Raw genomic sequence first — 72,089 nt, 5'->3', positions numbered from 1 at the left:
GGTGCAATTGCAGTGATATATCTTAAGAGTGATTTTTGAATCTCTGGTTCAAATCAACATTGAGGTTTTTTGTTCTTCAAGCGCAATCTTATCATTCTTAGTTGTTCCCCAGTGACTAAATTTGTGCTGAGTCCTGGAAGTTCAGTAACATCTTTAGACATCAGTGAGCTCATAATTTTTTTTAAAGATTTTATTTTTATTTGACAGAGCACAAGCAGAGGGAGTAGGAGAGGGAGAAGCAGGCTAGCCACTGAGCAGGGAGCCCAATGTAGGGCTCCATACCAGGACCCTGGAATCATGCCCTGAGCCAGAGGCAGCTGCTTAACCAACTGAGCCACCCTGGTGTCCTGAGTTACTAGCTTTAAATGTGAGACTCCACCTGCCAATTTCAGAAAGTGCTTTTACCACCTTTTCATGAACATTGGGCGATGATCAGATCTTTGGGGAAAAGGATTGCTGTACTGTACAGGGTTCTACCATATTTGTGGTTTCCTATAATTGACCTCATTTCTCTGCTCACTTTCCAGCCTAAAGCAGGAGTTTTCATCCTTTCATGCCCCACTTTCTGGAACTTCCCAGTAGGACAGCACGCTTGGAGGGGCAAATTGCCTCCAAAGATTCTTTTTCACTAGATCTGTTTTACCACCTTGTATTTCTTTGAATTGAGCCACTTTCTTACCTTAACAGGCTCACTATAGGCACATGGTTCCCAATCCTGAAATATTTTAACTAAAAAGTATATACTGCTTTGGTGCAAAGTATTAAACTATAGCTCTTACTTCATTTTGGCGGAAAAAAAAAAAAAGTATCACAAAACCGTTAAAATCAGGGGGCACCTGAGTGGCTCAGTAGGTTAAAGCCTCTGCCCTAGGCTCAGGTCATGATCCCAGTGTTCTGGGATCTAGCCCTGCATCGGGCTCTCTCCTCAGTGGGGAGCCTGTTTTCTGCTCTCTCTGCCTGCCTCTCTGCCTATTTGTGATCTCTGTCTGTCAAAGAAACAAATAAAATCGTAAAAAATAATAATAATAAACTGTTAAACTCAGTGCCCAAGAGGTCGAAACATTAACTCTAATACTGATAATACTGCACACTGATAAAATGTGCCAGCCTGTTCTGAAAGGATCTAACAGCAACCGAACAATGCTTTTTACTTTTGATTTTATAATGTGAGATTATTTTATAATATGAGATATTATATATTTTATATATATATATATTTATATATATATATTTTATATTATTTTATAATATGAGATTATTTTAGAAAAATGCACATTTGGCATACAAACAGATTTTTAATAGGGTCTTAGGGAGTTTGTGGACATTTTGGGTTGAATTCCATCCATGAACCACAGATTAACAAACTATAGCCTAATTTCTCACAAAAATCTCTGAAAATATCATTGTCACATAAGCAAAACCAGCCATAATAATTCTGGGTTATGGTGTGATTTTTTTTTTAAGTAAACAGTTCAAGATCATTTTATCTGTGAGTTATCTATTCTATCCTTAAAAATAGAATTCCCTCATTGAATACAGAATTGTACTAAAATATACAAAAAGATTACAAGAAGTTAAAAGATTATACCATGTTTATAGTTAGGAAAGGTCACTATAAGAAAGATGTCAATTCTTCCCAAATTACTCAGTACATGCATAATTAAAATAAAAATGCTGACAAACTTTTTCATGAAAAGCTGATTCCAAAATTCAGAAAGAATTAAAACACAGAGTAGTTAAGCTAATGTTTTCAAAGGAAAAACAAAGAAAATAGATATACCTTCCAGATTTGAAGTACATTATCAAGCTATGGCAATTAAAACATTGTATGTAGGGGTGCTTGGGTGGCTCAGTAAGTTGAGTGTCCAACTCTTGATTATGGCTCATGTCATGCTCTCAGGGTGCTGAGATCAAGCCCTGTCTTTGGCTTCACATTCAAAGAGTCTGACATTCTCTCTCCCTCTCCCTTTACCCCTCTTGCTCTTGCTCTTCTCTCTCTCTCTAAAAATAAATAAATATCAGAAACAAAGTTGTATGTAAAGACATTGCTGGGTTGAAATATAGTCAATAATTAACACATATATATGGGAATTTATTTCATATTTAAGTTGAAAATTTTATATTGAGATGAACTCTACATAATTCAAATTGATGTGAATTTTAGTAGGTGATGTTAAGAATTTGAATCTCTATCTGAATATAATATACCTCACAAGGCACAAAACATTATAATCCAGATGGGTGAAAGATACAAATGTATGGAACAAAAGTATAAAAAGATCTGAGAAATAATTATAATAGGTTTCTATTTTTTTTTTTTAATTTTTTATTTTTTATAAACATATATTTTTTATATACATATATTTTTATCCCCAGGTCTGTGAATCACCAGGTTTACACACTTCACAGCACTCACCAAATCACATACCCTCCCCAATGTCCATTTTATGTAAGAATATTTTCAAAACAAACAGAAAAGGGAAATTCAAAAAATATCTAAAATCTCTTTTTAAACCTTCTATATGACACAACTTCATATACAACAAACATTTTTAAAAGTGGCAAATGAGAGTCAATATTTATAAATCTTTTAAAATCAATCATGGAAGACAGATAGCTCAATTGTCTAAAAAGACCAAGTATTTGACAAGGCAATACACACAAAAGAAATCAGAACTGTCCAAAAGCATATATAAAACTATTCAACCTCATTATAATCATTGAAATGCAGATTCACAAGAATGAGATAGTATAGTCCCACTCAGCAACTTCATAAAAATAAAATATAAAAGGCTGTCCATTGGGAACCTGGGTGTCTCAATCAGTTAAGTGTCTGCCTTCAGATCAGGTCATGATCCCCGGGTCCTGGGATTGAGCCCACGTCTAGCTCCCTGCTAAGTGGGCAGTCTGTTTCTCCCTCTGCCTCTCTCCCTGGCTTCTGCTCGCTCTCTCTCACTTGCTCACCCTCTCTCTCTCAAATATATAAATAAACAAAAAATAAACAAAAAATAAAAATAAATTTAAAAAGGTACTCCCTTAAAATTTTCATGAGCGACACAGCAAAACTACCCCAGAAAGCATACAAAAAGATATTCTTCACAGACTCTTTCAAATTTGGAAAAGAGAAGTTGATCTAAAACCTGAGCATAGAATGGAAATAAGGGATGGTATGTTCTCTTTACTGAAAACTAGACAAATTTAATGTTTGAGGCTTATGAAACATTTACCATGATAGAAAACACTAAGACAAACTTCAGTGTGGAAAATATAATAAAATACAAAAAAATAATCACAGTATGATAACGTGCACATTAAAAAAATATATCACAGCCACAGAATATCACATAGTTTCTATGAGAACCTCTATTTTTATAAATTAATAGAAAAACGTGTGGAAGAAAAGATTTACTTCTCAGATATAGAGGAGGTGATAGCCAAAGTAGATTTTTGGGTTATTCAATGTTTTAATCTCTTTGTTAAAGGGATTATATTTCATTATTTTGTAATTAAAGTTAATTTTAAAACATCATTTTATAGTACATTTTAAGAGGAACACAACACATGAAACAAATAAAAGGAAGCACAATAAAAAGAGAACCTTTATTGGAAGACAGTAATCTTAAAGAACTTTTTTAAATCTCTATATTGTTTCTTCAATGACTTTAGCAAGTTTAGACATAGATGCTCTTGCTCAAGCATCATATGTCATCAATTGTCATAAAAATGTAACTATAACTATACAGGTACATAAACCTAACTCCCACACACCTTCACAAGGACATATTTGATGTAAGGAAACACACACACACACACACATATATATATATATATCTTTTAAACCTGTCTGGATTTGGTCTTTATTTCAGCACTAGCTATAATTTTTTTTTATTTTTAAAAGATTTTATTTATTTATTTGACAGACAGAGATCACAACGAGGCAGAGAGGCAGGCAGAGAGACAGGAGGAAGCAGGCTCCCCACGGAGCAGAGAGCCAGATGCAGGGATTGATCCCAGGACCCCAGGATCATGACAGGAGTAGAAGGCAGAGGCTTAACCCATTGAGCCACCCAGGGACCCCTAACTACACTTTTATAATCCTGATAGAATTTAAAGAAATTTCAAGGTGATTTGTAAAATCTATAGCTGTTATTACTTAGGACTCAAGTTCATAATTTGCTCGTTTCATGGTTCCTTATTTTGCTGAACCAACTCTAGCCCTTATTTTTGTTTTAACAGAAGGAAACAACAAAACTGCAACACAGATTGCTGAATACCAGGATATGTTATGCAAAAGGTTAACAACCTCCGGTATGTATGGAATGAGTAGAAATGCTGCCATTTGCAAACTTTTGCTTACCTGCAATCTTCCTCTCTGCTGCAACAGGTTCATTAAGGAAATCTACACCAGGCAGCATTTTCAAAGGAGCAGGACACTGGTTTTCACTCTCCCTCACCACAACTTCCAAAAAGGCATTAAAAGGGAGGAAAACAAATAACCCCTGATTTTCAGGATCATGTTGGTGTCCTTAGTCTCATAGAAGATATTTCTTAGGACACAACACTGACTAGCTCATCTTCAATTCCTAAAGTCAAATTTCAACGTATTTGCAAGAGACAGGTTATCATGGTGGGAGAGAGTGCTTGAATTTGGCTGAATGCATTCCAATATATGATCCACTAAACCTGAATAATCTTAGGCAAGTTATAAACCTTCTGAGTCTTGTTTTATTCATCTGTAAAACAATGATAATAGTACTTATCACATAGGAATCTTGTGGGGGATCAAATTAAAATATTCATATAAAACAGTGAGCTACAGATATGTGCATCATAAGAATAACTATGAACTCTTATTAATTTAAAAATGCCTAATATTCTATAAGTGCTTCACAGCTCATAGGACAAAGGGAGCTCTGGGAACACATTTTCTTCAATAGTTTGACATGCCACTGAACATAGATTTCTATAGAAGTTATACAAGTATTTTGACAAGTAACCACTACTGAAAATCCCAAACCAATGACCAAGACTTGTGATAGGACACAGGATTACCCATTTCATAGATCAAAGAACTGAAATCAAAGTAAAAATTTACTCATGAAGACCTTCAACACCCTACGAAAGATTATTTCTTTCTTATTTAGAATGAATGAAACCAACACTTCAAGAAAATATTTTATCCCTCTATTTTACTTAGTTCATTTTCTCATTTTCTGCAGGTTTTTAAACATTTTTAATATATATATCAGATCTATCTTTGTTAGAAAAATAGTCATCAATTATATAATTTGAACTCTCTACCTGTGGTCCCTGAAATGTTCTTCCATATAATCCCTATTCATTCAAATATCAGGAATTCTTGCTCAATATTACATACCTGTGGCTCAGTGAGGAAATAAATGGAGGTTCTTGTCCTGATCTGCCAGTCCCTGATTATGGGATTTAGGAAGAAGTTCTGCATATCTGCTTGGTATCTATTTCCTCTTAAGAAAATAAGGAATTGGGGACCTGGGTGGCTCAGTGGGTTAAAGCCTCTGCCTTTGTCTCAGGTAATGATTCCAGGGTCCTGGGATCAAGCCCTGCATCAGGCTCTCTGCTCAGCATGGAGCTTGCTTCCCCATCCCCTCACCTGCCTTTCTGCCTACCTGTGATCTGTCAAATAAACAAATTTTTTTTAAAAAGAAAAACAAATAAAGTAAGGGATTGTAGTTTTCATGGATCCTTCCACCTGCAAAGAACTGAATTTTTTAATCAAGTTATTTTCTGACCTATTTACCAATTTATCAAAATTATCAATTCACTTTTCCATCATCTTCCTACTCTTTATTATTTTTATTTTATTGTTTATATTATTCTCTTTATGTTCTTCTTATATTATTTTTTCCAGACTTTTATTATTTTTTTTCATTGCTTTTCTGTCCAAAGAAGAGTACACAACGTTCCACAATTTCTCCTAGCTCCCTGATGTGGCAGTTAAAGAGGCCCATATTTGAAACCAGGATTTCAAAATAGCATTCTCATTTTTCCATTTTTTTTATTACAACAGACCTTTTAAAGATTTTTTGTAAACTATTAAAATGTCAAATTGTTACATGAATTACAAGCCTAAAATTTATAAAAGAAGCCATTACCAAGAAGATATATTTCTAGAATATTATTCATGCAAAACAAGCAAACAATTACCTTAGAAAACAAGTGAAAAAGGATGGATGATTCTGTAATTGCTCAAAGAGATGACTTAGGCCCAGGTATTCAAAAATATAAAAGGTAAGAATAAACAGAAGATGGAAAAGGAAAAAAAAAAATAACTCACATTTCTAAGATCAGCCAATTTCAATTAATAGTGAAAGGGATATCCTTGTCTTGAACTCATGACGACAACAACAACAACAAAAAATCTCCAAAATCAAAAGATAAATTGATCTCTTAGAACAATACAACAAAAAAAGTAATGAAGTCTAATACTTTGTAGATAGTTTTCAAATTATATTTAAAATGTAATGAATCACTGAATTCTACTCCTGAAATTAATATTACACTATATGTGAAGTAGCTAGAATATAAATAAAAACTTGAAACTACAAAAAGTAAAAAAAAAGAAAATAAATATGTTTTAAATATTAACTATGAATACTCATCTAAGAATGAGAAGTATATCATAAAACTGGAAGGAAAATCTCAACTGTATCTGGCCCTTTCTGCCATGCCTATTTTTCCCCTTTGATGCAATAATGAGCTTCAAGGTCTACTTCCCTAAATGTACAGGGTTGAGGACTCTTGGAGAAGATGCAGGGTAATAGTCAGTAAGAATATTTAAAGGCACTGGATGCTTGTGAGAACTGGACCTGTCAATGGCAATGCCTATGGGAATGGAATTCTTGGACAAGTCTGGTAAAAATAAACTCTCGTGATTTTAATTTGCTTTTGCTTTTCCAATGTGATTTGAATATTTTTTTAAAGACTGTTTCAAATATCAAATATATGATGTTAAACATTGAATACAGTTTCCATGGTCAGTGGTAAAATTTTTATTTTTTTTAAGATTTTTTTTTGTTGTTGTTGTTTATTTATTTGACAGACAGAGATCACAAGTAGGCAGAGAGGCAGACAGAGAGAGAGAGGAGGAAGCAAGCTCCCTGCTGAGCAGAGAGCCAGATATGGGGCTTGATCTCAAGACCCTGGGATCATGACCTGAGCCAAAGGCAGAGGCTTACCCCACTGAGCCAACCAGGTGCCCCAGTGATAAAAATTTTAAAGTGACCTCATTCTTTTCTACACAAGGAATAAACCCTTATGCATCCATTATATTTATTATAGGTCTTCCACTGTTTTTTTTTTTTTTTTAAGATTTTATTTATTTATTTGACAGAAAGAGATCACAAACAGGCAGAGAGGCAGGCAGAGAGAGAGGAGGAAGCCGGCTCCCCGCTGAACAGTCAGCCCGATGTGGGGCTCGATCCCAGGACCGAGATCATGACCTGAGACGAAGTCAGTGGCTTAACCCACTGAGCCACCCAGGCGCCCCCAGACTAGTTATCTTTTAATATTAAAGGTGTTCAGCTTTTTCTTAAAATAATTAAGGTCAAACTTAAGTGTCCCCATTCCCACAAAACTTAGTCACATTATACCCCTTTCTGAAAACTAATCCCATGCCCCAAGTTATCCCATTATACTCACAATACCTAATTTTACCAGATCATTTGAGTCTCCTTTCATAGATAGTCTGAAGGTTTTTTTGTTTGTTTTGTTTTGGGGGGTTTTGTGTGTCTTCTTTAAATATTGGTGTTCTCTCACTTTCTCAATAAAATATTAACTCAATGAAATAGGCTCTATTGGTTCTCAGACTGTATTTAATAATTTAAATTTAGATCATGGCAAGAGCAATAGCAGTATTGAAAAGTCATTACAATGCACTAGTAATTGTGCTAAGGATGTTAAAGCGATTTTTAAAATGTAATGCATGTAATAATCCAATGAGGTGATATTTTTAATATTTCCCAGAGACACAAAGAGATAATTGATAAGACTAGGCAGCTAGTAACTAGTATAGTAGAATTTGACCTTGCTAAGATGCTTTACTGACCCTACTGTGACCAGTACTTCTATACTTTATACAGAGTAGTCTTAATAAGTATATGATTTTTTATTAAAATAATAAAATAATGTACTGAATAGTTCAAAATCACAACTAAATTTTGAATTGCAGTACTTAGGATATGTACTTTTATTTTCCAACTTATACAGTGCACTCATAGTAGAACCTCAATTGCACCAACAAAATAAATTTCTAATTTCTATAGTATTGATGATTTTAGGATAGCAAAGTAACATAAAATTTAAAGGATTTTTTTTTCATTTTTTTTCCTGTTTTACTGTTTTTTAAATTTTTTTTTATTTTTTATAATCATATATTTTTATCCCCAGGGGTACAGGTCTGTGAATCGCCAGGTTTACACACTTTACAGCACTCACCAAAGCACATACCCTCCCCAATGTCCATAACCCCACCCCCCTTCTCCCAACCCCCCTCCCCCCAGCAACCCTCAGTTTGTTTTGTGAGATTAAGAGTCACTTATGGTTTGTCTTGGCATTAGGGAAATACAAATTAAAACCACAATGAGATATCACCTCACACCAGTCAGAATGGCTAAAATTAACAAGTCAGGAAATGACAGATGCTGGTGAGGATGTGGAGAAAGGGGAACCCTCCTACACTGTTGGTGGGAATGCAAGCTTGTGCAACCACTCTGGAAAACAGCAAGGATGTTCCTCAAAATGTTGAAAATAGAACTACCCTATGACCCAGAAATTGCACTACTGGGTATTTACCCTAAAGATACAAACATAGTGATCCAAAGGGGCACGTGCCCCTTTGGATCATGTGTACCCACATGTTTATTGCAGCAATGTCCACAATAGCCAAACTATGGAAAGAACCTAGATGTCCATCAACAGATGAATGGATAAAGAAGAGGTGGTATATATACACAATGGAATACTATGCAACCATCAAAATAAAGGAGGACTGATTTTTTTAAAAAATATTTTATTTATTTATTTGACAGACAGAGATCACAAGTAGGCAGAGAGGCAGGTAGAGAGAGAGGAGGAAGCAGGATCCCTGCTGAGCAGAGAGCTGGTGCTGGGCTTGATCCCAGGACCCTGAGATCATGAATCATGACCCCAGCCAAAGGCAAAGGCTTTAACCCACTGAACCACCCAGGTGCCCCAGGACTGATTATTTTTTTGTGTGTACAATGCATACATGCATGTGAATGGACACAGGAAGATGGCTGAAGGATACACCAGAGTAACAGTGTCAAAATCTAATTAGATATGCAGCTTAAGCATTTGGTAGAAGAGGCAGTTTTATGTGAGATGCATTTACCAGATGTCCAGGATGATTCATGTTATCACCTCAGATGCTAAAGACAGAGAGTCTGAGTTTAAATCCCATGTATACCTTTCACAGGCAATGTGGCTTCAGGTAAGGCACTTATCTCACTGGAATTTAGATTTATAATAACTATAATTATTTTATTATACTTCAGTAATACATATTCAGTATTATTATTATTAGTAGTAGTAGTATTGCTATGATTTAACTATTATTATTAGAAATTTTTTGACACAATTTATAAAGAAACTTGGAAATATTTCCAGGACAAAGCATTCCAGTCACAACTTTTAGACTGAAGTCACTGATACGCAAGGATAAAATAAGACAACAGCTCACTGCACGTAATTCTGTGATACTGAAATATAAATTCCACACTCCAAGGCCTCATCCATGACACTGACATGTTCTTGCATGCAGACAACTTGTGATAGCTGAAGTGATTGTGTAAGCTACTTGATGAAGATCATACATTTAGTTGGATTCAAGGATTAAGTTAATATATAATGTTACTTATATTTCCTCCAAGACTGATTCCGACCTAAGGGATTATCATATTTTCCACATAGATAACATTTGGAAGAGGATGCAAAAGTGGCAAATTTCATAGGGATAGAACAATCCTCATTTTATAAATATTGACTTATTCATTCTTCAGTCCTTGGGTTAAAGCTATGATTTTTAAAACTCCTTTTACACTGTGGTGGAAATAATTCCAAAATATCTCTCAGGATTTCCTGCCCTAGCCCCAGGGACTAGAAATATGATAAATTAGCACATATTAATGTAGAATTACTTGTCTAAGAGATTTCAACAATGTGATTAAAGTTACTGGCATGTTGACTTTGAGTTATATGTTTCAATCCTATCTAATCCCACAAGCTCTTTAAAAGTAGAGAATTTTTATTCTTCTCCTAAAAATAAAAATTCTCTACTTTTTGAATAAATGAAACAAGATGGGATTGGGAGGGAAACAAACCATAAGTGACTCTTAATCTCACAAAACAAACTGAGGGTTGCTGTGGGGAGGGGGTTTGGGAGAAGGGGGTGGGATTATGGACATTGGGGAGGGTATGAGCTTTGGTGAGTGCTGTGAAGTGTTTAAACCTGGTGATTCACAGACCTGTACCCCTGGGGATAAAAATAGATGTTTATAAAAAATATAAAATTAAAAAAAAAAAAAAAGTAGAGAATTTTTCCTGACCAGCAACAGAAAAGTAAGTAGGATAGATTCAAAGTACAGTTAGACTAAAATGCACCACTCCTGGCTTCGAAGATGAAAGACCACATCCAAAGCCCTCTGGGAGCTGAGAGCCGACATTCCCCCCCTTCCCCCTAATTGTCAGCTAGGAAGTTTCTAAAGACAGGAGACCCCATCTTGAAGCTTCATTTTCCTTTCTAAAGGATAAACTCTTGAACTGGGCCAGAATGCTAATTTTTTCTATAAGCAATTCCTCAAAAAATCCAAAAGAACAACTATCATAAGGACCATAAAACTTTTAAACTTTATGAAGATATAAAAGTTAACTAGTCCATACCAGGAATACATTTGTGTGACAGCATCAATAGAATAATTAATTAGATGGTAATTAAAACAAACTGAGGGTTGCCGGGGGGAGGGGGTTTGGGAGAAGGGGTTGGGATTATGGACATTGGGGAGGGCATGTGATTTGGTGAGTGCTGTGAAGTGTGTAAACCTGGTGATTCACAGACCTGTACCCCTGGGGATAAAAATATATGTTTATAAAAAATAAAAAAATTATAAAAAAAAAAAAACAAAAAAACAGGGTGCAGCAATGGCCATGGTAGCCAAACTGTGGAAAGAACCAAGATGCCCTTCAATGGACAAATGGATAAGGAAGATGTGATCCATATACCCTATGGAGTATTATGCCTCCATCAGAAAGGATGAATACCCAACTTTTGTAGCAACATGGACGGGACTGGAAGAGATTATGCTTAATGAAATAAGTCAAGCAGAGAGAGTCAAATATCATATGGTTTCACTTATCTGTAGAACATAACAAATAATATAGAGAACATAGAGAGATGAAGAGGAGAAGGGAGTTGAGGGAAATTGGAAGGGGAGGTGAACCATGAGAGACAATGGACTCTGAAAAACAATATGAGGGTGTTGAAGGTGCAGGGGGTGGGAGGTTGGGGGACCCAGGTGGTGGGTATTGCAGAGGGCATATATTGAATAGGCCACTGGGTGTGCTGCATAAACAATGAATTCTTTTACATTGAAAAGAAATTAATTAAAAAACAAAACAAAACAAAACAAACAAAACAAAACAAAACAGGGTGCCTGGGTAGCTCAGTGGGTAAGACCTCAGACTCTTGATTCACCTCAGGTCATGATCTCAGGGTTGTGAGATCCAGCCTGTGTTGAGTGTGGAGCCCACATGGGATGTTCTCCCTCCCTCTTTCTCTGACCATCCCCACCTCCCTGCACTCTCTCTTTTAAAAAATAAAATTAATTAATTAATTAAGTAATTAAAACAAAAAAAAAAAGGAAAACAATGAAGGAGTTAATAGTTAGTAATTGAAAGCAGTTTCATCTATCAGTACCAAGTGAAGTTTGTTTTTTGATTTATTTTTCTCTTTCCTCTTCTTTGTCTAAATCATCTGATAACTCCTTTCTCCTCTCTCTTAAAAAAACCCTTTGCTTTCCCCACATAAGCAGGACACTTTTCCTGCTACACCAAATCCATGCTCCCCAAATTGCAATTCTGAGACCCCAAATAGTGATCTGTGGTCTTTTTCAGTTTCTCCTCCTTTTCTCACTTGAATCTATGAGGGGGCACTGAAAAAACAAACAAACAAACAAACAAACAAAAACAAGGTTTATTACTCCCAAGTCACAGAGGGTACATTACAGGCCTAGGGCCGCACAGTTTGATCACAGGTACACAGAGACAGGGAGAGAAAGAAAAAGCTTGCCTATCGGATATTCTGTCTTTACAGGGAAAAAGAGCAGGGTACCCAGTATTTGTGGGTTAACTACTGGTGAATTTAAAATATAAAGTCCAGGAAGAAAAACACAGGGTCACACAAATGATCAGTTAGAGGTCACCCAGGGCTTTCCAAAAGAGGGACTTCGGGGACTTCACTGGTAGGGCAGCCTGACTCCTCACCTAATTATGTCCCTGGCATTGTGTTCATTGCAGATGAGAGGTCTTTGAAATGGATGCTCCAGCCATCAAAGCTTAATGTTAGAACTTTAAATTATTAAAAAACAAACAAACAAACAAACAAACAGGATTCCTGGGTGGCTCAGTCAGTTAAGTGTCTGCCTTAGGTCATGATCCAGGGTCCTGGAATCCAGCCCCCTCATCAGGGTCCATGCTCAAGGGAAGTCTGCTTCTCCCTCTGCCCACAGCTCCTCTACTTGTGCTCTCTCTCTCTCTCACTTTCTCTCTCCCTCATAAAAAAATTAAAAAAAAAAAAAAAACTGTCAGGCACATACACTATTCCTAATAGGGTCACATTGTGAAGATTAAGACTCCAAAATAATCTTTCCTTAGGGGACACAATCAACTCCTAACATCAACTTTCAAGTCCTAAGTAAGTTTTCCATCTCAAAAGATTCTATGTTCAGACATATGCATTTTTTAACCATAAATGTTTTTTTTTTTCAATTATTACATGTAGCAGTAGACAAAATTATTTAAAGTCAGTACATTTTTACATAAGGAATCTCACATAATTTATTTTCATGGCCCACCAAGGTCGCCTTAGTTCCTCCAATCTTTGAATCAAAATTTACCTTCATGATAGCCTTTTTAAAAAGAATATCTGCTTTTTTAAAAAGTGAAATAGCTTGTGTAAATTTATGGTGTACAACATGTTGATCTGATACATTATAATATTGTAGTATGGTTGCCATTAAAAATAAAAATTTGCAAGCTGTGTTGAGAACAGTATAGTATCAGTAAATAGAAGTTATACCATTCTGCAATGCATATGAGGAAGTGTTGAAGAGCACTTGTAATAAAGATGTTTCTAATAATGCCAAGATGCATAAAAATAAATATAATACATATATATGTGTGTGTGTGTGTGTGTGTGTGTGTGTATCCCCCATGCCCAATCCTCAGTTGTCATGTCATTTCAATTCTTTCAGTTGAGCTTATTTTCTCTGAATATTTTATGTGAATATGGACACAATGATGACTTTATGATGGGATACTTTTCTGCCTAGAAACTTTGGGATCTAATTATTTCAAGCAATTTACACTAGGGCCCTTTGAATAAGAATTGAGTTTAAATCATATTCACTCCTAAACTAGCAAACCCAAGAATAATACAGAGTTTGACGATATGCCAATACATAAGATTAAAAAAAAAAAAAAAAAAAAAAAGGACCATCATGTCTTTCATACTTTTGGCAGCTCTTTCTTATAGTTCCTTCCAAAGACCTAAAAAATAGGTCTGTGAGTAAAGCAAAGAACATAATTATTCTATGAGGCAACTCCAATGATGTGGGTCTGCAGAAGGTTGATCAGGATAGACCTCTACTCCAAAATTCTATCTTTCCACGCTGTGAAAACACCCCTATCATTAAGTGCTCCACGAGGTCACACTTGTACATAGTGGCCATTGAGTCCTACAGTTCTCTCATGTATGATGTGTACTCATAGAGCACGATTGGACATTCCTGCTTGGCCTTCCTTGTGACATGCATCTAGTTAGATGTTTGGATGCAAAGAAGCATGTGGGAGAAACTCAGGAAGAAACCAAATATCATTGTCTGACAACTTTTTTAAATGAGATAATCACAATGTGTCTAGGCAAGGGAAGACTGCTGTTGCCCTCTTTAAAGGGACAGGGAGCTGCTTGTGACAACTAAGAGAATGCATGATCATTTCTGAGTTCATAATTCTCCTCTTACATATACAAAGGTATCTACTTTAGAAGTCAGACTCTTTCCTATCAAAACACTGACATAAGGGGAAAAAAAAAAAAAAAAAAGACCTGGTGAGGCTCCACATTCCATCACCTTAGCAGTTCCACTCTCATTATCACAAAATTCTAAACCAGAATTAGATCATTATCTCTGTTGGCAAGAGACATGAAAACAGCAGTCATGGGAGCTCCATATCAGAAGCATATCAGAATATATTTTGAATAGAATGTCTCTGGGGAGGTACCTAAATGAAACCCAACATATTCCCCTTTTTATATATGTCTTATCTTTAAATAGAAGAGGACTTCAACTAAAACTCTACCAACTAGGATCTACAAAATGTGACCCTTGCAAGAAGAAAACAAACAACTATGATCAATGATAAACTACTTGAGATGGATAAATTCTGAATCTGAAAAAAAATTGATGTATGTATGTCACAAGTATTCATTGTGGAATTCATGACATCCCATTCCAACACAGAGAAATAGATGACCATTTTTTTTTCCCCAAGCTAAGTTCTTTTTTTTTTTTTTTTTTTAATCTTTATTTTAAGTAGGCTCTACACCCAACACTGGGCTTAAATTCACAAACCTAAAATCAAAAGTCATATGCACTACTCACTGAGCCAGCCTGGTGCCCCTGAAACTAAGAAGTTCTAATATTCCTGGCATAATAAAGTTAATACAAACTTAGCAATTTTGATATAATTTAGTAATTTATAAATAAAAATATATGTTCCAAATAAACAAAAATTCTCATATTAAATTTTATGTACAGCTAATAGACAAATGAAAAAATGTTCATCATTAGCCATCAGGGAAATTCAAATCAAAACCACATTGAGATATCACCTTAAACCAGTTACAATGGCCAAAATCAACAAGACAGTAAACAACAAGTGTTGGAGAGGATGTGGAGAAAGGGGAACACTCTTACACTGTTGGTGAGAATGCAAGCTGGTGAAGCCACTTTGGAGAACAATGTGGAGATTCCTTAAGAAATAATATATGGTAGGATCTCTACATAACTGACACTATTCATCAACTCGGGATCAGAACAAGTGCACTGTGATGGAAAGAAAGTATACAAACAATTTTTATTCTATAAAAAAATAGGTTATCTCTACCCCAATGTTTATAGCAGCAATGGCCACAATTGCCAAACTGTGGAAAGAGCCAAGTTTCCCTTCAATAGACAAATGGATAAAATATATACATATATATGGTTCATATATAAAATAAAATATTATGCCTCCATCAAAAAGAATGAATACCCAACTTTTGTATCAACATGGACAGGACTGGAGGAGATTATGCTAAGTAAAATAAGTCAAGCATAGAGAGTCATTGATCATATGGTTTCACTTACTTGGGGAGCATAAGAAATAACATGGAGGACATTAGGAGCAGGAAAGGAAAAGTGAATTGGGGGAAATCAGAGGGAGAGATGAAGCATGAAAGACTGTGGACTCTGAGAAACAAACTAAGGGTTTTGGAGGGGAGGGTGAAGGGGGATTATGTGAGCCAGTAGTGGGTATTAAGGAGGGCACGTATTACATGGAGCACTGTGTGTGGTGCATAAATAATGAATCTTGGAAGACTGAAAAAAAAATAAAATTAAATTTAAAAAAATAAACAAAAAATAGAGCTACCCTATGACCCTGCAATTGCACCATTGGGTATTTACCCTAAAGATACAGATATAGTGAAAAGAAGGACCATCCATACCCCAATGTTCATAGTAGTAATGGCCACACTTGCCAAACTATGGAAAGAACCAAGATACCCTTCAACAAATGAATGGATAAAGAAGATATGGTCCATATATACAACAAAGTATTATGCCTCCATCAGAAAGGATGAATATGCAACTTTTGTATCATCATGGATGGGACTGGAAGAGATTATGCTGAGCCAAATAAGTCAAGCAGAGAAAGTAAATTATCATATGGTTTCACTTACTTGTGGAGTATAAAAAATAACATGGAGGACATTGGAAAATGGAGAGGGGAAGTGATTTGGTGGTAATTGGAGGGGGAGACAAACCATGAGAGACTGTGGACTCTGAGAAACAAAATGAGAGTTTTGGAGGGAAGAGGGGCTGAGGGTGGGGTGAACCTGGTTGTGAGTGTTAAAAAGGGCACGTTTTGCATGAAACACTGGGTATGGTGCATAAACAATAAATTTTGGAACACTGAAAAAAATAAAATTGAATAAAATTTTAAAAAATACAAATAATAAAATGGGTTAAAATAAAAAAGATTCTTAAGCATCATATAATTCAATATTGCCATATTGATGAATGGTGGCAAAAGGTGATATACGTCAACACTGCAAAAATACAGTTTTTAATCCAAATATCTTGGTGTCTCTCAAGTTACCCTCTTTTCTAGATCTTATTAAAACTCACTCAGAGGGGCACATGGGTGGCTCAATGGATTAAGCCTCTACCTTCAGCTCAGGTCATGATCCTAGGGCTCTGAGATTGAGCCTCACATTGGGCTTTCTGCTCAGCAGGTAGTCTGCTTCTCCCTCTCTCTCTGCCTGTCTCTCTGCCTACTTGAGATCTCTCTGTCAAATAAATAAATAAAATCTTTAAAAAAATAAAGCTCACTAAGATAATCCATATTTGCAATGTATTTGTTTCAAAGCCTAAAAAGTCCCCTCTGAGTTTTAATATTTTCAGTTGGCTGCTTATATGTTTTACCTATAGCCCACATGAATATATCTACTTAATTTTGGACATGTATGCTATAATCATAATAACCCAAAAGTATAAATAAATTATTATAATTTGTATGACCCAAGGAAAAGTTAATGCTTCCCCCAAATTAGAAGTGATCATTGTAGAAGCAAAAAGTTTTTACAAAAAAAAAAAAAAAAAAAAAGAAAGAAAAAAAGAGTACCAGTCCAAATATCAGAAACTTTCCAAGGTAAAAATAATCCATCTGAAAAATAAATATTCACACTATGTTCTGCCACTGTTTTAGAAGAATCTAAATAAATATAAGAAGAATTTGAAGTATGACCCCCAGAAATAAAAGGGGATTACCTAGCTAATAGAGTGTCCCCTAAAACATAAAAATTTTACAATTATTTGAAACTGGTGCTTTCTGCTCAGTCAACCAAGAACAACCAAGTTGAAGCTCCATGGACCGACATGATGTGACTGAAGTGTCTAATATAAAGGAAGTTATTTGAAGGAGGAAAAGCCTCCCAGGCTGTGGTTATAAGTGTATAAAACATTACTTGTAAACAGAGAACACCAGAATTCAGTATGAAAAAAGGCAGGGAAAACACTGGGTCAAAACCACAGTGATGCTAGGCAGGCAAGAGAGGCAGAGACATAGCAGTGAAAATGAATATATCTATGTCAAAAGCATGAGTCTTGACATGGCTGTTTGTACCTGGTGCTGTCTCCTCTGTACATGAAAATGACTCAACACTAACCAGTGTACATGTTCATTCTTGAAGGAATGAATTTTCATGTCCCTTGATGATGTTAACATCACAATAAAAACATAAGATTCTCTATTGGCTTCTAGGTGAATCTGAACTATGAAGAAAAATTTGAAACACCCATTTATCTTTTGTCATCTAAGATCAACTTCTTTCTCCATAACTTCCTCATGGCATCTTTCACCTCTGCATTCCTCAATGTGTAAATCAGAGGATTGATCAAAGGTATTCCAAGGGTATAAAACACAGCTATCATCTTATCCATGGGGAAGGTGGTTGCAGGGCGTGTGTAAATAAATATGCAAGGACCAAAGAACAAGATGACCACAATGATGTGGGAGATGCAAGTGGAGAAGGCTTTTCTCCTCCCTTTAGCACTGTGGTTTCTCAGAGAATACAAGATAATAACATAGGAGCACATCAGCATGACAAAACTCACTGTACAAATGGCCCCACTATTGGACACCAACAGTAGGTTGATCACATAGGTGTCTGCACAGGCAAGTTTCAACAAGGGCTGCAAGTCACAAAAATAGTGATCAATCACATTGGGACCACAGAAGGGTAAACTCAAGGTCAAAGAAAGCTGAGCTGAAGAATGTACACAGGACCCCACCCAGGCCATAGCTATCAGCACAGCACAGATCCGACGACTCATGATGGTTGTGTAGTGCAGAGGCTTACAGATGGCCACATAGCGGTCAGCAGCCATGAGGATAAGGATGAAGATCCCCAAGCAGCCAAAGAAATGTAGTGAAAAGACTTGTAACATGCACTCACTGAAAGAGATAGTGGTCTTCCTCAAAAGGGCATCCACAATCATTCTAGGGGCTATGCAAGTACAGAGGCAGCTGTCAGATAAGGATAGGTGGAAAAGGAAGAAGTACATTGGACTCCCGAGTGTTCGGCTGGTCTTGATAGTAGTAATAATCAGAAAGTTACCCAGCAACGTCCCCAAATAGAAAAGCAAGAAAATGACAAACACTATTTTCTTTCTAACAGGATCCTGGGTCAACCCAAGCAGAATGAATTCAGTCACGTTATTATTCAGCTGCATTATTTCATCAATTAGGAGACGCTTGAGTATGAATTTGTTGATCTGCAAAAAATAAAGGTATTAATTCATGGGGTGATGTGTGATTTAATGGAGCATTTTAAGCAAATTAAATATTCCTCATCAATATTTTGGGGGTGTTTTTTCACAAGTCACCTCAATAGTTCTTTCCTTTATTTATAATTATCTTTTCATAAGGTCATTATGAGTCTCAACAATCTTGTGAAGGTTATATCTTCCTAGAGCACTCGTCAGATATAATCTTATAGCATTTAAATGATTCTGATTAATTTTGACAATTAAATGAATATAAAGTTAAAAGATATGGCTCCATTTTATTACTAATGGCATTATTTTTGTATACTTAATATATCATTGGGCCCATGTTTTGATGGTGTATCACGTGGCATTTTCAATATATTTGACTGCCACTAGAGGTTCATGGTATAAGTAAAAAAAATCACACCTGATATTTATCCTATAAAGAATGTCTTTTTTATGCATATGTTTATCAGCCTATATTTGTTATACATACTTTTAGAGTATATTTTTATATATTTTATATATTATATAAACACATATAAAAGAAATTTATAGCTTTATAAATATATAACATGTCCTCTTTGAAAATATTTGCTGCCTGATATTACAGCTTGAAAAGAGGAACAGGAAATGCTTAATCTTCTAAATAATATGCTATTACCTTGATTCACATTTATGATACTTAGTATTTGACAGACACTAATGCAGATAAGTGAATGAATGTTCTTTGATAGTTGTTTATATCTCAAATATCTGCCTTTCTAAATTTCTCCCTCCCATTTCTATAAAACATTCCTTAGTGGACCCCAAATCCCTGAGGTTATGTATAAATGAAAAGGGGATATGATCGCTCAATAGCTCATGCTTTCACTAATCCATGTATTAGTTTTAGCACTTTGGGTCTGAGGTCATTTGGGGAGATGTCACCAGGTAATTCATGTAGGACCAGATCATTATGACTATCATCCCCTGTAGGGTTTACAGGTACCCAAAATGCCACATCCTTGTAACAGAGCAGAGATTCATAAGAGTGAGGCAGATATAGTTTAAGACAAGAGGAATAGTAATAGTCAGAACTGACTGTATCCAATTTGTTTTCTATCCTGGCAAAGTCGATGATCATCCAACTTTGAAATCTCACTCCTTTCAAATGAAGATTTCCTTTTTCAAATTTGGAGAAAAAAATGACCACTGACTTCAGTTCCAAGAACAAAATCTTCTATGTAGATCTTTTTTGCCTATTGAAAATGCACTACATACAAGTAAAAATAAAACCTGAAATGTGATGGGTTGAAATGTAACTTGGAAGATTTACTTATTCCATTGTGTTCCTTCTAAAAGTCATCTACATTATGCTGAGTATAATAAGGCAAGCAGAGGGAGTCAATTATCATATGGTTTTGCTTATTTGTGGAGCATAAGGAATAAAAGAGAAGACATGGGGAGATGGAGAAGAGAAGTGAGTTGAGGTAAATCAGAGGGGGAGATGAAGCATGAGAGACTGTGGACTCTGAGAAAAAAAAACAAAACTGAGGGATTTGGAAGGGAGGGGGTGGAGGGTTGGGTGGGCTTGGTGGTGGGTATTATAGAGGACACATATTGCCTGGAGCACTGGCATGATGCATAAACAATGAAATCTTGAACACAGAAAAGGAATTTAAAAAAATATTAAAAACAAAGTCACCTATCCTTTGTTATCTGTCCTGAAATTTGTGAGCATCCATAGCACAGATGAACTAAACGGACAGAAAATTCCCCTTATATATCTTTTCCTTTACCTTGGTAAAGTTTCTTCTCCTGCAATATAATTGAACTGTACCTTATCTTCCTCCAAATCAAAAACCACTCTTGGGAAAGTGTCTGGTAAGTTTATTTACCTCAGAATTCCATTTTATTTTTGTTTAATTTTCTCAGGATTATGTAATCTTTGTCAAAGATTTCAAACTACAAAGAAAATGAGTTGGTGTCTTAATCAGTACAATAAGCTCATTCTTTCCTTATTCATTTGAAAGAGTGATCCATCACAAAATATTTGAACTTGAAACTATACCCCAAATTGTGACCACTCTTTTGAGTGTATGGTTTCCATGTTATCAACCCTTTAGATTGTTCAGTCCTAAAGCAAAATTATATACACATGTGGACATATATTTTAAGATAAATTAACATAAATATATATGGCTTCATTAACTTGTTAGTAACTGTGAGTTCTCATCAGATATATAATCCATAATCTCTAATCAATAATCTCCTTCCTTCTTCCTACATTTCTATCTACTTCAGCTGTCCCTGAACTACAGGACCCAATTCAAAAAACTCTCCTCTGGAGACCTTTGGTATTTACGTTATGATAAAAAAAAATAATAATTCTCACTCCTATTCTCCAATGGCATCCTTTATAGCTTTTCTTGTAAGATTATTATTGAATAGGAATCTTTGAAAACTATTTATTCCCAGGATTTTATTCTCCAAAGTTCCAACCCCAACACCTTGTATCATGTAGGTACTTAGTAGTTTTTAATTAAATTTTCTTAATTGCTTCTTACAATATATTTATCTGATGGTTTTAGTAATATTTAGATTATGGAACACGTCCACATCATTAATTCCCTGTGAATTTCGATTTATTATGTGTGGCAGACAGACATTCTCCTAACTTATAAATCCAGGAACTAAGCTGAGTTCAATTTTAAACAATGTAGTAGACATTGGAGCAGAAAATATTGTATTCTGAAGAGCATCACACAGCCGTGAAAGATTCTGGGAACACTGACACCCATAAAAATCATCATCTTAAACATTAGCATTTTCTACAAGACTCTTTAACCCACAAAGAATGCAAGGAGAGCCTTGAAATTTTTCTTAGGTTCTTGTACTGAGGCATGTTTTTGTCCAAGTCTTAGTGGATGAACACATGTCCATTTTTCCAAGGACATGTTCACACTGTCATGCGGTTCTCCAAGAAATATGACATAAAAATGAGTTGCAATGACCTGGGGACAAATGGCCCTAATACAATAACATATCTTCTTATAAGTATTGCTCTTACCTCAACTTTTCAAACAAGTGAAGCCAACTTTGGAATGTCTAAATCTGTCAGCACGGTAAAAAACAAACTACATGTTGGGTTTGGAGGTAACAGAGAAGAGCTGAAAAAAAAGTACACAGAAAAAAAAAAGTGGAGAATAGATGAGAGTGGAATATAGTGTCAGGTGAATAATTCTACCCCATAAATCTGTTTTTCTGCAGCAGCCACAGCGCTTGCTGAAGGGCTTCCTTCAACTACCTAACCCTCCCTGATTGGTTGCACTAGACTTCCATCTCTGGGAGAAACCCTATACTCATTTATATGCAAAATTCACATGCTCTGTGGGCAGGTTAATAAACTGTCCCCATATTCTTTACCCCTTAAAAGCCCAAAATGAAGAAGGATTAAAAAAGAAACCATCACACATATATGATGGCAGTTTTCAATTTCATGATGTTGTGTTGCCTCCACATTGCCATGTTTCCTCCAAACTTTCCATGAGAAAAAGTTGTTCAGCAATCAGACTACATCTCAAATGTGGGTCAAATGCAAATTAAATTCTTACAATATTATTTTGAAAACATATAAAGAATAATAACTCCATGCCATGATGTGCAAATTTCTAATTATTTTTTAGATTTATTGATTTGTTTTAAAGAGAAAGAAAGAGGGAGAAAGCAGGGGGTAGTTGTAAGGCAGAGAAAGAAAATCTCAAGCAGACCTGGAGACCTTGACCACTGAGTATAGAGCTGGATATGGCACTCAATGAGGGGCCCGAGATTATGACCAGAGCTGAAATCAAGAGTCAGATGCTCAACCACCTGAGCCAGCAAGGAACCCCACAACTTCCTATTTGAAACTGTCACTTGGAGATAGGAAAGTTAGCATTCTCCCAAACCCGTCAAGGTCATGTCTCTATTGACCTTTACTCCAGATTATCACCAGGTTTAACTCTTCTAACTTTTGGTATCCATACTGAGGATCTATCCTCCTCAGTGACCTTATATGAAAAGCATTTGTGAACCTTTACACATTCTGCTACCTCACGAACCTATAGTAAATCTTACAACATGAAATCCTTCCTTCCACCCCAATACAACAATGGAAAACCACACAAAGATTTTCACATACCTGGTACTCATAAAATATTTGTGAGTTCATGAGATTTTACTCCAAAGCTTACCTTTCATTTTATTTCATTACTGCATTAATAGTAAACTTTTGAAAAAAAATTCTTTTTTTTTCATTTTCTCTTCTCAGAGGATTTGGGAGCAATGGCCAAATGATGTATGAAAATATATTTTAAATATATTGGATTATTTTATAATGATGCCTCTATGAATACAAAGATGTAAGCAAACTGTCACTTACCTGTTAGAACACCATAAATTAGTGCCAAATATTTCCATTCCTTTTTGAAAGCAGCCTTCCCATGAAACACAGAAAAAAAAAATCCTTTTTCTGCATCCTAGAGGGAATATTTTAAGACATAATGATAAAAAATATTAGCACCCTAGAGAATACCATTCCCTAAAGTTTTCCCTTCTTTATTAATCAGAAACATCCCAGATGTTGTAATATGTTTAACTTTTGGTTCTAACACAGTAGAGTAAGATAAATCTCCTCAGACTTAGGTTTGATAGCTCTTGGTGCTTCTGTGGCATTTGGTAACTTGGGATGACCAAAGATACAGGGGAAAAAGGAAAATACAGATGCTTGAGGATGTGAAGAAGAAAAAACAGTGTCTTTGGCAACAGAGGATGTGGTTCTCTAAGAAACTACTCTGATCCCTGCCCAGTGCCCTAAATTAATATCTATGCTTTAGGATAAAAGCTTCTTTAGCTCTTCTAATTTATTTGCAAGTACAATCCAGGGAAAGGAGTATAGTGTCCCAAAACCAGAGGTTGTGTTCTCTGTGTTATAACTGAGCCCACCCCCAAAGAACCAGATTTGTAGTAAGTGATCTGAAGATTAGTATGTGTACTGAGTATATATCTTATTAAGAATTCCGATTTTACTGCTCAAATCTTCACAAGTTCCATAAACTTTATGGAGGTGTAATATTCCATAGTATTCCATAAACTTTAAATACTCATTGAGGTTGGGAATTACCACTGTCTTATTATCCACCAAATCTACTAGTAAGTATTTACAAAAAGGAGTTCAGGGGTGCCTGGGTAGCTCAGTCATTAAGCCTCTGCCTTCAGCTCAACTCATGATCCCAGGGCCTGAGAACTAGCAGGACATTGGGCTCTCTGTTCAGCAGGAAGCCTGCCTCTCCCACTCCACCTGCCTGTATCCCCTCTTTTGCTGTGTCTCTCCATCAAATAAATAAATTAAATCTCAAAAAAAAAACCCAAAACAGTCTATATTATGCATTAAGCAATCTATTGGTTACTAACTGAATGAACTGAATGAATGAATTAAACAAGTAAACCAAGCAGAAAAAAAGTTTTGAGTGGGGGCAACTGGGGAACCCATTTGGTTAAGCATATGCCTTGGGCCCAGGTCAGGATCCCTGAACAGGCTCCCTGTTCAGTGGGGACTCTGCTTCCCCTTCTGCCTCTCTCTGTCTGTTTTTCATGAATAAATAAATAAAATATAATTTTAAAATGCTTTGAGTGATAATTTATAATTACTTCTGAATAATTCCCCTTATGATGGTAGTTGGAATAAGTTGAAGAGATCATTTCTGAACTAATCTAAAACTACTAATTTAGAAATAGTGGATTGAAGTGAGGTCTGGTCTGGGGAGACAGCTAATAGTCCTCTAGGAGTCCCTTCATTGTTGGCCCTCAATTGCAGCTAGGGTCAATAGCACTGAAACACTGAATCCCACTAAACATCAAATAACCTTGAAATGTCAGGTTGTCCTCATAATACAGTGTGATATTTCTCATGAAGTGCTGTAGAACGTATCATCAATAAGGAGAATCTTTGGCGGGTATTTGCTGTTTTGAGGAAACATCTCCAACACTTCAGCAGATACACCATACTTGCCTCAGGAAGAGGCTAAAGATGAGCTATAAAAACTGTCTTAGTTGGGCCTGGGTGGCTCAGTGGATTAAAGCATCTGCCTTTGGCTCAGGTCATGATCTCGAGGTCTTGGGATTTGAACTCTGCATGGGGCTCTCTGCTCAGTGGGGAGCCTGCTTCCCCCACTCTCTGCCTGCCACTCTGCCTACTTGTGATCTCTGTCTGTCAAATAAATAAAATCTTAAAAAAAAAAAAAAGAAAGAAAGAAAAATAAAAAACCTTAGTGCGCCCTGTTTGATTTTTCCTGAAAGGATTTGTCTTCCTTCTTTGAATGAACCTTGATTTTCCCCTGAACACCCACAAATCCTCCATTTTTAGTATGAGTTATGAGCAGCATTTTCCCCAAGGATGGGACTATGACTTCTGTGTGGCCAATCAGAAAGCTTTTCCCCCATCCCTGTTAATGATCAGGTCAGAGATCTATTTGCAAATGAGATGCAAGCTCAAAATTTTTGCTTGGACTCATGAAATAAGTTATTATTTTATTTTATTCCTAATAGAGTTTCTGGATTAGAGACCCAGAAATCTTAAGATCTTGTCATAGGGAAGAGAGCCTGATTTAAAAGGGAGTGAGCCCAAAAGGGAGCAGAGCCAGCAGACAAGTAGGGAAAAAATAAAAAATCTTTAATTCTACATTTTTCACATTTCCAAATCTTTTACCATATTTATTTTATTCATTTTATACTACTTTGTTGCATGCTTTTAAAACGTATAATGAATATTTGCAAACTTAACACTACCTAAAGAACTAAAATATTACCAAAAGTTAAATCCAATTAACTCCTTCCTTATCTTGTCCCTGCTTCATCCTAAAGGTAGCCAATATTTGATTTTTTTTAATACATCACTATCTTATTTCCTGAAAATAAAACATCTTAAATATATTGTTCAGTTTCTCTGTTTTGAATTTTACAGAATATAACAGACTATATGCAGAATTCTAGGAATTGCTTTTATTTTTCATTTAACATTATGTATGTTACCAAGTTTTACATTGGTTTGTGAATACAGTTGTAGGTTCATTTTTACTGTCATAACATACTCTTTTGACCTCAAGAAGATAGCCTAACTAAGATAGATTTACCTTCATCCTATTTCATAATTTAAACACCAAATTTTAGAGGTTATGGAGAGGGATGAATCGATACACAGAAGATCTTTAGGACAGTAAAAACTATCTGTATGACAATATAATATGGGATACATATTATTATTATACATTTGCCCAAACCTACAGAATGTACAACAGCAAGAGTTAGCCCTAAGGTGAACTATGGTCCATGGGTGATTATGACATATCAGTATAAGTTCAACTGCAACAAACACATGACTCTGTAGGGGATGTTAACAATGAGGAGGCTGTGCACGTGTGGGGGCAGTCAGTACATGGGAAATTGCTATGCCTCCCTCTCAATTTTTCTGTGCACATAAAAGTGCTCAATAAAAGGATTTACTAGCTGATGTATAGACTTTTACACACATATGCCAAGTTTTCTTCTGGGGTCATAATCTATCCTGAAGCTATGACAATGTTGTATTCCTTATGTCAGCCTTACTCTCAGATACCTTGAAACACCAACTCCTGCCTTTGGCTCATGATGCAGGAAAGGAAAAAGGGGATTTCCTGAGGTACACAGCAAACTGTGGTCAATAACTCCTTCCACATGGTCTCCTGGTCTCCAAGGCTGATGCAATCCTTTAATAATCAGAATGTGTGATGCCAAAACCACTAACACACTAACAGGCACTTTTGTTTTTCAACTCCTCAGGGACACCTTCTTCCAGCAGCCAATGGTTTCTTGGCAAGAAGTTTCAGAGCTAAATTCTACTATGGAGCTACTGAAAAATGCTCCTACACACAGGCTCCAATTCTCCCAACATAATACCTGATTTTCTGAAGACATTACATCAGCCACTTTGAATGGTATCTTTGTATTTCTGATTCCAGTGCCCTGCTCAGTCATGAACTGCAGCTGAAGCCTCCAATCATTCTCCCTAACCATGAACTCATGCCAAATCCCTGCCTTTACATGGAACATCTTCCTGAGATCACTCTTCTCCTGCTTCCTGTCACTCAGAGCATGGGCACAGAGCCATCTACGCATTCAAGTCTTGTGTGATCCATTGACGTGTCCACTGTTTACACACATGATACCTACATGTTCCTTGATAATGTGTAAACCATTTTCGTCAAATTTATAAAAGACTTTTAAATAGGGATGCTCTAAAACTCAGCTTCAGCCTTGGCATTCATCCAAAATAATTTATCAGTTTAGACCTCAGCATTTGAAAGACTAAAGAAAAAAGGCCTATATCAGTGTCATTTCTGGTTGTCTCTGCTTTTCATGGATATGACTTTATAGGTTACTTCTGTGTCTAATCTGCCTAATGGTACAATTACAGATTAGTCATGGCATTCAAATTCACTACTGATATATGAATATTTGTATTCACATATTAATGAACACTGTCAGTGTAACTTGGAGAAAATACTGCCATTTTTTTCACTTTGGTTTTCTTGTGGATTTGAAATATTTTGGATATGACTTGGATCATCATTCTTATAATACCAATAATTAGAAAACAAACCTCTTTCCGTGATGTGAACACACACATGATAGCCACAACTGCAACTGACAGCAAATCACTTCAGGAATAGGCACCACAGGGTCACAAAACAAATGAAATTGCACGTTTTTTTTCCCCCATTTTTAAAAAATCTAATGCCTTGTTGATATAAAAGAATCTTATTTTGACCCTTGCCTCAAACTAATTAGCAAATTTATCTAATGGGTCTAGCACTGTCCTGTAATATTTATATTATAACATTTAATTCTGAAATGTTTAAATCTCTTAAGAATTAAATTTATCTTTTAGAAATATTTTTACTTTTTGTTTGATTTGGGCATTTGTAGGGAATGATGATTACTGAAAAGGATTTTGATGAATTCTTCAGTGAGACATTGAAGAAAGTTTCCAGCATAGGGCAGAATGGAAAAAAGAAAAGAAAAAGAAACATTAAGATGCAGGATACAGGGTCAAATTAGAAACACAGTCTTTGAAAGGAAGGGAAATGCTCTAGGTATAACTTCTGATACCCACAAAGATCTCCAAAATGACCTCTCCGCCTTGCTTCCCCATAAAGCATGCCTCCACAGAAAATGACCTCTGGTTCCCAGCTATTGGAAGAAGACTGAAGAATTAACAAATGCTAAAACCTCTATTCTTCTGTGTTTTGATAAAGTTTGAGCATAAAAATTATAATTAACAGTAAAATTCTCCAACACACTGGATCGTGGGAAGCTGAGCTCTACTGAGAAGACAGGGACTTTCTCAATCATTTGTGTCTTTCCACAAATACTCCTAAAACTAGAAGAGGTTCCCAAAATATAAAGCAGAGCTCCTTCTCTTCCCTTCATTGTAAGAAAATTACCATTTCTCTTCAATCCTTTACTGTCCCCTGTGCTTAATCTTGTTAGGAAAGTTTCTAACTTCCTTCTGCCCTTGAGTCATTATTAGAAAAACCCTCTCTACCATAAAGCTGCAACACACCTTTGCCACAGTTTCCCTTATTAAACAGATAAGTATTTTCTATTTAAATTGTTAATTATTTTTATTTCCTATGGTATAAAAATATTATTCCAGATAACTAAACATGTATTGTCGTAGCAACTTTTAAAAATAATTTATTTTCCAAATAATTTAAAAATCACATTAATCTTTTTTCACAAAATCTTATATCTATCACGATCTATTTCAAAGATGTGTGTTCAGCTTCCATGATATCTTTATTCCCTAGCTAATGCCACACACTTGTAATTATTTGTAGCTGGGTACTGTATTTTATCTGATAGAATTTCCCCCCATTTTTGGTCCAAATTATCTGCTCATGTTTTGCTTATTTATTTTTCAAGAGAAAACAATTTGTCTACTTAAAAATATATGTTATTAGTGATTTTACTGGGGAACTCCTTTAATGTATAGGTTAACTTGGGAGAGTTGAGATCTTTGGATGTTGTGTATGTTTCAGATATCAGGGGGAATTGGAGGAAGCAATCCTTAACACTCACGCAAGACCTGGATAAGTCTGGGTTTCCCACCCACCAGAATAGTGAAACTCATAATTCACAGGACAAGGTAAGATATTAAAAAGTGCATTGCCTCAATGGAGAGGAAAACTTAATCATAAAATAATCACTGTTCTGGTCCCATTTAACAAAGTTCAAAAACAATTATAGAAATGCAAAATATCCAGCAACAAAGATAAAAATCTTAATACATAACAACCAATCAAATATTACCAAGCATGTAAAGAGGCAAGAATATATCATTCATTTCATGGGGACAAAAACAACCCATTCAATACCCCCCCACACACACACACAATGAATATAGAATTAGTAAATGAGTACCATAAAATTATTATTATCACTGCATTGAATATCTTCAAGAAACTGGAGAAAAATTCGAATATGGTAAGTATAGACATTGGAAACACAAAAAAAAGAGCCTTATTTTAGTCTTTTATATCACTTTAAAAGTCTAGTGAATAAATATACAATAACTGGGATGAGAATAGCAGATGAACAGATTGTCCACTGCAGCAGAACAGATTAGTAAACTTGAAGACACTAAAATAGAAACCATCAAAATAAAGCAAAGAATTTTTTTTTAAAAGGACTGAAAAACAAATACATGAGTATCCATGAGCTAAGAAAAGACTTCAAACAGCATTATGAATGAATAATTAGAATCTTCAAAAAACAGGATGGGAGAAATTCCAGAAAACAGAAATAATGACCAATTTTTTTTTAATTTAGTGAAAACTATAAATCCACTGAGCCAATAATCAAGTAAGACACAAAGTCATGATGCACACTGCACTAATAGATACATCATAATACATAGGCCAAAAACAGTGATTAAAATGAAAATGTTACCCTAATGTTCATAGCAGCAATAGCCACAGTCGCCAAACCATGGAAAGATCCAAGATGCCCTTCAACAGATGAATGGATAAGGAAGATGTGGTGCATATACACTATGGAGTATTATGCCTCCATCAGAAAGGATGAATACCCAACTTTTGTATCAACATGGACAGGACTGGAAGAGATTATGCTGAGCGAAATAAGTCAAGCAGAGAGAGGTAATTATTATATAGTTTTGCATAAGGAATAACACGGAGTATATGGGGAGATGGAGAGGAGAAGGGAGTGGAAGAAATTTGAGAGGGAGACAAACGATGAGAGACTGTGGACTCTGAAAAACGATATGAGGGTTTTGGAGGAGTGGGGGGTAGGAGGTTGGGTGAGACTGGTCGTGGGTATTATGGAGGGCACGTATTGCATGGAGCACTGGGTGTGGTGCATAAACAATGAATTCTGGAACACTGAAAATAAATTAAAAATATAAATAAAAATGTTAAAAAATGTTAAGAGCAGCCCAAGGGAAAAGACACTCGATATAGAGCAGAATAAAGATAAAAATCACAGTAAACTTCTCACCGGAAACACTGTAAACCAGTGGAGCAGAAGAGAATGGAGCAACATCTTTAAAATGCTCAAAGAAAAGCTGTCCACCTCAAATTCAATACTCACAAAAATATCTTTAAAAACAAAGCTGTAGTGAAGACTTTCAGACATATGACGTTCAAGAAATGTATAAGTACCAGCCATTTAGTGAGCAGATAAATCCTGCCAACTGGAAATATGGTTCTGAAAGAAATGAAGATCAGCACAAGTGGTAAACATATGTGCAAATACAAATCGTATGATTTTATATCAGCAAAAGCCCACCTTAACTCATTGTTTTTTTACTCTAGAATATGTGGGTTGTTGCAAATAAAATAATTTCCATTTTAATACTTTCCCAACCATGTACCAAGTATTAAAAACCGAAATTTAAATGTTCTCCTGATATAACTAGAATCTCCCTCCTAAATCCCTGAAAGTTAAATACGCTAGTTTCCCATAGAATAGTCCCAAACCAGGCTAAAAGCTGAATGTGGTGTAATTTGTAAAGCCTTGTGGGCTGTGAGAAATAGGAGAAATGTATCAAAAAATGATCTCATCTTCAAGGGAGAATTAGGAGACTTTATTTTTTTCTTATTTTTTGTAGAAAATGGAGGGCAATTTTCCTTTTTTATTATGTTCAGTTAGCTAAAATATAGTTCATCATTAGTTTTTGATGTGGTGTTCAATGATTCATTAGTTGTGTTTAACACCCAGTGCTCATCACAACATATGTCCTCCTTAGTACCATCACCCTGTCACCCCATCCCCCAACACCCACCATTCTGTAACTCTCAGCTTATTTGCTGCAGTCCAGAGTCTCCCATGGTTTTTCTTCCTCTCTGAATTCTTCCCGTTTAGTTTTCCCTCCCTTCCCCTATCATCCTTTGCACTATTCCTTATGTTTCATATATGATGGAAACCACACAATAACTGTCTTTCTCTTCTTGACTTATTTCACTTAGTACAATCCCCTCCAGTTTCATCCATGTTAATGAAAATTGTGGTATTCATCCTTTCTGATGGTGAGTGACATTCCATTGTGTATATGGGCCACATATTATTTAGCCATTCATCTGCTGAGGGACATCTCTGTTCCTTCCACAGTTTGATTATTGTAAACATTGCTCCTCTAAACATTGGGGTGCAGGTGCCCCTTCTTTTCACTACATCTGTACCTTTATGGTTAGTGCCCAGTAATGCAATCGTTGGATCATAGGGTAGCTCTATTTTTAATATCTTGGGGAACTTCCATACTTTTTCCAGAGAGGTTGCACCAACTTGAATTTCCACAAACATTGTAATAGTATTCCCATTTCTCCACATCCTCACCAACTTTTGTTGATTTCTGTCTTGTAAATTTTAGCCATTCTGACTGGTGTAAGGTGATCTCTCATTGTGGTTTTGATTTGTCAATTCTGTGATGATAAATGACATTGAACTTCTTTTTTTTTTTTTTTTTCATGCATCTGTTATCCATTTGTGTGTCTTGTTTGGAGAAGTTTCTCTTCATGTCTTCTGCCCACTTCTAAACTGAAGAACCAGGAGATTTTAAAGAATGGCTCTATACTATAATAACTCTTCTTTGTCAGGTGTGTATCAACTTAGATAATCTCCTGCTCTCTGAGATTGGAAAACAGTCATCCAAAGAGCAGAAGCGAAATGAATCAGCCCTATGCTCCTGGAGTTGTATGCTCTAGTGGGAAATGAAACCATGTGAGTAAAGTGACCCTAATAATATATCCCATGAAAATTGATCTGAACAACATTTACAACAATATCTATAATGAAGTGGAAGGATCATGCCAATTATAGGAAGAGGTAGGAATATGTATTTTGGATAAAGTCATCAGTAGATAAACTCTCCAGATTACTGGTGGGTATGAATAGCAGAGTTCACATCAGACCTGCTGCCAGATTTGAGGTGTTTTGAAATATATTTGGAGAAGGTGCCAAATAGACCATTTACAGAACACTTTTTTTAATTTATATTTTTACTTTTTTATTAACATACAATGTATTAGTCGTCCCAGGGGTACAGGTCTGTGAATCACCAGGTGTACACACTTCACAGTACTCACCATAACACATACCTTCCCCAATGTCCATAACTCCACCTCCCTCTCCCTACTCCCCTCCCCCTGGCAATCCTCTGCTGTGTGAGATTAAGCATCTCTTATGGTTGGTCTCCCTACCAATCCCATCTTGTTTCATTTATTCTTTTCCTATCCCCAAACCCCCACATTGCCTCTCAACTTCCTCAAATCAGGGAGATCATATGATAAGTGTCTTTCACTGATTGACTTATTTCGCTAAGCATGATACCGTCTAGTTCCATCCACATCGTCACAAATGGCAAGATTTCATTTCTTTTGATGGCTGCATAGTACTCCATTGTGTGTATATACCACATCTTCTTTATCCATTCATCTGTTGATGTGCCTCTAGGTTCTTCCCATAGTTTGGCTATTGTGGACATTGTTGCTATTAACATTTGGGTGCATGTACCCCCTCGGATCACTACATTTGTATCCTTAGGGTAAATACAACTAGTGCAATTACTAGGTCATAGGGTAGTTCTATTTTCAACTTTTTGAGGAAATTCCATGTTTTTTCCAGAGTGGTTGCACCAGCTTGCATTCCCACCAATGATGTAGGAGGGGTCCCCTTTCTCTGTATCATTGACAGCAACTGTCATTTCCTGACTTGTTAATTGTAGCCTTTCTGACTACTGTGAGGTGCTATCTCATTGTGGTTTTAATCTGTATTTCCCTGATGCTGAGTGATGTGGAACACTTTTTCAACACTGCTGGTCATCTGGGTTTCTTCTTTGCAGAAATGTCTACTCATGTCCTCTGCCCATTTCTTGACTGGATTATTTGTTCTTTGGGTGTTGAGTTTGATAAGTTCTTTATAGATTTTATATACTAGCCCTTTCTCTGATATGTCATTTGCAAATATCTTCTCCCATTCTGTCAGTTGTCTTTTGGTTTTGTTAACTGTTTCCATTGCTGTGCAAAAGTTTTTGATCTTGATGAAGTCCCAATAGTTCATTTTGGCCTTGCTTCTCTTGCCTTTGGTGATGTTCCTAGGAAAAAGTTGCTGCAGCTGAGGTTGAAGAATTTGCTGCCTGTGTTCTCCTCAAGGATTTTGATGGATTCCTTTCTCACATTGAAGTGTTTCACCCATTTTTTTAAAAGATTTTATTTATTTATTTGACAGAGAGTGAGATCACAAGTAGGCAGAGAGGCAGGCAGAGAGAGAGAGAGGAGGAAGCAAGCTCCCTGCTGAGCAGAGAGCCCGATGTGGGTCTCAATCCCAGGACCCTGAGATCATGACCTGAGCCGAAGGCAGAGGCTTAACCCACCGAGCCACCCAGGCACCCCTCTTTCACCCATTTTGAGTCTATTTTTGTGTGTGGTGTAAGGAAATGGGCCAGTTTCATTTTTCTGCATGCGGCTGTCCAATTTTCCCAACACCATTTGTTGAAGAGCCTGTCTTTTTTCCATTGGACATTCTTTCCTTCTTTGTCAATGATTAATTGACCATAGAGTTGAGGGTATATTTCTGAGCTCCCTATTCTGTTCCATTGATCTATGTGTCTGCTTTGTGTCAGTACCATACCGTCTTGATGATGACAGCTTTGTAATAGAGCTTGAAGTCCGGAATTGTGATGCCACCAACTTTGGCTTTCTTTTTCAATATTCCTCTGGCTATTTGAGATCTTTTCTGGTTCCATATAAATTTTAGGATTATTTCTTCCACTTCTTTGAAAAAAAATGGGTGGATTTTGATAAGGATTGCATTAAATGTGTATATTGCTTTAGGTAACAGTCATTTTCACAATATTTGTTCTTCCAGTCCATGAGCATGGAACATTTTCCCATATCTTTGTGTCTTCCTCAATTTCTTTCATGAGTACATTATAGTTTCCTGAGTATAGATTCTTTGCCTCTTGGGTTAGGTTTATTCCTAGGTATCATGTTTTTGGGTACAATTGTAAATGGGATTGACTCCTTAATTTCTCTTTCTTCTGTCTTGTTGTTGGTGTAAGGAAATGCAACGGATTTCTGTGCATTGATTTTATATCCTGACACTTTACTGAATTCCTGTACAAGTTCTAGCAGATTTGGAGTGGAATCTTTTGGATTTTCCACATATAGTATCATATCATCTGCAAAGAAGGATAATATGACTTTTTTGCTGATTTGGATACCTTTAATTTCTTTTTGGTGTCTGATTGCTGAGGTTAGGACTTCTACTGCTATGGCGAATTGCAGTGGTGATAATGGACATCCCTGCCATGTTTCTGTCCTTAGCAAGAAAGCTCTCAGTTTTTCTCCATTGAGAATGATATTTGCTGTGGTATTTTCATAAATGGCTTTGATGATATTGAGGTATGTACCCTCTATCCCTACAGTTTGAAGAATTTTGATCAGGAAGGGATGCTGTACTTTGTCAAATGTTTTTTCAGCATCTATTGAGAGTATCATATGGTTCCTGTTTTCTCTTTTTTTTTTTTTTTTATTCAGTTTAAAATTTATGTTTTATTTTTTTTTTCAGTTCTTTTTTTTTTTAATTTTTTATTTTTTATAAACATATATTTTTATCCCCAGGGGTACAGGTCTGTGAATCACCAGGTTTACACACTTCACAGCACTCACCAAATCACATACCCTCCCCAATGTCCATAATCCCACCCCCTTCTCCCAAACCCCCTCCCCCCGGCAACCCTCAGTTTGTTTTGTGAGATTAAGAGTCACTTATGGTTTGTCTCCCTCCCAATCCCATCTTGTTTCATTTATTCTTCTTCTACCCACTTAAGCCTCCATGTTGTATCACCACTTCCTCATATCAGGGAGATCATATGATAGTTGTCTTTCTCTGCTTGACTTATTTCGCTAAGCATGATACGCTCTAGTTCCATCCATGTTGTTGCAAATGGCAAGATTTCATTTCTTTTGATGGCTGCATAGTATTCCATTGTGTATATATACCACATCTTCTTGATCCATTCATCTGTTGATGGACATCTAGGTTCTTTCCATAGTTTGGCTATTGTGGACATTGCTGCTATAAACATTCGGGTGCATGTGCTCCTTTGGATCACACATTTAATGCAATTCCTATCAAAGTACCATCCATCTTTTTCAAAGAAATGGAACAAATAATGCTAAAATTTATATGGAACCAGAAAAGACCTCGAATAGCCAAAGGGATATTGAAAAAGAAAGCAAACGTTGGTGGCATCACAATTCCGGACTTCAGGCTCTATTACAAAGCTGTCATCATCAAGACAGCATGGTACTGGCACAAAAACAGACACATAGATCAATGGAACAGAATAGAGAGCCCAGAAATAGACCCTCAAATCTATGGTCAACTAATCTTCGACAAAGCAGGAAAGAATGTCCAATGGAAAAAAGACAGCCTTTTCAATAAATGGTGCTGGGAAAATTGGACAGCCACATGCAGAAAAATGAAATTGGACCATTCCCTTACACCACACACAAAAATAGACTCAAAATGGATGAAGGACCTCAATGTGCGAAAGGAATCCATCAAAATCCTTGAGGAGAACACGGGCAGCAACCTCTTCGACCTCAGCCGCAGCAACATCTTCCTAGGAACAACGCAAAAGGCAAGGGAAGCAAGGGAAAAAATGAACTACTGGGATTTCATCAAATCAAAAGCTTTTGCACAGCAAAGGAAACAGTTAACAAAATCAAAAGACAACTGACAGAATGCGAGAAGATATTTGCAAACGACACATCAGATAAAGGACTAGTGTCCAGAATCTATAAAGAACTTAGCAAACTCAACACCCAAAGAACAAATAATCCAATCAAGAAATGGGCAGAGGACATGAACAGACATTTCTGCAAAGAAGACATCCAGATGGCGAACAGACACATGAAAAAGTGCTCCATATCACTCGGCATCAGGGAAATACAAATCAAAACCACAATGAGATATCACCTCACACCAGTCAGAATGGCTAAAATCAACAAGTCAGGAAATGACAGATGCTGGCGAGGATGCGGAGAAAGGGGAACCCTCCTACACTGTTGGTGGGAATGCAAGCTGGTGCAGCCACTCTGGAAAACAGCATGGAGGTTCCTCAAAGTGTTGAAAATAGAACTGCCCTATGACCCAGCAATTGCACTATTGGGTATTTACCCTAAAGATACAAATGTAGTGTTTTCTCTTTTTTTAATGTATTGTATCACATTGATTGATTTTCGGATGTTGAACTAACCTTGCAGCCCTGGAATAAATCCCAGTTGGTCGTGGTGAGTAATCCTTTTAATGTACTGTTGGATCCTATTGACTAGTATTTTGGTGAGAATTTTTGCATCTCTATTCACCAAAGGTATTGGTTTCTAATTCTCTTTTTTGACGGAATCCTTGTCTGGTTTTGGGATCAAGATAATACTGGCCTCATAAAATGAGTTTGAAAGTTTTCCTTCCATTTCTATTTTTTGGAACAGTTTCAGGAGAATAGGAATTAATCCTTCTTTAAATGTTTGGTAGAATTCCCCTGGGAAGCCATCTGGCCCTGGGCTCTTTTTTGTTGGGAGGTTTGTGATGACTGCTTCAATCTCCTTACTTGTTATGGATCTGTTAAGGTTTTCTATTTCTTCCTGGTTCAGTTGTGGTATTTTATATGTCTCTAGGAATGCATCCATTTCTTCCAGATTGTCAAATTTGCTGGTGTATAGTTGCTCATAATATGTTCTTATAATTGTTTGTACTTTTTTGATGTTGGCTGTGATCTCTTTCATTCATATTTTTATTTACTTGGGTCCTTTCTTTTTTCTTCTTCTTTTTTTTTTAAATTTTATTTATGTATTTGATAGACAGAGATCACAAGTCGGTAGAGAGGATGCCAGGGGCAGGGGGAAGCAGGCCACCCGCCAAGCAGGAAGCTCAACACGGGGCCCGATCCCAGGACCTGGAGATCACAACCCGAACTGAAGGCAGTGGACCAACCCACTGAGACAACCAGGCAACCCTCTGTTTTCTCTTTCATAAGTCTGGCCAAGGGTTTATTAATCTTATTAATTCTTTCAAAGAGCCAGCTCCTAGTTTCTTTGATTTGTTCTACTGTGTTTTTGTTTGTTTGTTTGTGTTTGTTTTGGTTTTGGTTTCTATTTCATTGATTTCTGCTCTGATCTTTATTATTTCTCTTCTCTTTCTAGGTTTAGGCTTTCTTGTTTTTCTTTCTCCAGCTACTTAGGTGTAGGGTTAGGTTGTGTATTTGAGAAGTTTCTTTTTTCTTGAGAAAGGCTTGTATTGCTATATATTTTCCTCTCAGAATTTCCTTTTCTGTGTCCCACAGATTTTAAACTGCTGTGTTTTCATTATAATTTTTTTCCACAAAATTTTCCAATTCTTCTTTAATTTCCTGGTTGACACATTCATTCTTTAGAATGATGCTCTTTAGTCTCCATGTATGTGGCTTCTTTCCAAAGTTCTTCTTGTGATTGAGTTCTAGCTTCAGAGCACTGTTGTCTGAAAATATGCAAAGAATGATTCCAATCTTTTGGTACCATTTGAGACCTGATTTGTGACCCGGATGTGAGCTATTTTGGACAATGCTCTACGTGCACTAGAGCAGAATGTGCATTCTGTTGCTTTGGGATGGAATGTTTTGTATATATCTATGATGTCCATCTGGTCCAGTGTGTCCCCTAAGGCCTTTATTTCCTTTTTGGACTTTTGCTTTGATGATCTGTCCATTTCAGTGAGGGGAGTGTTAAAGTCCCCTGCTATTACTATATTATTTCAACGTGTTTCTTTGATTTTGTTATTAATTGGTTTCTATAGTTGGCTGTTCCCACGTTAGGGGAATAGATATTTAAAACTGTTATATCTTCTTGCTGGACAAACCCTTTGAGTATGATATAGTGTCTTTCCTCATCTCTTATTATAGTCTTTGGCTTAAAATCTAATTGATCTGATATAAGGATTGCCACCCCAGTTTTATTTTGATATCCATTTGCATGGTAAATTGTTTTCTACTCCCTCATGTTAAATTGGGATGTGACTTTGTGTCTAAAATGAGTTTCTTGTAGACAGCATATTGATGGGTTTTGTTTTTCTTATCCATTCTGATACCCTGTTTCTTTTGATTTGGGCATTTAACCCATTTACATTCAGGGTAACTATTGAGAGATATGAATTTAGTGACTATTACTGTATATTGTCTCTGTTCCTTTATGGTCTACTGCTACTTTTGGGCTCTCTCTTTGCTTAGAGTACCCCTTTCAATACTTCCTGTAGAGATGGTTTGGTGTTTACAAATTATTTTAGTTTTTGTTTGTCCTGAAAGCTTTTCATCTCTCCTTCTATTTTCAATGATAGCCTAGCTGGATATAGTATTCCTGGCTTCATTTTTTTCTCATTTAGTGCTCTGAATATAGCATGCCAGTTCTTTCTGGCCTGCCAGATCTCTGTGGATAAGTCTGCTGCCAGTCTAATATTTTTACCATTGTATGTTACAGACTTCTTGTCCAGGGCTGTTTTCAGTATTTTCTCTTTATTGCTAAGACTTGTAAATTTTACTATTAGATGACAGGGTGTGGTCTCTGTGGATAAGTCTGCTGCCAGTCTAATATTTTTACCATTGTATGTTACAGACTTCTTGTCCAGGGCGGTTTTCAGTATTTTATCTTTATTGCTAAGACTAGTAAATTTTACTATTAGATGACAGGGTGTGGACGTATTCTTATTGATTTTGAGGGGGGTTATCTGAAACTCCTGGATTTTGATGCTTGTTCCCTTTGCTATATTAGAGAAATTCTCTATAATAATTCTCTCCAATATACCTCCAGCTCCCCTCTCTCTTTCATCTTCTTCTGGAATCTCAATTATTCTAATGCTTTTTTGTCTTATGGGAGCCTATGACTGCTAAGTGCCCATCTGTAAACCTCTGCACTACACGACCACCATGAACTCTCTTGTGTTCTGTCTGCTGCTGGGAGGGGCCTGGGTGGAAGGGTTTATCACACAGTAATACAGCTTCTTTTCACATAACAAATACCCTTCTGTGGCCTCAATGTCATTGATCACTTTATGTGTCATTCGTTTCTCTTGTTGAAACTGACCTGCATGGACACCCACACCGTGCCTCTCTTAGTCATCCTCAACAGTGGGGTGATGTGTGTGACCATCTTCCTTATCCTCATCACCTCCTACATGGTCATCCATGCTCCCTGAGGTCTTGCAGCTCTGAAGGGCAGCGCAAAGTCCTCTCCACCTGTGGCTCCCACCTCACTGTGGTCATCTTGTTCTTTGTGCCATGCATTTTCCTGTATATGTGGCCTGTGGCCACTTACCCCATAGACAAAGCAATGGCTGAGTCTCATTCCATCATCACACCCATATTGAATCCCTTAATCTACACCCTGATGAATGCTGAGGTGAAAAAAGCCTTGAAACTGGGGAAATGAGGGACTTTTGTTGGCAAGTGATTGTCATGCTAAGATCATTTTTTTTTTTTTTAATAAAGACAAATTATTTTTGGAAGGTATGAGAAATAAACTCTTCATTCTCCACCAGGAGCCAGAGAGATTTATTAAGAATAGAAACCTACTGGAGCACTTCGGTAGTGCAGTCAGTTAAGCATCACTCTACCGCTCAGGTCATGATCATCCGCTATTGGGATCAAGTTCCACATTGGGCTTCCTTCTCAGTGGAGAGTCTGCTTCTCCCTCTTCCTCTCACTGCCCTCCACCTCCCTGGCTCATGCTGTCTTTCTCTCTAATAAATAAATAAAATCTTTAAAATACGTGTGTGTGTATATATGTATATACACACAGACACATTTATATAATACATATATACATGCGTACATATATATGTATGTATATGTATATGTATATGTGTATGTATATTCCTGTTTTATTCCCTTTCTTGGCTTCCCATTGTCTTTAGAAACATCTTGCTTTGTCATAAAATTCCCTATTGACTCTTTCTAATGCCTCTAATGCTCAGAGCCCATTTAGAGCTCCTCACCTTCTCCCTCACTGTACATCAGAGGTGGTGGACTTTTCATGTTCCCCCAGGGTTCTGTGGGATTTTGTCACCTCAGTTCTTTTGTTTCTCTCTTTCTGAAACAAGCCCCGTCTCCTTCAGTTGACTCCTTATCCCTAATTTATAGTCTGGGTTTAAGAGATTAAGTGTCCTTACCTCAGGCAGCATGACTATTTTAAAGATTCTTCAACTCCTTCAATAATTCCCTATGTCAACAGCTTCTTTATTTTCTTTGTAGTAATGATAAAAAATATAATTAATTTTGCATCATTATCATTTGACTTTTGCTACTTGACATCTCTCTAATATGGCAGACATCTTGAGGAAAGGATTTTTGTCTATTTATGTTTGGCATCTATTAAGTTTCAATAGATATCTGTTGAATGATTATAGAATGCAAGTAGCCTAAGTCATATGGTTGCAGGGGGAAAGGAGAAAATAAACAAATCACTGAAAACAAACAAAGGCAGAGAGTGATTTTTAGAATAGAATCAATGGTAATGGAGGACTCTGGTTATTTTATGGAGGGTACCTCAGGTTGGCTAGACAGAAAAGGATTCTATTAGCAGATAACATATCAGCAGGTTTTGAATCCTCTTGAGATTTTCTGAGGAAAAGTGCTGGAACATATTAATCAATACATTTAATGATGATGAGCACCAATTAAAAAAAATCTTATCAGGAGGAAACAGCTCTGTGCAGATTAGTGGGTTCAATGTTCTAGACAGGGACTCTCTAAAGCAGAATTACTGTGATATTTTCAAGGAACTGTGAAAGACCTATAACACAATGGTCCAGGAAGAGAGTGGCAAGAAGCAAGATCAGATACACACACAGGGTCAGATTATGTAGTGCCAAGACCTTGAATATTCCCTGAAATTACAAAAACCAAGAATGTTATTATTGTTTCTTAAAAATGACCAAGACTCAAAAAGTCTCAAAATGTTGAAATGTTTGCTGACACTAACTTTTGTGTATTGAGGAGTTGGGGGAATAGGAGCGAAAATCTTTTGCAGCTAGTTTCCATTTGTCCTTTAATTTTTGATTGTAAAAGGAACTTTACAACAGCATTTTAAAATATACCACAGTAAAATACTCCTCTTAGCTTTATATTTTAAAATTGTTTCCATTTATCAATACAGAAGAAAAAATCCATAACAGTGTGATGAGTTGAATCTTTTGAAAACCCTTAGGCTGATCTTTATTTTATTATATCACATAACATAAATACTGGGAAGGAACTTAGAATGAGGTCCAAGTCTGTGTATCTGTGTAATATGTAAGGTTTTAGAACTCGATAAAAGTCCATCAAAGGAATAGTGTGATGCTAGCTTTAGTTTCATGTTTCTCATTCTATTATTGAGAGCTTTTTGTGACCGTGCCATCCTAGAATGTAGGGTCAATTGCCAGTTTGTTCACATCTTTTCATAGAGGATTAAATTAGTTATCAGGTAATAGCTTGCCTCCATTTATTATTAAATACATTTTAGCAGATAAGGCCTGGAAATTTTTCACATATTCCGCTTACCATAGTTTGCCGATTTTGTTACCAGGATTTTCTGATAAACGAATTACATTGTTAAATTAAGAAGGACTATTTCTGAGATGTCAAAATGGGATTTCATAAAATGTCATCTGAATTATAATTAAATCACAGTAAAATAAAAGTAAAATGAATTTCTTTAACTTGGTCAAAGGGTATGTTCCAGAAACCTAAAGGAAATATCACACTTAATTCTGAGAGAGATTCATTAAATTCAGGAATAAGATAAGGCCATCTTTAGAGCTGCTATTGTTATATATTTTACTAAAAGTTTTAAAGCCAAGTTCTCAAACTCATGTACTTAGAGTTGAGGAAGATTTAAAAAAAAAATTGAATAGAATCAAACTATGCAAAGACATTTAAGAAGAATTTAAGACATTTGTTCCTAGAAGAAAGGGAGCAAATACTGCCCCTTTTAAGAGTCTGCCAAGACTAAACTCTGGTGTGCTGTTGCCTTATGAGGAGTATATATCCAAATCTGTCCCAAACTCAGATTTTTAGGAGTAATCAGGCATTCAGGGGCACCTGGGTGGCTCAGTCATTAAGGTCTGCCTTCAACTCAGATCATGATCCCAGGGTCCTGGGATTGAGCCCAGCATCAGGGTCCCTGCTCAGTGTGGGAAGCTAGCTTGTCCCTCTCCCACTTTCCCTGCTTGTGTTCCCTTTCTCGCTGTGTATCTCTCTGTCAAGTAAATAAATAAAATCTTTTTTTAAAAAAGAAATCAGGTATTCATATATTATATAAATTTTAATGACTTAAATACACTGATGATTGATTATGCTTATAAAACCTTACGTTAGCGATTTTTAGATTAAACAAATTTATAATTTTCAGATTAAATTTGGTCCATCAGCCTGTCACTTTGGAAATTCTGTGTCAACAAATGAAATAAGAGTAGAAGGAAATAAAGCAAGCAGAACCATACATGAAACAACACAATTCATTACCAGTTGATGTGTTCATCTAGTTCACAAAACCAAGACAATCAACTAACAGATTATAGTGTTTATTAAAAGTCAACATAATCATCTTCCAAATCTAAGGATAATACAGAGTTATAAAATAAAATACATCTCCTTTACAATAACAATAAGACTAAGATACGTAACAAAAACATGAACGGTCTTCACAAAAAACACTAAACATCTTTTTTTTTTTTTTTTTAAGATTTTATTTATTTATTTACAGAAGGAGATCACAAGTAGGCAGAGAGGCAGGCGGGGGGGCGGGGAACAGGCTCCCTGCCAAGCAGAGAGCCCAATATGGGGCTCGATTCCACGACCCTGGGATCATGACGTGACCTGAAGGCAGAGGCTTAACCCACTGAGCCACCCAGGCGCCCAACACTAAACATCTTTGCAAAAGACATACAACAGCTGAATCAAGTAAGTTATACAGTTCACAACAAGAAGAACTCCCATTTTAAAGCTGTTGATTTTTCCCAAGTAATTGACCCACTGAGTGAATTCCTAATCAAAATCGCTGGAGGTGATTTTTTCAAAGGATTTTATTTATTTATTTGACAGAAAGAGAGAGCGATCACGAGCAGGCAGGCAGAGGAGGCGGGGGGGGGGGGGCGGGAAGAAGGCTACTTGCTAATCAGAGAGCCAGATGTGGGACTCAATCCCAGGACCCTGAGATCATGACCTGAGCCCAGGGTAGAGGCTTAACCCACTGAGCCACGCAGACACCCCTCTGGAGATGATTTTTATGGAAACTGAGGAAATTATTCTAAACTCCACATGATAAAATATATAGTTGATAATAGTCAAAGGACTTGGGGGGGGGGAGAGGGAGAAGAACCAATAGCAAATATATCATAAAGCTATAGCAATTTTTTTAAATAGTGTATGCCCATAGAATAAAAAAGAATATGTTAATAGAACACAGTATCATGCAAAGAAATTCAACCATATATATTTGGTAATTTAATATATAATGAGTTTGAAAGAATTAATCACATATGAATAAATTATATTAAGATAAATGACATCATTAGGGAAGAAAAAGTTAAAACTTATTTCACAAAGTCAATAAAAAATATTTTATGTGTATGGGAGACATTAAAAACAAAGAGGTAAAGGATGCAGTTTTATATTTTAAATACATTTTAATCTAGTTAGAGTAGGTTGGGGACATGGGAGATGGGATGCAAGGAAAAATGATGTTTAAGCTGAATTACATACTTCCTTGTGATGTTATCCTATTTTTTAAGCAAGGAAATGCAATTACTTCCATTTTTCCATAAGTAATAATTATTTAAAAAATATAGAAACAAACCTGATTCATTTAAGGAAAATGTAGTGTTTAAATTTCTGGTCATAATGCAGTCACTGGAGTTCTCTATTGCTATAAGTAACTAAATGCTGCACAAAATATATGAAACATTGTTTTCAGTATTGAATGACTGGCAGCATAGTATTGGGAGCCCTTAGAGAAAGGAAGCAGGTTAGGTAAGCACTAGCACAGCAACAGCTGCACAAGAAGACTCCACCTGACTGTAGAAATGAGGGAAACTGGATGTGGCTCCCCTCACCCTGAAACCACAAAAGGGTTGTTGTTATTGTTGTTGTTGTTGTTGTTTTCCCCTGATTGGTATCAGGGGAAAAAAAAAAAAAAAAGGATTGATTTTTAGAGTTATTTTCTTTCTCTTCTTCCAATGCTTGGAGTGATTCCTTTTCCCCTTTCCTCATGACTACTTCCTAATGTCAATTTCTGCCCAATTTACTTTGAAATATTCCCCAGATGCTAACAAGGTTTAATTATACAAACTTTTGTCCATAAAAAATGTATCCTTTATGTAGTGTAAATAAGTTTTTCTCAAATGTTCTCACTTATTCTTCGATAAATGTCCTCCTGGGGACTTAAATATGTATTTCACCACCACTTCTTACCTAAGGATTCTGGGAATCTTTGTTGAGACATGATAACATTGTGTCTTCCATTGGCAGAAATTTTTCACGTACTAATGAAGCTCATTGTATTCTTTTCTCATTAGCCTCTATCACCTAAACTAAAACTTCACGGTGCCAGTTTGATGGGAACTATAAATCTAGGTACTGAAAGAGCATCATATGACAGTGCTTTATTATGAGGTTACGATGTGGTCCTGTTAGTGGTAGGTAGGTATTATACATATCAAGTGGGTTATCTTAAAAAATGAAATACATATTTTAAAACATTCTCATATGAAAACAAAAGACCAAAATTGGAAAACACTAAAGCAGATTTTCCAATCCTGGGTTTTCCCAATGAATCTGAATTTTAATTTTGCAAAAACTATTAGGAACAACAAAAACAACAAAGTGTTTCCTGATACCCATGCAAACATAGCAGCCAAGGACACCTAGCTACACTAAGTCAATAACCTATACATACTCTGAAACTTCTTTACTTTTTCTGCAAATGTTGATATACCCAGAAATGATTCTCAAAATGTAAGAAAGGCAAAGCTTCTTTCTCCAACCTGGACAAAGGTCTCACTTCACTTTTACCTTTTCTTGGTCTTCGCCGTGCATGGTTCTCTAGTCTCCTTTGTATCCTTTATCCTCCCTTCTGCATATTCCTGCTGCCAAACACCCTCACTGCCTCTCCCTTCTCCATTGTGAAGAGCTAGGGGAAGGACTCCACCAAAAGGCAGCTGATGGCTGATACCACCCATCACTGCCAAGTATGAGACTCTCTTTCTCTCACGATTCACAGAATGTTTAAAGGTTCTCCAGTGACAGTCCAGGTTTTCACTGAGATTTCTAGCTATGATTGGAGTTTGAGGGTTTATCCATGAAGATTCTGTAGTGAAGCAGGTTCATGTACAAATTCCAGAGCAGAATTTTCTCAGAACACCTTCTCCAAGTCCCATGTTCTCAAGATGGCAATCTCCAATCTCTAAGTTCCAGACACATATGATTTAGCTTTTATGACCACATTCATAAAGACTAGAATAAAGTCTAGAAAAGGAATTGGTGTACACACACACACATACATGGTCATTCTGTCATGAGTTAGTAGATTCCCTTCTAAAGACAAATTTGTATAGTAAGATAAATTATCATGTGAACATGATCAGATATTAATAGCATTCAACTAAGGGCCATTATATGTTGTTCAAGATGGTTATGGATATAGGCAATCCTATTCTAATGCAATCCTCTCAGAATAAGGAATATATATTTCTAAATATTTATTTATATTAAAACAAATATACAAAATATTAGTGTAATTAAAATGTATTAATCTCCCCCCAAAGAGAGTATTTTATATTTCCTGTCCACAAAGCAAAACCAAACTGTTAAGGAAATATACAATAGAATCCCTGAATACCATGTATCAACAGAATCACACTTGGCTACACCATAACTTTTTCATGGCATTTTTCACTCCTGCATTCCTCAGTGTATAGATCAGAGGGTTGAGCAAAGGTGTCCCAATTGTGTAAAACACAGCCACCATTTTATCTATTGTAAATGTGGTTGCTGGGCGTGTGTACATGAATATACATGGACCAAAAAATAGGACAACCACAATAAAATGGGTGGTGCAGGTGGAAAGAGCTTTTCGCCTTCCTTCTGCACTGTGGTTTCTCAGAGAGTACAAGATGACAACATAGGAGATAAGTAGAATTATGAAACCTACCATGCATACGGCTCCACTGTTGGAAACAACTAGCAAGTTTATCACATAAGTGTCCATGCAAGCTAGTTTCAATAAGGGCTGCAAATCACAGAAATAGTGGTCAATCACATTTGGGCCACAGAAAGGCAATCTCAAAGCCAGGAGAAGTTGTGCTGAGGCGTGGATACAGGATGCCACCCAGCTTAGAATCACCAGCACACGGCAGACATGGTGGCTCATGATGGTTGTGTATCGCAAGGGCTTACAAATGGCTACATAGCGATCAAAAGCCATGAGGATGAGCACAAAGACTCCCATGCACCCAAAGAAGTGGGATGCAAAGACCTGAGTCATGCATTCACTGTAGGAAATGGTCTTCTTCTGAGAAAGGGCATCCACAATCAATCTGGGGGCTGTGGTTGTAGAGAAGCAGGCATCAGCAAAGGACAGATAGAATAGGAAGAAGTACATAGGACTACCAAGGGTTCTGCTTGTTTTGATGGTCACTATAATAAGAAAGTTCCCCAACAGTGTGGCAAGGTAAAACATCAAGAAGACCCCAAATATTGCTTTCTGCTTTCCTGCATCCTGTGTCAACCCAAACAGAATGAATTCAGTCACACTGCTATTCAATGCCATGCTAGTGACTCCAGGTAAAATGTTTAATCTGCAAAGAGAAGAAAAGAAGTGGTTTCAGGGGAAGGCCAGTGGACTGATCTCTGAATTCCTTCTTTTCGTTCCATGTTATGTTATCTCCAGCTGCTTTTCATCCTCTATTAAATTTTGTGAATCTGCAGAAGTTCAAGTCTCTCCCAGATCCATCTGTTGATTCAGAAATTAACTGCATTTCATTAAAGCCTTTGCATTTGAGGAATAAACATTAAATGTCTTTTAAAAATTTTGATTCCTACCAAGGTTAAGCATAGCAGAATTTGTAGTTTCCTTGGGCAAGGGACTTAACTGCCTTGGAATTTAGCCTTCATATGAAACATGGACCCTGAGTTTCCCTAAGAATTGAAAAAAAAAAAAAAAAGATTTTTATGCTCACATACACACACATATACTACATTTTATCTATGTGCTTTGAAGTCTAAAAATACACTATCTTATTATAATTAAGCACTCATATTATTGGAGAATTCCTCCTGAAGATAATATTCCTAGTTTAGTTCATTAATTTTTGGATCCCTCATCCCTTCATCACTGACCCTATCAGTATCTTGGTTTAAATATGCTTTACAAGAATCTATTTTGATAGTCTTTTTCTTATATTTGTTGTGCTCAATGTCAGTTTCACTGATGGTCATTATATCACAAATGTCTGGGGAATGTTGAGGTTGAAATAACTCAGGAAATCTACTGTTTGCTATCTTTACTACAGTCTTAAATTAAACTCATTAGAATATTGAGTTTATGTGCATATGAATTCAATGTGGTTTAAAATTCCTTAAAATCCCTATAATCTAAATGTGTTTTTTTTCTTATATACATTCCTTTTTACCCTGACTTCTCAGATAATTCCTTCTAAAAATGTCATTTAAAAATATTCCATAATTTTGAATATAGTATGAGTTGTCTCTTTCAACTTCTTGTTCATAGCATGTATAGTTTGTCATTGAAATCACTATGTATAATTTTGTGCTATGATATAGACTTTAAATTATTATAACACTTTTTCCTGTATAACTATACTTTCCATAGTTTCTTTATTTAATTATGCAACATTGTATAATTTTTTCTAATGCCATTTATTTGATCCTTTATCTCCTGAGAGATTGATGTTGCTTCCAATTTATACTCTCACAAATAACAATTTAGAGTAATTCCCAAGTATTCTACTGCTGCCTCATATGTTAGAGAGTATCACTACTACTGATATTTATTAAAAACTCTGTCAATATTTTGTGTCCATTAAGTAACTATATATATTTTTTTATTTTTCAATTTTAATTTTTTTTTATTTTTATAAACATATATTTTTATCCCCAAGGGTACAGGTCTGTGAATCACCAGGTTTACACACTTCAAAGCACTCACCAAAGCACATACCCTCCCCAATGTCCATAATCCCACCCCCTTCTCCCAAACCCCCTCCCCCCAGCAACCCTCAGTTTGTTTTGTGAGATTCAGAGTCACTTATGGTTTGTCTCCCTCCCAATCCCATCTTGTTTCATTGATTCTTCTCCTACCCACTTAAGCCCCCATGTTGCATCACCACTTCCTCATATCAGGGAGATCATATGATAGTTGTCTTTCTCTGCTTGACTTATTTCGCTAAGCATGATATGCTCTAGTTCCATCCATGTTGTCGCAAATGGCAAGATTTCATTTCTTTTGATGGCTGCATAGTATTCCGTTGTGCATATATACCACATCTTCTTGATCCATTCATCTGTTGATGGACATCTAGGTTCTTTCCATAGTTTGGCTATTGTGGACATTGCTGCTATAAACGTGCATATATACCACATTTTCTTGATCCATTCATCTGTTGATGGACATCTAGGTTCTTTCCATAGTTTGGCTATTGTGGACATTGCTGCTATAACATTCGGGTGCATGTGCCCCTTTGGATCACTATGTTTGTATCTTTTTTTTTTTTTTTTTTTTTAAAGATTTTTATTTATTTATTTGACAGAGATCACAAGTAGGCAGAGAGGCAGGCAGAGAGAGAGAGAGGAGGAAGCAGGCTCCCTGCCGAGCAGAGAGCCCGATGCGGGACTTGATCCCAGGACCCTGAGATCATGACCTGAGCTGAAGGCAGCAGCTTAACCCACTGAGCCACCCAGGTGCCCCACTATGTTTGTATCTTTAGGGTAAATACCCAATAGTGCAATTGCTGGGTAAATGCAATTCCTATCAAAGTACCATCCATCTTTTTCAAAGAAATGGAACAAATAATTCTAAAATTTATATGGAACCAGAAAAGACTTCGAATAGCCAAAGGGATATTGAAAAAGAAAGCCAACGTTGGTGGCCTCACAATTCCGGACTTCAAGCTCTATTACAAAGCTGTCATCATCAAGACAGCATGGTACTGGCACAAAAACAGACCCATAGATCAATGGAACAGAATAGAGAGCCCAGAAATAGACTCTCAACTCTATGGTCAACTAATCTTCGACAAAGCAGGAGAGAATGTCCAATGGAAAAAAGACAGCCTCTTCAATAAATGGTGCTGGGAAAATTGGACAGCCACATGCAGAAAAATGAAATTGGACCATTTCCTTACACCACACACAAAAATAGACTCAAAATGGATGAAGGACCTCAATGTGCGAAAGGAATCCATCAAAATCCTTGAGGAGAACACAGGCAGCAACCTCTTCGACCTCAGCCGCATCAACATCTTCCTAGGAACAATGCCAAAGGCAAGGGAAGCAAGGGAAAAAATGAACTATTGGGATTTCATCAAGATCAAAAGCTTTTGCACAGCAAAGGAAACAGTTAGCAAAATCAAAAGACAACTGACAGAATGGGAGAAGATATTTGCAAATGACATATCAGATAAAGGACTAGTGTCCAGAATCTATAAAGAACTTAGCAAACTCAACACCCAGAGAACAAATAATTCAATCAAGAAATGGGCAGAGGACATGAACAGACATTTCTGCAAAGAAGACATCCAGATGGCCAACAGACACATGAAAAAGTGCTCCATATCACTCGGCATCAGGGAAATACAAATCAAAACCACAATGAGATATCACCTCACACCAGTCAGAATGGCTAAAATCAACAAGTCTGGAAATGACGGATGCTGGCGAGGATGCGGAGAAAGGGGAACCCTCCTACACTGTTGGTGGGAATGCAAGCTGGTGCAGCCACTCTGGAAAACAGCATGGAGGTTCCTCAAAATGTTGAAAGTAACTATATTTTATTATGGAGTAATTCATGATTATCATTAATTCTTCAAAGTACAAGGAAGAATTAGAGAAGAAAATTAAAACCTGTCTCCAAATTATTGAATCCCTTATCCTATTCTACAGAAATAACTACTTTTGTCTTTTTATGTGTGCTTTTAGAAACATTCTATCAGTAAATTTGTATATGTGTATCCATACAACTGTTTTTGATATACAAATATGGCCATAATTATAAGATTGAAGATTAATCGGCAGGAAAGCTGATGCACATAGGGAAAAACAGAAAAAGGTTATTTTGTGATACTATCTTTTCTGTCTTGGTTAATAGGAAAAAATTATATCATATTATGTTCATAGACTTTTTTGTACAAGCCACATTTTACATTTTTATTACCTTTTAATGAAAATATTGCTCTTCTGAGAATTTTTTATGTTTTGTCAGTTTATATTTTACAATCTTGATATTTTATCTGGGATCAGATCACTATTAATCTAGCAAAATAATTACTTTTCTCAGGCAGGAACACAGTTGCTAGAGTCAAATGTCTTGATTCCAAATCCAAGTTCCACTATTTACTCGCTTGGGAAAGCCCCTTTAAATACAGTCACGTACTTCTGCAGATAAAATGAGAAAAAGATCTCGCTTGTAATAATAATTAAGAACTGCATAAGTGCCAGCTTCTGCTTCTTTTACTATTAGGATTTTACTTTTGCTCTTTTTCTGTGACCTATTTCTTTTCATATATTCCAAGCTGCCAATTTCATCATTCTAATTAAGTCTATCTTCAAAACATTTCAAGATTATACCATCTATTCACTTCACTCATAATTCAATAATTGTATTTTATTTTAAACATTGAATTACAAGTCTCTGGAGTTACTGTAAGGAATGGACAAAATGCTCCCCTGTTTGTAATAATTTAACATGAGTTTTAAGATAAATGTAGATGAAATTATTCATTATGTAAGGCACTTCATGATTGGTATAAGAAGAATACGAACCATCTGGAGAGAGAAGAGTACAAAATCTTAAAGGATATACTGGCAGTAAAAAATGCAGAATTAGGTTAAAGAAATGAACTGTAACATTAACTGAAGAAAGACAGGTTCTAAGCCAGATTCTCTGAGATGCAGATATTGTAGAGCAGAGCAGAGAGGGAGGTGAGCACCTCTGTTTGCACCTAGTGCATAAAGACTGAAGCCACACAGCTTAGATTCATACCCCACACAGCTGCCAACTATGATACAATGTTTAACAAGTCCCTTGGTATCTCTGTGCTTCATTTTCTTCACCTATAAACATTGAGAGTGAAATAACCCACTCTATAGGGTTTCTATGGAGGCTAAAGAATTCAGCCTGCACAAAGCACGGGAGACCCAGGTCTGTACTCCCTGCAATCGGAATGATTACTTTCATGATTATTGTTAGTATTAACTTTCCACTAAGATTATTAATATCAACTTTCAAAGTTGTTAATCTACTTTGTTCATTTATCCATAATAGAGATGCACAACTGTTTTACATGCAAATTTCCTTTGCTGACTAGCTGAAATCATATCGGCATTCTGGATCATGCTGATTTGCTCATGGTGCTATGAAGCTGGGACTGAGAATGCCAGGTATCTTGAATAAATACTAAAAAACAGGAAAAAGATACATAACAACTTGACTATGTGGCTCCCATGATGAGACAAAAGTAGAAATAAGCCCTTGGTTGTTAAGAGTTTGTGATGCAAAGAAATGAAAATCAGAGGGATGAGAGAGCATTTGAGATGAAAGAAATCAAATCAAAGTATTAATGGAGATGATAGGGCAAATAGAAGAGATTAATATGAAACCTCTAGTTGAGAGAGATTCTAAAGTTACACTTTTCCTCCTAGCCAAAGGCCATGAAAGCCAGATTATGAAGTTTGAATATATTCTTGTGGTCAAATATAAAATTTAGACACATATAAAAAATGAGAGCTGATTGTATTAAGATTTATTCAGCACCTCTTACTCAGTTGTTCAAGAAAATTTAGTCATCTCTTTTTTCTAACTTGAGTCCTGTCAGACTTGGAGCTTATCTGTAATGAAATGCCCACCTCCTTCAAGATGTCTGAGTTGCACTGAAGACACCTATCTTTTTATCCCCTACACTCAGGGGAAAGCATTTAAGTGCATTTGCTGTATCCTCAATGAAAGGAATCTGTGGTGGCTTCAGACCGGTCACATCCCCTCATACTGAAGGACCAGCAGTGCTCTCTCTCAGATAATTCTCTGAGGGGAGGAATAGCAAAATTATATACCTCTCCTCAGCTTTAAGAGGATTATTTTGTTGTTGCTTTTGTCTTTGTTGTTGTTGTTGTTAAGACTTCATTTTTTTTTTTTTTAAGATTTAATACATTTATTTGACAGAGATCACAAGTAGGCAGAGAGGCAGACAGAGACAGTGGAGGAAGCAGGCTCTCTGCCTATCAGAGATCTGGATTCCGGGCTCTATCCAAGGACCCTGGGATCATGATCCGAGCCAAAGGCAGGGCTTTAACCCACTAAACCACCCAGGCACCCCAAGACTTTATTTTTTCAGAGCATCTCAGATTCATAGCAAAACCCAAAGAAAGGTACAGATTCCCCTTTTAGTTTCTGCCCCCACGCAAATGTCATCCCATTGTCATTAACATGTTCCACCAGAATGGCACACTTGTCAGAACTGATGAGTCAACCATGACACATCACCGTCACTCAGAGGCCAGAGTTTACCCCAGGGTTCACTCTTCGTGTGGCACATTCTATGGATTTGGATAAATATCAAGAACATGCATCCAGGGGCGCCTGGGTGGCTTAGTGGGTTAAAGCCTCTGCCTTCGGCTCAGGTCATGATCCCAGGGTCCTGGGATCGAGCCCTGCATCGGGCTCTCTGCTCTGCGGGGAGACTGTTTCCTCCTCTCTCTATGCCTGCCTCTCTGCCTACTTGTAATCTCTGTCAAATACATAAATAAAATATTTAGAAAAAAAAAAAAAGAACATGTATCCATCATTATAATATTATACAAAGTATTTCCACTGCCCTAGAAGCAGGATCATATAGACTCCCAAAACACAGAAGACAATAATTATTTTCACAATGTCTAAGACTCATTAAATACTGAATAATATGTATCATACCTTTTTGTGAAAGAAAAATAAGATGTTGAGTGAAACATCTGTACAAGTTTTCACTGTAAACATTATTAGTTCATACATACGACAAAATCAGGCTGATATTTCATAAATATCAGTATTACAAGTGGGCAGCCCTAGAATTCTTTAAGTGGACCTTCTGTGTTTTTAAACCAAAAGAAAGGACACAATTTCTAATGTTCTTTCTTCTCTTCTCTCTCCATCTTCTCCTTCTTTTTACCACCTTGCTTTAAATGAAAAGGAAAATTGAGCATTCTGAAAGTATGTTGAATGATAAATATGATAATGTGGTTACTATGATTTTTAAATGCAATGGCTGAAAATACTCACCATGACACTCACAGCCCTCCAACACTGTGCCACAATCTTCCTTACCATCTTTCCTCCCAGTGCCTCTGGGCATGAATGTTCCAGCCATGCATGGCACTTCCTGTCCCTCATAAATATGCCCACACCATCTCATTCACCAAGTTTTCAGTATTTCTTAGTGGCTAAATGACATTTCTCTGATACAACCTCCGCTCTCCATCACTACCTGCACAGAGTATCCAGTTCAGATGCCACCTCCTCAGCAAAGCTTTCCACGTTTTCCCAAACCACTTTCTTGTGAAGGACCTTCCACTGGTAAAATGTATGTGTGTGTATGTGTTTAGTGAGCCATGAAACCCTTAATTTAGCCTTCTTTCTTTTTGCTTTCATACCTTTGTTCATTTGACTTTATATCTCATAAGGCAAATTCACACTGTTCTATTTTGTGCAACTGAGTGTAAGCTGGCAGACAGTTTAGCAAGAGCAGTGGAAAAGAAGGTGAAGGCAGAGGCTTTAATCCACTGAGCCACCCAAGTGCCCCATCTCAAACAAATTTTTTAAAAAATATATTAAAAAACAAAAAGTTAACTTTGCAGGACAGAAAGTTGTGAATTGTTAGAAAAGTTTATGTGGTCATGTGGTCAGTTATACTGGTCTGTCTTCACAAAGCATAGTTAAACCTTGGATTCACTGTATGGAGAATAATTTCATATACATACTTCATTATGCTTTGAGTCCTTCCTTTCAATTCCTGATAAAGCCAGTCATTGAACACTAATCCAAATACTCCTAGGTCGAGACAATGGTGTGTAAACAGTTTATCTGCTTTTGAACTACAACACAGATTGTTGAGTCATTGAACTGGTACATTTCCAAGACTGATTCTTCCCTAATTAAATTCATTGGGACCTTCATCATAATTGTGAAGGTAGACCTGCATCTCCAGAGATGCTACGAGGATAATAGTCATGTACAACAGAACTTAATCTTTTCCTCTTGGCGAGAAATCACAAAAGAGCTTGAGATTGAATCACCAAAAGAGAAATGTCCAGTGTGGACAGAAATGAAATATGTAAAAACTCTATTCTTTCAAGCATGACTTTCAAAATAGGCATAGCTGTTCTGATTACACTTAAGCTATGTCTTTGTACACAGACACCTAAACTGACTTCCAGGGCATCACAAAAGTAAATTGTGTATGACCCATTTAAAAGTTGTCTCAAATGTGGATAAAGCAAGATTCTCTCCTAAGGGAAGAGTCTTGAATTTGTCACATAGGGCACACAGACAATTTGATAGAGCCTGTGTTAGTATGGGAGTGGGGAGGGAGAAAACACTGTGGGAGGTTTCCACTTTTCTCAGAGTGCTCAGAGAATGTTCACCAAAATACACACTACACTTGGCCAAAAAACAAACCGCAATGCATTTTAAAGGGCTTAAACCATACAGGATATATATAATCAAATTCAACAGAAATATAACACTGTTTCCTAATTATTTACAAATTAAACAACATAAATTTAAATTACCATGAATTAAAGAAGAAATATCAGTGAATAGTTTTTATTTATTTTTATTTTTTAAGATTTTATTTATTTATTTGCCAGAGAGAGAGAGAGATCAGAGGGAGCATCAGGTAGAGGTAGAAGCAGAATCTCCACTGAACAAGGAGCCCAGTGAGGGACTAGATCCCAGGACCCTGAGATCATGACCTGAACCAAAGGCAGATGCTTAACTGACTGAGGCACCCTGACATCTCAGTGAATAGTTTTTAAAATAAAGTTTCCACAGAAATATAATTAAAAGGGTGTGTGTGTGTGTGTGTGTGTGTGTGTGTGTGTGTGTGTCTACTGGGTGTGGTTAAAGGAGTGCTTAGAAAGAAATGGATAGCTGTAAATAGAAGTATTAGGAACCAAGAGACATTACATGAAATGAATTCAAGCCTGCATCTTAAGAACCTGAGCAACGAAAACCAAAATAAACCCAAAGAACATTGGGTAGAATGGAAATACTAAATGAAAGATAAAAACCATGAAGTGAGAAATTAATTGAATAAAAACTGGAATGTAACATAGAATAGAGAAAATATATAAATCCAGGATTGTTCTTTCAAAGATTCATAAAACTGATACATTCCTAGCAAAATGGATTAAAAAACACTAAGAGAAAGAACAAAGCATAAGAATCAAGAATGAAAAGAGCTATATCCCTCCATTCTACGATCTGAAAAGGATAACAAAAAAGCATCATAAATGAATTTATGCCACCTAAGAAAGTGGAGCTCTGTTATGAAAGTTACAACTTTCTAAAGAGACACAGAAAAATAATTAAAAACTGAAATAATCTGGGGTGCCTGGCTGGCTCATCAGTGGAGCATGTGACTCTTGATCTTGAACTCTTGAGTTCAAGCCTCATGTTGGGTATAGAGATTACTTAAAAATATATATATATATATATATTTTAAACTGAATAATCTAGCATTGTTAAATTAATTAATTAATTAATTCTTTAAAATCCCCCCTCCTAAAACAAAAAATTTCACTCCCATACAAATTTATCAATTATCCTATATAAAAATTAATCAAACCATAGTACCAATCTTAAATAAATATGTTCAAGAATAAGGAGAAATTAAAATACTCCCTGACTCATCTTATTCATCCAACATAACCCTTACACTTGGAAACAAGAACATCACAAGAACAATAATCAGACCAATCGTCTAAAATTTCCCTATTCAAAGACAAAATAGTTTCATACCTAGAAAATCTCAAAGGATCTATAAAAAGAGTTACTAGAATTAATTAGTGAGTTTAGTAAGGTCATAAGATACATGCATGATCCAAAAAAAATTAATCATGTATCTATAAACAAACAAAAAAACAACTTGAAATTGATATTTTAAAATGTGCCATTTAAACTAATAATAAAAATCATGACCTCCTTAGGCATAAAATGCATAAATATATGCTGTAGTATACTTAAACTACAAAATATTAATGAAAAATGTCAAAGGAAAAGTAAGTATTTGGAGAGATATAACACAGTCAGGAATTGGAAGGCTCATTACGGCTAAAATCTCAGATCTCCTCAAAATGATATATTGATTCAATGCAACTCTCAACAAAATCCCACTAATCTTTTATGTGTTATAAAAATAAGTTCATCCAAAAATTTATCTATAAAGGTAAAAATAACAGGATTCCCATGTGGCTGGTTGGCTAAGCATCTGCTTTCAGCTCAGGTCATGATCCCAAGGTCCTAGAATCAAGTCCAGTTTCAGGCCCCTTGCTCAGTGAGGAAACTGCTTCTCCCTTTGCCTGATTCAGTTCCAAGGAAGATAAAATTGACATAGTGGTTAATTATGGCTACCTCTTAAGTCAAGGGAGTAATTAAAAAAGATAGCTCCAAAGAGACAAAAAGGTGGAAATACCATTCCATGCTTATGTATCAGAAAAATAAACATTGTTAAAATGTCTATACTGCCTACAGCAATCTATATTTTCAATGCCATTCCAATCAAAATTCCACTGGCATTTTTCAAAGAGTTAGAGCAAACAATCCTAACATTTGTATGGAATCAGAAGAGACCCCGAATTGCTAAGGAAATGTTAATAAAGAGAAACAGAACTGGGGGCATCACGTTGCCTGATTTCAAGCTTTACTACAAAGCTGTGATCACCAAGACTTCATTTTACTGACAATAAACAGACACATAGACCAGTGGAACAGAGTAGAGAGCCCAGATATGGACCCTCAACTCTATGGTCAAATAATCTTCGACAAAGTAGGGAAAAATATACAGTTGAAAAAAGATAGTCTCTTCAATAAATGGTGCTGGGAAAATTGGACAGCTATATGTAGAAGAATGAAACTCGACCATTCTCTTACACCATATACAAAGATAAACTCTAAATGAATAAAAGACCTCAACATGAGACAGGAATTCATCAGAATCCTAGAGGAGAACATAGCCAGTAACATCTTCAATATCAGCCACAGCAACTTCTTTCAAGATATGTCTCCAAAGGCAAAGGAAACAAAAACAAAAATGAATTTTTGGGACTTCATGAAGATCAAAATCTTCTGCACAGCAAAGGAACAGTCAACAAAAGAAAGAGGCAACCATGTCATGGGAGAAGATATTCGCAAATGACAATACAGACAAAGGGCTGATATCCAGGATCTATAAAGAACTCCTCAAATTCAAAACGTAAAAACAAACAAACAAACAAACAAACAAAAACAGACAATCATGTCAAAAATGGGCAGAAGACATAAACAGACACTTCTCCAATGAAGACATACAAATAGTTAACAGACACATGAAAAAATGTTCATTATCATTAGCCATCAGGGAGGTTCAAATCAAAACCACATTGAGATACAACCTTATACCAGTTAGAATGGCCAAAATTAACAAGAGAGGAAACAATGTGTGTTGGAGAGGGTGTGGAGAAAGGGGAAACATCTTACACTGTTGGTAGCAATGCAAGATGGTACAGCCACTTTGGAAAACAGTGTGGAGGTTCCTTAAGAAATTAAAAATAGACTACCCTATGACCCTGCAATTGCACTACTGAGTATTTACCCCAAAGATACAGATGTAGTGAAAGAAGGGCCATCTGTACCTCAAAGTTCATAACAGCAATGGCCACAGTTGCCAAATTGTGGAAAGAACCAAGATGCCCTTCAATGGATGAATGGATAAGGAAGATGTATGTGGTCCATATATGCTATGGAGTATTATGCCTCCATCAGAAAGGATGAATACCCAACTTTTGTAGCAACATGGACAGGACTGGAAGAGATTATGCTGAATGAAATAAGTCAAGAATAGAGAGTCAATTATCACATGGTTTTGCTTATTTGTAGAGCATAAGAAATAACATGGAGGACATGGGGAGATGGAAAGAATGGAGTCGGGGAAAACTGGAGAAGGGGATGAACCGTGAGAGACTGTGGACTCTGAAAAACAATCTAGTTTTAAAGGGGTGGGGTACGGGAGGTTGGGTGAGCCTGGTGGTGGGTATTATGGAAGGCACGTATGGCATGGAGCACTGGGTGTGGTGCATAAACAATGAATTCTGAAACACTGAAAAGAAATTAAAAAGATAAATAAAAGTTTAAAAAATAAAATACAAATTTTTCAAAAAATCCCTGTGTTGAAAATAACATGAAATTTTGAAAGAATATTTTGATTTATGTCAAATGTTCTCTATTTATCATTTATTTTAGTCTCAGTCTTTCCTTATATCTTATGAAAACATGTTGAAAGGCCCATTAAAATGCTGAACAATGCAAATAATTTAACTTTGGACAACATGGTATAATTTCAAAAGTACAAAGCTTTATTATAGAAGCCGAATTTAAACTACAAGCAACTAGAAATTATAGAGAGTTAAAGTAACAGGAAATAAACTTAGTCAAGCTAACAGATTAAAAAAAAAAAAAATAATTTCACGATGGACTGAACCAATTGACTGAATGTTCACTGCATAAATATGGTTTGTTTCTCCTTTGTCCACTCTCTCTCTTTCTCCCTCTCAGGCTTCAGTAAGGGAAAGGATATCAAATGTTTCTACATCCTTCCTTGAGTGTTCATAATATTTACTAGAAGACACTTTATAACTGAACTACCAGGTTCAAGTAGTGTGAAAGGGCATTTTGGAAATCATACATGAGTTTTCTTCATTTGGCAACATCCTGTCCTAAAAGGATTTTGCTATAAACTAAAGAAAGACATTCAGCTCAGAAAGATACCCTCTCATACCAAATCACCTAAATTAATGTTTATTATGCCTGAAGAAACACATACTCTTTCATTATTGATGTATTTCATTGTTTCCATAAGCAATCAGCTGAATAGATGGTGAATAGATATTATGATTTCCACTTTATTCAGAAGAAAACAACATGGGAGGTCAGTGGTTACACACTGGTAAGTGGCCCTTCCATGATCAAGCATATGGATTTGACCTCCAAATGGAGTATTCATTTCCTAATATCTCTTTCTTTGCAGATTATTTCCTACCTGCTACCTACTTTCTCCACTTTGCCTGAAATTAGGCAACAAAATAACAGTGTAACTGAGTTCATACTGTTCGGATTGACCCAAGATCCTATGAAACAGAAGATGGTACTTGTAATCTTCTTCATTTTATACGTGGGAACCATGGTAGGGAATTTGCTGATTATTGTGACCATCAAGTTCAGCTGGACCCTTGGGAGCCCCTTGAATTTTTCCTATTTTATTTGTCCCTTGCTGATTCCTGTTTCGCAATGTCCACATTCCCCAGACTAATTGTGGATTCACACTCTGCAAAAAGAACCATATCTTACAATGAGTGCAGGACTCAAGTCTTTGCCCTACATTTCCTTAGCTGCATGGAGATCTTTATCCTCATCCTCATGGCTGTCGACCACCATGTGGCAATCTGTAACCACTTCCATTACTCAACCATCACAAGATGGCAGGACTGCACCATCCAGGTTGTTCTTGCATGGGTAGAGGCTCTTATCCATTCTATCATCCAGATTATCCTGGCTTTGTGACTGCCTTTCTGTGAATTCAATTTGTTTGATCATTACTGCTGTGATTTGCAGCCCTTGCTACAACTTGCTTGCATGGACACATATGTGATCAACCTGCTGTCGGTCATTTGCAGAAGCAGGTTTGTGAGTCTGATGATCTCATATATTGTCATCTTGCATTCACTGTGGAACCACGGTGCAAAGGGGAGGGAAAAAGCTCTTTCTACTTGCATTCTCACATCATTGTAGTACTCTTATTCTTTGGTCCATGTATATTCATATATACATTCCCCCCAACCACTTTCCCCATGGGCAAGATGGTGTCCATATTTCATACTATTGGGACCCCTTTCTAAACCACTCTACTACACACTAAAGAGTGCAGAAGTTAAAAAGGCCATGAGAAAGCTATGGTATATCAAAATATCCACAGAAAGCAAAAGATGAATTGAGGCATATGTCTGATTACTTAATCCCTATAGATTATTAAAATATTATGGTGAATATCTTCACTTGCCCAACACACCCTAAGATAGTGCCGCTGATTTCCTTACTTTTCTCTGTACTTATGCCCTCAAACTAGTAGTTTCCCTCAAAATTCTGGTCTGGTTCTTACTTTTCCTGAGAGCTCAATTCTGATATTACTGATTATGAATTACTCCTCACATCTCACTTTGCACTCTGGTTTGATAAGAAGAAAGAAATTTTATAATCACATCTGTTCAAATAGTGAGTATACATAAATAAAGTAGAGCTTGTTGTCTATGACTTAAAGTTCTCTCTATTGCACATTCTATATAATGTATCCTGCTTTCTGCTGAACACAAACAGCAAAGGAACTAACTTGATGTGTCAAGAAATTCCTTTCATTATATGATTAGTTTATCCTTAAAAAGTTCCATACTAGCAAACTAAAAGCTGAAAGGCTGTATATATAAAAATGTGTAGTTTCTTTATTATGTAATTTTTTGTATGGTTCCTTTGACTATTAAGATAACTAAGACATTATGTATGGGATTTTTTAAATGTAGTATTACAAAGACCTCATGATATTCAGCTCATTTGTTGGACTGAGATATAGGTGCTACAAGAGTTCTCTACAATGCTAAGAAGGAAGTAAAATAACGTTTGTTGTCAAGACTGAATGAGAATTTAAATACAACATAGATTTGACATATTTTCTGAGATTGAGGTACAGAAAGATTTGAAGGAAAATGTGTATTATTTTACTTACAGTTGAGTCATATCAATGGAATAAGAGATAGCATCTAAGGCATTGAGAAGTACTCAGGATACTTGTCTCTAGTTTTAGAGAGAAACTACATTTGAAGCAGGAAGCCACTTTGCTTTTTGTGCTTTCCTAGAAAAGGATTAGAGCCTATTCACTCTTTAGAATTGCCAATAGAGGGCGCCTGGGTTGCTCAGTGGGTTAAGCCTTTGTCTTTGGCTCAGGTCATGATTTCAGGGTCCTGGGATGGAGGCCCACATCACGCTCTCTGCTCTGCAGATAGCCTGCTTTCCCCCCTCTCTCTGCCTCCTCCTACTTGTGATCACTCTCTGTGTCAAATAAATAAAATCTTTAAAAAAAAATGAATTTCCAATAGAATTTTGGTGTTGATACTGAGTAGACCAGATTAGCAGTCATGCTTGAAAATGTGCATGGCATTAGTTATATAATGAACTTTATAAAATTCATTGATTTCGGAGAGTACAAAAACATTTCTTCAAAGGGATGCATGCCTCCCAGTGTTTATATCGGCATTACCTATAATGGCCAAATTATGGAAACACCCTAAGTGTCCACTGAATGATGAATGGATATTTTCTGGGAGATGAAAATGTATTCTTACTCAGTCTTCAAAAGGAATGAGATATTGTCATTGTTAATGACAAGGATGGAACTAGAGAGTATTATGCTAAGCAAAACAAGGCATTCAGAGAACGGAAACTAGTATATGATTCCACTCACGTGGAATTTAAGACACAAAACAAATGAATATAGGTACACCCAATGAGAGAGGGATGAACCGAGAAACAGACTCTTAACTGTAGAGATTAAACTAATGGTCACCAGAGGGGAGGTTAATAGGACGACAGATTAATAAGGTGATGGGAATATGAGTACATTTGTTTTGATAAGTGTTGTGTGTGTTATGTAAGTGTGTAATCACTAAATTGTATGCCTGGAACTTCCATTAAACAGTATGTTAGCTAATTAGAATTTAAATAGAAATAAAAAAAATAAATGATTTCAGTGTATTTGGTTTTACCATAACCTTAGTAACTGTGACAAGATTCCGTTTTATTTTTAATGCTGTTCCCAATTACTTACCTGGAAAACCTTTCAATAAAAATAATTTCCTTCTGTCAAATTTATCTTAAAATAAATTCATTTAAATATCATGTTTTCAGTGTTCTCACTACTTTTGGGAGGGGGCAATATTATGAAGCTTACTGGTTGATGTACTGTGCAGTCACTAAGCTACCCAGTTAAGACATCTTGTCTTGTGAGACAAGTTTGGCTTCAGAGGCCTTGAAGCTTTTGTTTTTGAGAAACAACCACTGCATTAAAACAACCAGTAGAGCTCAAACTACACTCTTGAAGAGTGAACAGGAATTAATAAATATTAGCCATTTGTAACTTTTTTCCCCAATACTCTTTCTTCTATGTCTTCTATGACTACAAAGAGACATTAGTTCTACTGATGTTCTGACATCCCTAAAAAGGCAAAAGATGAGGGATTTATTACTCTCAAAGATCAAGAACAAGACATATGGAATAGTATTCAGGTTTCTACCAATAACTTCATACATTTATTCCTGTTCACCAAGGTCCTCGGGGCCAATCCCAATCAGAGATTTGTGGAATCACTAGGCTGTACTCCTGAAAATAATGCAACATTATGTACTGACAATACTCTCCAACAAAAGCCCAAACCAGATTTCTGTTGCACAAAGGACACTCACTTCAAGTAAATGCAACACAGTTTCTTTGTGGGGACTGTGACAAAGAGGTTGGAGCACCAGAATATAGCAAGTCTGTGCCTTTCAAGTCTGTGCCACTACTATAAGAGCCTGCCTGAGTAGAACAGAAACAGTTTTGCATAGTGTAAATGGTGGGGAAAAAATGTCAAAATATACTGTTTCCATAAAGAGCAGTGAGGATTAACAAAATGCACTCCAAGTATTTAAATGGCCCTCTATTCAGCTAGGTGCCTGCTTACTTTTTTCTTTAAAGATTTTATTTATTTTTATTTAATTTTTGTTTATTTATTTGAGGGAAAAAAAAGAGAAAGAGCAAGAGCTGGGGAGTGAGGAGGGGAGAGAAAGAGGGACAAGCAGACTCCCACTGAACAGGGAGTAGGTCACAGGCTCAATCCCAGGACACTGAGATCATGATCTGAGCCAACATTAGATGCTCTAATGGCTGGTTAACCATTTAACCTACTGAGCAATCCAGACACACTAAGCTATGTGACTTCTTAAACTCAGGATCCTTTACAGAATGGGAGATTTTCCACTTCACACATTTACAAAAAAAAAAAAAAAAAAAAAATCAATTTATATACTCATGAGGTATTTTTAAATGAGGTTATAAATACACCATGGAATTATATTTAAATGACTGAAAAGTGATGTTCATTATCTAATTTGAACTTGTAATTTCTGGAATACACCATCAATAGGGTACTAAGAGTTAATGTTAATAACATTTATAAGGACAGTGTAAAAAGTGTGATTCCATTGTATTACATTATTTTTGAAGCATTGTTTATGCAAAAAGACTTAAAATATAAAAAAGAACCTAAATTTTTAAGCATGGCTTCCTTATTTTATTGTAATGGACACCACTGAAAAATAGAGTACTTAAGAACACTTTCTCTCTCTCCATAAGAGGTTTTTAATAATCTGTATCCTAAAGCAGGGCATAACTGTCAAACCCCACAATGTTTAGAGTGTGCCCTGATAAAAGTGCTATAACTTCCACTATGTCTAGGATCATGAAGGACAGAATGTTCCAGAACACCAAGTACCAGAATACATAAGTTCTACAATATCAAAGCTGAAAGGGACCTGGAACTCATGCGATTTGATCCCCTTATACGGGGTCAGAAAACTAAAGAAACAGGAAGAAGTAGTTGAGGGACCTTCTCCCTTCACATCTGACAACGTTTGATGACAGCAAACCACCTCTCTACTTGCTGCATTTGCTGACATTAGGATCCTGTGGCTAGAATGAGATGCAGCCAATGGTTTGAAATCCAGAGACTTCATTTCCCTTCAAACCGTGTGTCTCGGCACCACATTTTCCTTATGGCATTCTTCATGTCTGTGTTTCTCAGCGTGTAGATGAAAGGATTGAACATAGGAGCAAACATGGTGTAAAATAGGGCAAAAACTTTGTCGTTACTGACAGAATCAACTATGGGGACATATGTGAAGATGAGGGGCAGGAAGAACAAGAACACAACAGTGATGTGTGAGCTGCAGGTGGAGAGAGTGTTGTGGCAGCTCTGGGATGAGCATGTCCTCAGGGTGGACAGGATGTTGATGTAAGAAATTACCAAGGCAACAAAGGTCACAACGGATATCATTCCTGTGGTGGTAATGACCACAAGAACAAACAGACTAGTGTCCGTGCAAGCCAGCTTCAGCAAAGGGAAAATATCACATAAATAGTGATCTATCTCATTGGGGCCACAGAAGGGAAGTTCAATAATAATCAATACCTGTAGGATTGAATGGAGAAATGCCCCAAGAATCGAGGCCATCAAAAGGACATAGCATACTTGTCTGTTCATGATGACCATGTAGTGAAGGGGTCTGCAGATGGCTGCATAACGGTCATAGGCCATGGCCACCAAGATGAACATCTCAGTGGCACCAAAGAAGTGGGCATAAAACATCTGGGCCAGGCAGCTGTCGTAGGAGATGGTGTTCTGCTCAGCCAATAGGTCTGTGATCAGTCTGGGAGCCACTGTGGAAGTGAAGCAGACGTCCATGAATGACAGGTAGCTCAGGAAAAAGTACATGGGCTGTTCACGAAGGCGGCTGCCTCTGATGGTGAGAAGAATGAACAGGTTTCCTGACAGAATCACAATGTAGCAAAGTGAGAACACCACAAAGCAGGTGACCTTTGCGTCCTCATCACTAAAAAGTCCCAAGAGGATAAATTCTGTGATGTTTTCGTGTCCCATTGCTTCTGTGGGTTTGATCATGTAGAAGAGAAAGTTAATGTACTGAAAACAGTCAACTTCTAAAACTATTGATTTATTTTAAAAGTCGTTTATGTATCCAACAAATATATATTGATAATTTATTATGATACAAACACCATAGTGAGGCTAAGGGTACAGAAAGCAGTGTGCAAAGTACATACAATCTATACCCTCTATATATATAGTTTGTTGGAGTACAAATATACTAATAATATCACTATGAACAAGAGGATGAATAATTTAGAAGATGAAATGTTGGGGCTTTTTCTTACGTCAATCTTGAGGTGCAATTGCAGTAGTATATCTTAAGAGTGATTTTTGAATCTCTGATTCAAAACAACATTGAGGTTTTCTGTTCTTCAAGCGCAATCTTATCGTTCTCAATTGTTCCCCAGTGACTAAATTTGTGCTGAGTCCTGGAAGTTCAGTAACATCTTTAGACATCAGTGAGCTCATAATTTTTTTTAAAGATTTTATTTTTATTTGACAGACAGAGAGCACAAGCAGGGGGAGTAGGGGAGGGAGAAGCAGGCTAGCCACTGAGCAGGGAGCCCAATGTAGGGCTCCATACCAGGACCCTGGAATCATGCCCTGAGCCAGAGGCAGCTGCTTAACCAACTGAGCCACCCTGGTGTCCTGAGTTACTAGCTTTAAATGTGAGACTCCACCTGCCAATTTCAGAAAGTGCTTTTACCACCTTTTCATGAACATTGGGCAATGATCAGATCTTTGGGGAAAAGGATTGCTGTACTGTACAGGATTCTACCATATTTGTGGTTTCCTATAATTGAACTCATTTCCCCGTTCACTTTCCAGCCTAAAGCAGGAGTTTTCATCCTTTCATGCCCCACTTTCTGGAACTTCCCAGTAGGACAGCACGCTTGGAGGGGCAAATTGCCTCCAAAGATTCTTTTTCACTAGATCTGTTTTATCAGCTTGTATTTCTTTGAATTGAGCCACTTTCTCACCTTAACAGGCTCACTATAGGCACATGGGTCTCAATCCTGAAATATTTTAATTAAAAAGTATATACTGCTTTGGTGCAAAGTATTAAAATCTAGCTCTTACTTCATTTTGGCAAAAAAAAAAAAAAAAAAAAGTATCACAAAACCGTTAAAATCAGGGGGCACCTTAGGGGCTCAGTAGGTTAAAGCCTCTGCCCTATGCTCAGGTCATGATCCCAGTGTTCTGGGATCTAGCCCTGCATCAGGCTCTCTGCTCAGTGGGGAGCCTGTTTTCTAGTCTCTCTGCCTGCCTCTCTGCCTATTTGTGATCTCTGTCTGTCAAAGAAACAAATAAAATCTTAAAAAATAATAAAAATAAACTGTTAAACACAGTGCCCAAGTGGACAAAACATTAACTCTAATACTGATAATACTGAACACTGATAAAATGTGCCAGCCTGTTCTGAAAGGTTATAACAGCAACCGAACAATGTTTTTTACTTTTGATTTTATAATGTGAGTTCCTTTGAGATTATTTTAGAAAAATGCACATTTGGCATACAAACAGATTTTTAATAGTATCTTAGGGAGTTTGTGGACATTTTGGGTTGAATTCCATCCAGGAACCACAGATTAACAAACTATAGCCTAATTTCTCACAAAAATCTCTGAAAATATCATTGTCACATAAGCAAAACCAGCCATAATAATTCTGGGTTATGGTGTGATTTTTTTTTTAAGTAAACAATTCAAGATCATTTTATCTGTGAGTTATCTATTCTGTCCTTAAAAATAGAATTCCCTCATTGAACACAGAATTGTACTAAAATATACAAAAAGATTACAAGAAGTTAAAAGATTATACCATGTTTATAGTTAGGAAAGGTCACTATAAGAAAGATGTCAGTTCTTCCCAAATTAATCAATACATGCATAATTAAAACAAAAATGCTGACAAACTTTTTCATGAAAAGCTGATTCCAAAATTCAGAAAGAATTAAAACACAGAGTAGTTAAGCTAATGTTTTCAAAGGAAAAACAAAGAAAATAGATATACCTTCCAGATTTGAAGTACATTATCAAGCTATGGCAATTAAAACGTTGTATGTAGGGGTGCTTGGGTGGCTCAGTAAGTTGAGTGTCCAACTCTTGATTATGGCTCATGTCATGCTCTCAGGGTGCTGAGATCAAGCCCTGTGTTTGGCTTCACATTCAAAGAGTCTGACATTCTCTCTCCCTCTCCCTTTACCCCTCTTGCTCTTGCTCTTACTCTCTCTCTCTAAAAATAAATAAATATCAGAAACAAAGTTGTATGTAAAGATATTGCTGGGTTGAAAGATAGTCAATAATTAACACATATATATGGGAATTTATTTCATACTTACGTTGAAATTTTAGATTGAGATGAACTCTACATAACTCAAATTGATGTAAATTTTAGTAGCTGATGTTAAGAATTTGAATCTCTATCTGAATATAATATACCTCACAAGGCACAAAACATTATAATCCAGATGGGTGAAAGATACAAATGTATGGAACAAAAGTATAAAAAGATTTGAGAAATCGTTATAATAGGTTTCTATTTTATGTAAGAATATTTTCAAAACAAACAGAAAAGGGAAATTCAAAAAATATGTAAAATCTATTTTTAAACCTTCTGTATGACACAACTTCATATACAACAAACATTTTTAAAAGTGGCAAATGAAAAAAAAAAAGTGGCAAATGAAAGTCAATATTTATAAATCTTTTAAAATCAATCATGGAAGACAAATAGCTCAATTGTCTAAAAAGACCAAGTATTTGACAAGGCAATACACACAAAAGAAATCAGAACTGTCCAAAAGCATATATAAAACTATTCAACCTCATTATAATCATTGAAATGCAGATTCACAAGAATGAGATAGTATAGTCCCACTCAGCAACTTCATAAAAATAAAATATAAAAGGCTGTCCATTGGGAACCTGGGTGTCTCAATCAGTTAAGTGTCTGCCTTCAGATCAGGTCATGATCCCCGGGTCCTGGGATTGAGCTCACGTCCAGCTCCCTGCTAAGTGGGCAGTCTGTTTCTCCCACTGTCTCTCTCCCTGGCTTATGCTCTCTCTCTCGCCTGCTCACCCTCTCTCTCTCAAATATATAAATGAGATCTTTAAAAATAAACAAAAAATAAAAATAAATTTAAAAAGGTAGTCCCTTAAAATTTTGATGAGCGACACAGCAAAACTACCCCAGAAAGCATACAAAAAGGTATTTTTCGCAGACTCTTTCAAATTTGGAAAAAGGAAGTTGATCTAAAACCTGAGCATAGAATGGAAATAAGGGATGGTATGTTCTCTTTACTGGAAACTAGACAAATTTAATGGTTGAGGCTTACGAAACATATACCATGATAGAAAACACTAAGACACACTTCAGTGTGGAAAATATAATAAAATACAAAAAAAATAATCACAGTATGATAACGTGCACATTAAAAAAAAATCACAGCCACAGAATATCACATAGTTTCTATGAGAACCTCTGTTTTTATAAATTAATAGAAAAGTGTGTGGAAGGAAAGATTTACTTCTCAGATATAGAGGAGATGATAGCCAAAGTAGATTTTTGGGTTATTCAATGTTTTAATCTCTTTGTTAAAGGGATTATATTTCATTATTCTGTAATTAAAGTTAATTTTAAAACATCATTTTATAGTACATTTTAAGAGGAACACAACACATGAAAAAAATAAAAGGAAGCACAATAAAAATTGAACCTTTATTGGAAGTCAGTAATCTTAAAGAACTTTTTTTTAATCACTATATTGTTTCTTCAATGACTTTAGCAAGTTTAGACATAGATGCTCTTCCTCAAGCATCATATGTCATCAACTGTCATAAAAATGTAACTATAACTAGGCAGGTACATAAACCTAACTCCCACACACCTTCACAAGGAGATATTTGATATAAGGAAACACACATATATCTATATCTCTTTTAAACCTCTATCTGGATTTGGTCTTTATTTCAGCACTAGGTCATCTAGCTATAATTTTTTTTTTAATTTTTTAAAATATTTTATTTATTTATTTGACAGACAGAGATCACAAGGAGGCAGAGAGGCAGGCAGAGAGACAGGAGGAAGCAGGCTCCCCGCCGAGCAGAGAGCCAGATGCAGGGATTGATACCAGGACCCCAGGATCATGACTGGAGCAGAAGGCAGAGGCTTAACCCATTGAGCCACTCAGGCGCCCCTAAATATACTTTTATAATCCTGATAGAATTTAAAGAAATTTCACGGTCATTTGTAAAATCTCTAGCTGTTATTACTTAGGACTCAAGTTCATAATTTGCTCTTTCCATGGTTCATTATTTTGCTGAACCAAATCTAGGGCTTATTTTTGTTTTAACAGAAGGAAACAACAAATCTGCAACACAGATTGCTGAATACCAGGATATGTTATGCAAAAGGTTAACAACCTCCGGTATGTATGGAATGAGTAGAAATGCTGTCATTTGCAAACTTTTGCTTACCTGCAATCTTCCTCTCTGCTGCAACAGGTTCATTAAGGAAATCTACACCAGGCAGCATTTTCAAAGGGGCAGGACACTGGTTTTCACTCTCCCTTACCACAACTTCCAAAAAGGCATTAAAAGGGAGGAAAACAAATAACCCCTGATTTTCAGGATCATCTTGGTGTCTGTCCTTAGTCTCACAGAAGATATTTCTTAGGACACAACACTGACTAGCTCATCTTCAATTCCTAAAGTGAAATTGGCAACGTATTTGCAAGAGACAGGTAATCATGGTGGGAGAGATTGCTTGAATTTGGCTGAATGCATTCCAATATATGATCCACTAAACCTGAATAATCTTAGGCAAGTTATAAACCTTCTGAGTCTTGTTTTATTCATCTGTAAAACAATGATAATAGTACTTATCACATAGGAATCTTGTGGGGGATCAAATTAAAATATTCATATGAAACAGTGAGCTACAGATATGTGCATATAATACAACATAAGAATAACTATGAACTCTTATTAATTTAAAAATGACTAATATTCTATAAGTGCTCCACAGCTTATAGGACAAAGGGAGCTCTGGGAACACATTTTCTTCAATAGTTTGACATGCCACTGAACATAGATTTCTATAGAAGTTATACAAGTATTTTGACAAGTAACCACTACTGAAAATCCCAAACCAATGACCAAGACTTGTGATAGGACACAGGATTACCCATTTCATAGATCAAAGAACTGAAATCAAAGTAAAAATTTACTCATGAAGACCTTCAACACCCTACGAAAGATTATTTCTCTCTTATTTAGAATGAATGAAGCCAACACTTCAAGAAAATATTTTATCCCTCTATTTTACTTAGTTCATTTTCTCATTTTCTGCAGGTTTTTAAACATTTTTAATATATATATCAGATCTATCTTTGTTAGAAAAATAGTCATCAATTATATAATTTGAACTCTCTACCTGTGGTCCCTGAAATATTCTTCCATATAATCCCTATTCATATTTGAAACCAGGATTTCAAAATAGCATTCTCATTTTTCCATTTTTTTTTATTACAACAGACCTTTTAAAGATTTTTTGTAAACTATTAAAATGTCAAATTGTTATATGAATTACAAGCCTAAAATTTATAAAAGAAGCCATTACCAAGAAGATATATTTCTAGAATATTATTCATGCAAAACAAGCAAACAATTACCTTAGAAAACAAGTGAAAAAGGATGGATGATTCTGTAATTGCTCAAAGAGATGACTTAGGCCCAGGTATTCAAAAATATAAAAGGTAAGAATAAACAGAAGATGGAAAAGGAAAAAAAAAAGAACTCCCATTTCTAATATCAGCCAATTCCAATTAATAGTGAAAGGGATATCCTTGTCTTGAACTCATGACAACAACAACAACAACAAAAAATCTCCAAAATCAAAAGATAAATTGATATGATCTCTTAGAACAATACAACAAAAAAAGTAATGAAGTCTAATACTTTGTAGATAGTTTTCAAATTATATTTAAAATGTAATGAATCACTGAATTCTACTCCTGAAATTAATATTACACTATATGTGAAGTAGCTAGAATATAAATAAAAACTTGAAACTACAAAAAGTAAAAAAAAAAAAAGAAAATAAATATGTTTTAAATATTAACTATGAATACTCATCTAAGAATGAGAAGTATATCATAAAACTGGAAGGAAAATCTCAACTGTATCTGGCCCTTTCTGCCTTGCCTATTTTTCCCCTTTGATGCAATAATGAGCTTCAAGGTCTACTTCCCTAAATGTACAGGGTTGAGGACTCTTGGAGAAGATGCAGGGTAATAGTCAGTAAGAATATTTAAAGGCACTGGATGCTTGTGAGAACTGGACCTGTCAATGGCAATGCCTATGGGAATGGAATTC

The 72,089-nt window shown here is 36.2% G+C and overlaps 3 protein-coding genes, 1 non-coding gene and 1 pseudogene across 4 annotated transcripts; 1 reads left to right on the top strand and 4 right to left on the bottom strand.

Moving 5' to 3' along the window:
- Positions 1-13,791: 13,791 nt before the first annotated feature.
- On the bottom strand, positions 13,792-13,918 carry LOC131823032 (small nucleolar RNA SNORA18). Its single transcript, XR_009350480.1, has one exon. It is a non-coding gene; the product is annotated as a small nucleolar RNA SNORA18 (small nucleolar RNA).
- A 3,973-nt stretch (positions 13,919-17,891) lies between these two features.
- On the bottom strand, positions 17,892-18,824 carry LOC131822559 (olfactory receptor 4C16-like). Its single transcript, XM_059158849.1, has one exon. It carries the CDS (start codon positions 18,822-18,824, stop codon positions 17,892-17,894), a length of 933 nt encoding a protein of 310 aa, XP_059014832.1.
- A 27,533-nt stretch (positions 18,825-46,357) lies between these two features.
- Positions 46,358-47,272, bottom strand: LOC131822558 (olfactory receptor 4C11-like). Its single transcript, XM_059158847.1, has one exon. It carries the CDS (start codon positions 47,270-47,272, stop codon positions 46,358-46,360), a length of 915 nt encoding a protein of 304 aa, XP_059014830.1.
- Positions 47,273-58,878: 11,606 nt separating this feature from the next.
- LOC131808273 (olfactory receptor 4C11-like) lies at positions 58,879-60,861 on the top strand (annotated as a pseudogene).
- Positions 60,862-64,509: 3,648 nt separating this feature from the next.
- On the bottom strand, positions 64,510-65,703 carry LOC131822557 (olfactory receptor 4P4-like). The gene has a single exon (XM_059158846.1). The coding sequence runs from the start codon at positions 65,701-65,703 to the stop codon at positions 64,777-64,779; it is 927 nt and encodes a 308-aa protein (XP_059014829.1). The 3' UTR covers positions 64,510-64,776.
- Positions 65,704-72,089: the final 6,386 nt, after the last annotated feature.

Source organism: Mustela lutreola, chromosome 1, assembly GCF_030435805.1.
Source record: "Mustela lutreola isolate mMusLut2 chromosome 1, mMusLut2.pri, whole genome shotgun sequence".
Lineage (NCBI taxonomy): Eukaryota > Metazoa > Chordata > Mammalia > Carnivora > Mustelidae > Mustela > Mustela lutreola.
This window is presented reverse-complemented; position numbering and strand designations above follow the sequence as displayed.

Coding starts and splice junctions, on each gene's coding strand:
- LOC131822559 (XM_059158849.1), bottom strand. CDS start 18,824: ATGCAGCTGAATAATAACGTGACTGAATTCATTCTGCTTGGGTTGACC.
- LOC131822558 (XM_059158847.1), bottom strand. CDS start 47,272: ATGGCATTGAATAGCAGTGTGACTGAATTCATTCTGTTTGGGTTGACA.
- LOC131822557 (XM_059158846.1), bottom strand. CDS start 65,703: ATGGGACACGAAAACATCACAGAATTTATCCTCTTGGGACTTTTTAGT.